Genomic DNA, 72,089 nt, shown 5'->3' on the forward strand with positions numbered 1-72,089 from the left:
GCTTAAGCCAGTACATGTCCAGGCCCGTCTGAAGTTTGCTAGAGTGCATTTGGATGATCCAGAAGAGGATTGGGAGAATGTCATATGGTCAGATGAAACCAAAATAGAACTTTTTGGTAAAAACTCAACTCGTCGTGTTTGGAGGACAAAGAATGCTGAGTTGCATCCAAAGAACACCATACCTACTGTGAAGCATGGGGGTGGAAACATTATGCTTTGGGGCTGTTTTTCTGCAAAGGGACCAGGACGACTGATCCGTGTAAAGGAAAGAATGAATGGGGCCATGTATCATGAGATTTTGAGTGAAAACCTCCTTCCATCAGCAAGGGCATTGAAGATGAAACGTGGCTGGGTCTTTCAGCATGACAATGATCCCAAACACACCGCCCGGGCAACGAAGGAGTGGCTTTGTAAGAAGCATTTCAAGGTCCTGGAGTGGCCTAGCCAGTCTCCAGATCTCAACCCCATAGAAAATATTTGGAGGGAGTTGAAAGTCCGTGTTGCCCAGCGACAGCCCCAAAACATCACTGCTCTAGAGGAGATCTGCATGGAGGAATGGGCCAAAATACCAGCAACAGTGTGTGAAAACCTTGTGAAGACTTACAGAAAACGTTTGACCTGTGTCATTGCCAACAAAGGGTATATAACAAAGTATTGAGAAACTTTTGTTATTGACCAAATACTTATTTTCCACCATAATTTGCAAATAAATTCATTAAAAATCCTACAATGTGATATTCTGGAAAAAAAAATCTCATTTTGTCTGTCATAGTTGACGTGTACCTATGATGAAAATTACAGGCCTCTCTCATCTTTTTAAGTGGGAGAACTTGCACAATTGGTGGCTGACTAAATACTTTTTTCCCCCACTGTACACACACACCAGGGGGTTAGAGGCGTGTGAGGTTGTTGGGGATGATGTAAACATTGTTGTCTGGCAGGTGGACAGAGTTCTTCCTGTAGTACCATCGTCCATCTGCATAACCCTCTCCCCAGTGGACCTCCAGGTACGGACCCCAACTCTCCACAGGAGAACACACAGCACACAGACGCTGCAGACAGAGACACATTCATGTAACTTTAATGGATTCACATACACTGCAGACACTTGGAGACACACAGACAGATACTTCAGACGCTAGATCCTAAAAAAGGATTCTGACAATTGCAGGAGAAGTTCCAAACACTCTCAGAAGTCCAAAGGAGCCACATCTCTGCCACCCACAAACACACACCCACCTGCCAAGGGTTTCCTTGGGAGGTGAGTATTTTCCAGATAGCGAGGAGGGGGATCCAGATGAGACAGAAGGCGATCATACACCATCCTAGAGCCACCCCCCACGCAGGGTACTGCACCGTACCGTAGGACGGGGGACGGAACGTCAACAACGACCACACCAGGATCACCTACACATCAACAACAACAACATACACACACACACACACACACACACACAGGCGTTAGAGAGTGTGCTTACGTCTGTTAGAGAAACAAAGGGGTTAGAGAAATGAGGACCATTGAACAGAGAGCCAGGTAGGATAGAATCTAAGTTCTAAAGAGGAAGACAGAGACAGAGAGGCAGAGAGAGAGAGAACTCACAATGATGATGGCGGGAGAGATGAAGAACCAACATGCTCTCCACCACAGCCAGAAGAGAAAGCTCCTCGTCCCAATCATCATCTCTATGTCCTTAATGAAACGGTTTCCTCCTACACACATACACGTAATACATGTCATAGAATAGGTAACTGCCAACTAAAAAGGAAACACCAACATAAGGGGCGGCAGGTAGCCTAGTGGTTAAGAGCGTTGTGCCAGTAACCGAAAGGTGGCTGGTTCTAATCCCTGAGCCGACTAGGTGAAAAAGCTGTCGATGTGCCCTTGAGCAAGGCACTTAACCCTAATTGCTCCTGTAAGTCGCTCTGGATAAGAGCGTCTGCTAAATGACTAAAATGTAAATAAGGTGTCTTAAATCCAATGTTATTTGTCATGTAATTTGTAGACTAACAGGGGAAATACTAACAGGTTATTTTCCAACAACGCAGAGTTAAAGATAAACATAAAACCATTAAAATAGTGACAAGAAGAATAAATACACAGTGAATAGCAATAACATGGCTATATACAGGGAGAACCAGTACCAAGTCGATGTGCAATGGTACGAGGTAATTGAGGTAGCTATGTTTATATAGTAGGGGTAAAGTGACTATGCAACAGGATAGATAATAGAAAGTAGCAGTGTGTGTGAAAGTGTATGCCCCACCAACATTCGAAAACTATACAGAAAGCCCTTAAATTATTGAAATAATTAAATTTAGTCGATGATGATAGAATAGTCAAATTAACTGATAACTGACACAGACATGGTGGCATAGCAGGAAGATCTGAGTTCAAGTCCCAGGTGAGGACATGTTGAATAAGTGTACATGCACAATGTAATCATGTGTGTTAAATATGTAAATTTAAAATCAATGTGTGTGATTGTCCCTAAACTTGCCAACAGACAAAAAGAGCTGTGAACGGATCAGTGGTTCACCAATCAGGGCCTTGATGGGCTTGGCAACAGTAACAAGGCGTGATGCGTAGTGAAACATTTTGGAGAACGTTTCCTTGGGACCATCAGGCGACGTCCGGACAACTGATACACAGAAAAGTTTTTCCAACATTCCCATGAAACGCATCTAGAACACTAATATTGTATAATCTGAAAACATGGCAACCATGTTCTGTGTATGTTTGGTGGGACATTTATGGAATATTCTCCTAACCCTCAGAAAACTGGACACATGAATGTTCTTGCAACTTCCCATAAAACGTGTCTAGAACATGAATGTTGTATATTCTGAGAACATTATAACCACATTCTAGATCATTTCTGTTTGGCATTAAGGGAATATTCTCCTAACTTTAACACCTAAACATGCTAAAAAGGTCCTCAGAAGGTTTGTGCTAACGTAGATAGAATGTTCCCCTAACAAAGGAAAAACTGGACACTCAAACATTAGGGGAACATTGTGTGTAGCATATATATATATATATATATATATATATATATATTGACCTCTTCCTAGAATTGTTAGCTGGGAATGCAGGTAGTCTGGTAGCCATTTGATAAGCTATTTAGCAGTCTTGTTTAGCAGTCTTATGGCTTGCGGGTAGAAGCTGTTCAGGGTCCTATTGGTTCGAGAATTGGTGGGTCCAGGGCGTCTAGGATGATTGTGTTGATGTGAGCCATGACCAGCCTTTCAAAGCATTTCATGGCTATAGATGTGACTGCTACGGGGTGATAGTCATTTAGGCACGTTACCTTGGCGTTCTTGGGCACAGGGACTTTGGTGGTCTACTTGAAACAAGTTGGTGTAACAGTGAAGACACTTATAATAATATTTTATCCAAAGCGACTTACAGTCATGCGTGCATACATTTTTGTGGATGGGTGGTCCCGGGGATCGAACCCACTACCTTGGCGTTACAAGCGCCGTGCTCTACCAGCTGAGCTACAGAGGACCACTTGCAAGCTGGTCAGCGTATGCTCTGAGTACGTGTCCTTGTTTACCGTCTGGCTCTGCAGCCTTGCAAATGTTACCCTATTAAAGGTTTTACTCACATCAGCAACGGAGAGTGAGATCACACAGTCGTCCAGAACAGCTGGTGCTCTCATGCATGGTTCAGTGTTGCTTGCATAGAAGGCATTTAGCTCTTCCTGTGGGCTTGTGTCGCTGGGCTGCTCGGCGTTGGGCCACCACGAGCCAGAACAGCTTCAATGCACCTTGGCATAGATTCTACAAGTGTCTGGAACTCTGTTGGAGGGATGTGACACCAATCTTCCACGATAAATCCCATAATTTGATGTTTTGTTGATGGTGGTGGAAAACGCTGTCTCAGGCGCTTCTCCAGAATCTCCCATAAGTGTTCAATAGGGTTGAGATCTGGTGACTGAGACGGCCATGGCATATGGTTTAAATATTTCATGCTCATCAAATCATTCAGTGACCACTTGTGCTCTGCGGATGGGGGCATTGTCATCCTATAGGGACATAGCCATGGTAGCAAAAATAATGGCCAAAATAATGGCCTGCCCAGCATTGTTATACATGACCCTAAGCATGATGGGATGTTAATTGCTTAATTAGCTCAGGAACCACACCTGTGTGGAAGCACCTGCTTTCAATATAATTTGTATCCCTTATTTACTGAAGTGTTTCTATTATTTTGTAGTTACCTGTACAGATGTAGGATCTTAATTTGATCACTCTTTTGTTGCTGAGAATTTTCCTGCACAGCAGGAAATGCAAACTTGTAGTGTATTCGAGGTTTAAAAAGGCTTCTAATTCCCACTTTAAAATGTCAGACTTGATTTTCCCTAACAAAAAAATTATTAATACCTACATAAGACTTCCCATTCATTACAATCCACATAATAATTCACTTTTCCTGTTGCTGCAGGATTATTTTCCTGCTTTAGCAAACTGGCTCAAATTAAGATCCTACATCTGTATGTAGCATATTTCAATTTACCGTAGATGTAGAAGACTCCAATGAGCTCCAGCAGAGCAGCGATCAGTAGAACAAAGCCAGCACAGAACTGATCCATCAGAGTCACCCAGTATATCCCTGCCTGGAGAGACACACACACAGTTATCACACACACAAATACACACACATAAAGCATGAATTAATTTGCACAAAATGGTCAACAGCGAAGGAAATTGTGGTATCTAAGGACTTCCTTCTGTCACGGTAACTAAGGACCTACCTGGGTTACGCACGGCAGGCCAAGCAGGAAGAGGATGGCACAGGTAGCCACAAGGATGATGGAGTTTTTTGATTTGAAGGTTTCAGGGAAGGCGTCCTGTAGGCAGGTGGAGATGACCTCTGAGGGAACAGAGGTCAAGAGTCAGAGGTCAGGGGTCATTGTCTAGTTCTAGTTAGTAGTGTGTGTATGTGTGTCTGTGACTGACCTATGCCAGCGAACTGCGAGTCGAGTCCGAGTGTGAGCAGCATGAAGAAGAAGAGGATGGACCAGAGAGGAGAGATGGGAAGCTTGGACAGGGCATCAGGGTATGCAATAAATGCTAGGCCAAAACCTACACACACACACTGTTAGTTTGTTAGGTGGTTATCGTGTCAGGTAAAGCTGAATACAGTACAGTGGTGTACTACTGACCTGCCTGGGCAACCTCTGATACAGGCTTTCCGTAGACATGAGCCATGTGACCTAGGATGGAGAAGATGGCGAAGCCTGCAAACACACTGGTACCTATACAGTGACATTAAGAAGGATCAAACACACTGGTACTGGAACACAATGAAAGAACTGGAACAGTGTTCTTCAATGTATATTTCCTAGTTTCTATGATGCAATTAGCTTCGGTCTGGTGTGTGTGTGTTTTGTGTGTGTGTTTTGTGAGTGTCCCGTACCACAGTTGGTGAGGCAGACGATCAGCGCATCCTTGAACACATTGTTGTGGAACTTGTTATAAGAGGACAAGGCTGTGACTCCACCCCACGCTATCGACAGCGAATAGAAAATCTGTGTCGCTGCATCCCTCCACACCTGCCACAGACACAGGCACAAGCACAGAAGGCACAGTCAGCCTCAGTAACTTTCAACAGCAATCAATTATGCATTTTGAGTGAACCATCTCTTTGCTACAAGGTATCAGAGTTTGACTTTGAAATTTGATGTTTGTTCACGTTTTTCCAAACGTCTAAGGGTGAAGTCAAGGTAAACAACGGTTTTTGATATTTAAGTTGAGACACTGTTACATAACTCCACAAAAGTGAAACCGAAAACACTTGTGTTTCGTGTCTCGTTAAGGGATAAGGTTTGGGCATAGGGTTAAAATAGGGTTAAGTTTAGGAATTAATTCAGAGTGGTTAAGGGTTAAAGTTTGGGAAAGGCTTAAAACAAAACATTGAATTGTCTAACACTGGGATTGGACATTCAACCTTTGGCACTGGAGCATGGCTTATACGCACATCCATGTCCACAACAACCTAGCAAGCTGCCAGCCTACTTGAATGTAATAGTGCTCACCGTTGCCCCTAGTGGACTGTTTTGAAGACAATCCCAGACGTTCTTGGGACCTGGATGGACGTCTAACTTCGACTTCAAACTGGAGCGATCGCCCTGCTCTTTGTGCAACATAACTAACTGGTAAACTAATACTGCCTCTCCATCTGATCAGTGGCAGATATGGTGAGAGGAACCCTGACCTAGTGGGGTTAAAGGGTAGTGGTTTGATCCTGAGAAGAGATGAGGTGAAAGGTCAAAGGTGAAAGGTGAGAGGTTAGTCCCTGACCTCTGCCTCTCCCAGTTTGGTGAGGTTGGACTGGGAGCCGATATAGAACTCGATACCGTCTCTGGCACCTTCTAGTGTCACTCCACGGATCAGCAGAAGCAGCAAGACCACATAGGGAAATGTAGCGGTGAAATACACAACCTGGTGACAGACACACAAACAATTATTAGACACACAACATACACAAACACATCAGAAAGACAGGACCAACTCACACACACAAAATGGATCTGGGTCATACTGACCTTTCCTGAGGACTTGATGCCTTTGTATAGGGCAGCGGCGATAAGCAGCCATCCCAGCAGCAGGCAGAGAGCCAGATGCCAGACCACCGGACCAGTCTCATCCAGACTACTAGACCTTTGTAAGGCCACCAGGCTGGGGAGGGACACACAGACAGATAGACCATCTTACCGACTGGATATATTGTAAAAATTCATGAAAACTAAAATGTGCTTTTTGGTCTTGATTTAACCCTCCCGTTGTCCTAGGGTCAAAATGACCCGCCACTGTGTTGAACCAACTTTATTTAATTTTTATATTTTTTGGATCATTTGTGAGAAGGAGGCAGTGATACTTTCTTTAAAGTAGGGTTAAGGTTAAGGTTAGGCCTTAGGGTTAGCAGTGTGGTTAAGGTTAGGGTTAAGGTATAAAATCTAATTTTATGACTTTGTGGCTGTGCCAGCTATTGACCACTCTGTAGAGCTGCCTCCAGAACAATATTAATGGTGAAAAACGCTAACCTGTCTTACAGACAGGCTCAGTTTACACACCTCATTACAGACAACCTGGCATTCAACACAACCTGCGCTACCACTGAAGTATTTTCGACTGCGAGCAAAAATGAAATAGAATTGTGGTGTGTGGGTGTGTTACTCACTCCCAGTACTGTTCGCTGGGACTCTGTACTGGAATGCTGACTATGTTTCCCTCTGGGCAGGTCCCATTCTCCCACACCGTCATGTTGGCTGTAAGTACTGGCACACTCCAGTTGGAAGCTGTTGTAACGTTGCACACTTCTGTAAAGGTCAGAAGTCATTAGTCAAAGTGGCAGAGTTACTGGGCACTCTTTTCTGGTTCACCTGGGTCATGTTCATTAAAGCACACAATGGAACATGTTTCTATATGTTTAGCAACGTAAAATTAAAAATATTGGACAAGGTCCAGGTTTTCTTCTGTTTGGAGCCTAATTAACACAACAGAAGAGTAAAAGCTGCACAACATGGAAACTTCCCTACATCTTTAGATGTGATGCTACATTATAAAACAGGTACCTCTAGGAGTGAGGCTACAGTTGCTGTTGGACCAGTAGAAACAGTCGCTCCATGGCAGAGGGGACTGGAAGGATGCAAACATGTAGTAGAGACTGTAGGCAATGATGACGTTATAGTAGATGCCTACTAACGTACTGACCAAAACCATGGCTACACCCACACCTGGAGAGGAGAGGGAGAAGAGGTAGAGGGGAAAGGTTTACACGGAACTACCATTTGTTTTTTATCAAGGAGGATTCTTCAATATTTGAATCTGAATTTCACTTCACTTCACTTCCTGCAGAGATTGAATTGAGGTGAATTGTCCCTATCCATGATAGCAAAGTCACTTCATTGACAAGACATGCAGGTCTGTCACGCCCTGACTCTGGGGACTCTCATTTGTTGAGTCAGGGTGTGATTTTCTATGTTGTCTAGATCTATGTTAGCCGGTGTGGTTCCCAATCAGAGGCAGCTGTCGCTCGTTGTCTCTGATTGGGGACAATACTTAGGCAGCCTATTGGCACTAGTGGGTTGTGGGATCTTGTTCCGGTTAAGGTATGTTGTGTTGTGCTGCCTTGGACTTCACGTTTCGTCGGTTTGTTGTTTTGTCGGTTGTTTATTCATTTAAATAAACATGTACGTATATCATGCTGCGCCTTGGTCCGTCCCGTCTGTAAACGAACGTGACAGGGTCTCTGAAGTTTCATATTTATCACATACTGATTCAGCCAAACAGCTAGAACCAGAGATTCCTGGTGTACTGGTCAACCTGTCATGTTGTAGTTCCTTTTCTTAAGATTTATCTAAACAAGGAAGTTCCACTGAGGTAAACATTCTCTATTCCAAGGAAGACCTGACAGAGTATATGATAAGAAGTATGATAAGTGTGTCATTGATCCACCACAGTACACGCTAGAATAACTGCAGTGGCAATGAAAATAAATAATAGGTGAGTCACAAACAAGTATGACTGTGCCGCTGTGGGTGAAAATCCAGCAATTGAACAAAGAAGAAATTAGGAATATATGTATAATTATTTAACTACAGGTACTGTAGATGTGAGTGAAATATCTATAAGTAGCAGTAGATGTCACACCCTGGCTCTGGGACTCTATTTGTTGAGCCAGGGTGTGTTTATTCTATGTGTTATATTTCTATGTTGGGGGTTCTAGTTTGTCTATTTCTATGTTGGCCTGAGTGACTCCCAATCAGAGGCAACGAGTGTCAGCTGTTGGCTGGTTGTCTCTGATTGGGAGCCATATTTAAACTGTCTGTTTCCCCTTTGTGTTTGTGGGTTCTTGTTCGGTGTTGGTCATTGTTACCGTGGACTTCACGAGTCGTTTCTTGTTTTGTTTATTGTTGTATATTATCACTAAAGATAATAAAGTTAACCATGTTCGTTCAACACGCTGCGCATTGGTCTCTCCCTGACGATCGTGACAGAAGAACCCACCAAGTAAGGACCAAGCAGCGTGTCCAGGAGCAGAACTTGGACTGGACATGGGAGGAAGCGCCGGGAAAGGCCCTGGCGAAAGAGGAGCAGCGGCGTCAGCAGTGTCAACGTCGGACAGGCGAGAGGCAACCCCAGAAAATTTTTAGGGGGGGGCACACGGCATGGACGACGGGGCTGACGGAGGCAGAAAAGGGGCGGATTCAGAAGGCCACCAGGTTACGGGGGCCACTGGTCAAAGCAGGGAGGGAAGGTGTAGAGGCACGGCGAGAGGTACTGGGGTGTGTTACCAGTCCGGTCCGGCCCATTCCAGATCCCGAGGTAGAGCCAGTGGTGTGTGTCCCCAGTACGGTCCGGCCTGTTCCGGCCCCTCGCACCAAGTGTACGGTGCACGTCGCCAGCCTGGTCCGGCCTGTCCCTGCTCCTCGCACCAAGCCTACGGTATGCGTCGCCAGCCCGGTCCGGCCTGTCCCTGCTCCACGCACCAAGCCTACGGGGTGCGTCGTCAGCCCAGTCCGGCCTGTTCCTGCTCCACGCACCAAGCCTACGGTGTGCGTCGCCAGCCCAGTCCGGCCTGTTCCTGCTCCACGCACCAAGCCTACGGGGTGCGTCGTCAGCCCAGTCCGGCCTGTTCCTGCTCCACGCACCAAGCCTACGGTGTGCGTCGCCAGCCCAGTCCGGCCTGTCCCTGCTCCACGCACCAAGTCTACGGTGCGCGTCGCCAGCCCGGCCCGGCCTGTTCCTGCCACTCGCACCAAGTCTACGGTGCGCGTCGCCAGCCCGGCCCGGCCTGTTCCTGCCACTCGCACCAAGTATACGGTGCGCGTCGCCAGCCCGGCCCGGCCTGTTCCTGCCACTCGCACCAAGCCTACGGTGTGCGTCGCCAGCCCGGCCCGGCCTGTTCCTGCCCCTCGCACCAAGCCTACGGTGTGCGTCGCCAGCCCGGCCCGGCCTGTTCCTGCCCCTCGCACCAAGCCTACGGTGTGCGTCGCCGGCCCGGCCTGTTCCTGCCACTCGCACCAAGTCTATGGTGTGCGTCGCCAGCCCGGCCCGGCCTGTTCCTGCCACTCGCACCAAGCCTACGGTGCGCGTCGCCAGCCCGGCCCGGCCTGTTCCTGCCACTCGCACCAAGCCAGGGGTGCGAGTCGTCAGCCTGGTCCAGCCTGTTCCTGCTACTCGCACCAAGCCAGGGGTGTGAGTCGTCAGTCCGGTGAGGCCCGTTCCTGCTACTCGCACCAAGCCAGGGGTGCGAGTCGTCAGTCCGGTGAGGCCCGTTCCGGCTCCACGCACCAAGCCAGGGGTGCGAATCGTCAGTCCGGTGAGGCCCGTTCCGGCTCCACGCACCAAGCCAGGGGTGCGAGTCATCAGTCCGGTGAGGCCCGTTCCGGCTCCACGCACCAAGCTAGGGGTGCGCATCGTCAGCCCGGTCCGGCCCGTTGCTGCTCCACGCACCAAGCCAGGGGTGCGCATCGTCAGCCCGGTCCGGTCAGTTCCTGCCTCACGCACCAAGCCAGGGGTGCGCATCGTCAGTCCGGCACAACCCGTGCCTGGGTCATCGGTGCCAAATCAGGTACCGCTCAACTGCTCCACAACGGAGCTGAAGCTAGCCGCTCCTGCTACGTCCAGGTCAGCTCCAGCCAGCGGGGCCAGACCGGACCAGGGGCGCTATGGGGGGTTTATTGGAGGGTGGTGGGCAAGGCCGGAGCCAGAACCGCCGCCGAGGAGGTATGCCCACCCAGCCCTCCCCTGTTTTGCTCTTATTGAGGCGCGGTCGCAGTCCGCGCCTTTGGGGGGGGTACTGTCACACCCTGGCTCTGGGACTCTATTTGTTGAGCCAGGGTGTGTTTATTCTATGTGTTATATTTCTATGTTGGGGGTTCTAGTTTGTCTATTTCTATGTTGGCCTGAGTGACTCCCAATCAGAGGCAACGAGTGTCAGCTGTTGGCTGGTTGTCTCTGATTGGGAGCCATATTTAAACTGTCTGTTTTCCCTTTGTGTTTGTGGGTTCTTGTTCGGTGTTGGTCATTGTTACCATGGACTTCACGAGTCGTTTCTTGTTTTGTTTATTGTTGTATATTATCACTAAAGATAATAAAGTTAACCATGTTCGTTCAACACGCTGCGCATTGGTCTCTCCCTGACGATCGTGACAGTAGAAGTATTGTTGTCTGTTAGTTTACTCCAATTAGGGTAGGGATGGTAGGGAAAGAAGTGTAGAAAATAAATAAAATAAGGGGATTAGAAATGATGCAAACAATTCAGTTGAAACAAATCCCCCCCCAAACAAAAAGTATGACTAAGAAACTGCTTACATGTACACCCTAGACCAGTGTTTTTTTTTGTTGACCTGGTTCTGGGGACCCAAAGGGGTGTACGTTTTTGTTTGCACATTTTTGTTGTCCTTGGGCAGAAAGTGGATGTTTCTGTTTTTCAGGGCTACTGTCACACCCTGATCTGTTTCAACTGTTTTGTGATTGTCTCCAACCCCCACCAGGTGTCTCCCATTACCTCATGTGTATTTATACCTGCGTATTCTGTTTGTCTGTTGCCAGTTTGGCTTGTCCCGTCAAGTCCTACCAGCGTGTTCCTGTGTGCTAGTTTTTGCTTTTTCTAATCTTCCCAGTTCTGACCTTTCTGCCTGTCCTGACCCTGATCCTGCCTGCCTGCCGTCCTGTACCTGCCTGACTCTGATTTGGATTACAACTCTTTGCCTAGCTTGAGCTACCGATTGCCTGCCCCTTGTGCTGTAATACACTCTGAGACTCGTACTATCCGCCTCCTGTGTCTGCATCTGGGTCTTAACCTGAGCAGGGATACCTACAGTATTTTCAACCTAACTTCCATTTCCCCTGAAAAATGGTTGGGACTCGGCTTAGGTGTCTTTCTACGCCTGCTACGTTAGGTTAGGGGTCCCCAGGACCAGGATTGGGAAACACTACAGTAGACAGTAAATATATAAAAACAATAGCAATAGAATGATTTATAGTGAGTAACTCCAATACTGAGTAACGTCTTTACCATGAGTCAATAAAAGTGCAATCTGTGTTCTGGCTCATAAAGCAGCTACATGTAACTGCCAGAATAAAGGAAACACAAAGTGTCTTAAACGATCCGCCAGAACAGCTTTAATGAACCTTGGCATAGATTCTACAAGTGTCTGAAACTGTTTTGTTGATGGTGGTGGAAAACGCAGTATCAGCCGCCGCTCCAGAATCTCCCATAAGTGGTCAGTTGGGTTGAGATCTGGTGACTGAGACACACACACCCTTTAAACCCCCTATGCTCCTTTGGGACCCCTCTTTCAAAATCACTGAGATCAAGTTTTAATGTCACCTGCACAAGCACAGTGAAATGCCTTTCTTGCAAGCTCTATACCCAACAATCAATAACAATGTAATACTAAAAACAATATAAGGTAGAACAAAAACACACAAGAAATAAAAATAAGAAGAACATGAGAAAGTAAGTAAGCATACTATATACAGCATCTGTCAGTTCCAGTACCATGTTGACAATGTGCAGGGATACTGGAGTGATAGAGGTAGATATGTACACTGCTCAAAAAATAAAGGGAACACTTAAACAACACAATGTAACTCCAAGTCAATCACACTTCTGTGAAATCAAACTGTCCACTTAGGAAGCAACACTGATTGACAATAAATTTCACATGCTGTTGTGCAAATGGAATAGACAACAGGTGGAAATTATAGGCAATTAGCAAGACACCCCCAATAAAGGACTGGTTTTGCAGGTGGTGACCACAGACCACTTCTCAGTTCCTATGCTTCCTGGCTGATGTTTTGGTCACTTTTGAATGCTGGCGGTGCTTTCACTCTAGTGGTAGCATGAGACGGAGTCTACAACCCACACAAGTGGCTCAGGTAGTGCAGCTCATCCAGGATGGTACATCAATGCGAGCTGTGGCAAGAAGGTTTGCTGTGTCTGTCAGCGTAGTGTCCAGAGCATGGAGGCGCTACCAGGAGACAGGCCAGTACATTAGGAGACGTGGAGGAGGCCGTAGGAGGGCAACAACCCAGCAGCAGGACTGCTACCTCCGCCTTTGTGCAAGGAGGAGCAGGAGGAGCACTGCCAGAGCCCTGCAAAATTACCTCCAGCAGGCCACAAATGTGCATGTGTCTGCTCTAACGGTCAGAAACAGACTCCATGAGGGTGGTATGAGGGCCCAACGTCCACAGGTGGGGGTTGTGCTTACAGCCCAACACTGTGCAGGACGTTTGGCATTTGCTAGAGAACACCAAGATTGGCAAATTCGCCACTGGCGCCCTGTGCTCTTCACAGATGAAAGCAGGTTCACACTGAGCACATGTGACAGACGTGACAGAGTCTGGAGACGCTGTGGAGAACGTTCTGCTGCCTGCAACATCCTCCAGCATGACCGGTTTGGCGGTGGGTCAGTCATGGTGTGGGGTGGCATTTCTTTGGGGGGCCGCACAGCCCTCCATGTGCTCGCCAGAGGTAGCCTGACTGCCATTAGGTACAGAGATGAGATCCTCAGACCCCTTGTGAGACCATATGCTGGTGCGGTTGGCCCTGGGTTCCTCATAATGCAAGACAATGCTAGACCTCATGTGGCTGGTGTGTGTCAGCAGTTCCTGCAAGAGGAAGGCATTGATGCTATGGACTGGCCCGCCCATTCCCCAGACCTGAATCCAATTGAGCACATCTGGGACATCATGTCTCGCTCCATCCACCAACGCCACGTTGCACCACAGACTGTCCAGGAGTTGGCGGATGCTTTAGTCCAGGTCTGGGAGGAGATCCCTCAGGAGACCATCCGCCACCTGATCAGGAGCATGCCCAGGCGTTGTAGGGAGGTCATACAGGCACGTGGAGGCCACACACACTACTGAGCCTCATTTTGACTTGTTTTAAGGACATCAAAGTTGGATCAGCCTGTAGTGTGGTTTTCCACTTGAATTTTGAGGGTGACTCCAAATCCAGACCTCCATGGGTTGATACATTTGATTTCCATTGATAATTTTTGTGTGATTTTGTTGTCAGCACATTCAACTATGTAAAGAAAAAAGTATTTAATAAGATTATTTAATTCATTCAGATCTAGGATGTGTTATTTTAGTTTTCCCTTTATTTTTTTGAGCAGTGTATATGGGTAAGATGGCTAGGCATCAGGATACATGATAAACAGAGTAGCAGCAGCATATATGATGATTGTTTGTGAGTGGGTGTGTGTGTGTGTAGAGTCAGTATAAATGTATGTGCATATTATATGTGTGTGAGCAAATTGTGAAGTGAGTGTTTGTGTGTGTGTTGGAGTGTCAGTTGTGTGAGTTTGTAAAGCCCTGTGAGTGTGCATTGACAGTGCAAAAATATAAATAAAATACATTTAGTTAGCTATTTAATTAGCTATTTAGCAATCTTATGGCTTGGGGATAGAAGCTGTTCAGGAGCCTGTTGGCGTCAGACTTTATGCGTTTTGATGCGATTTTCCAGGCCTTTCTTTCACACCGTCTCATATAGAAGTCCTGGATGGCAGGGAGCTCAGCCCCAGTGATGTACTGTGCTGTCCGCACCACCCTCTGTAGCGTCATGCGATCGAGGGCGGTGCTATTGCCATACCAAGCAGTGATGCAGCCAGTTAAGATGTTCTCAATAGTACAGCTGTAGAACTTTGAAGATTTGAGGGCCCATGCCAAACCTTTTTAACCTCCAGAGGGGGAAGACGTGCTGTCGTGCCTTCACAACTGTGTGCGTGTGTGTGGAGCAGTTTAAGTCCTTAGTGATTTGGACACCGAGGAACTTGAAGCTTTCGACCCACTCCACTGCAGCCCCGTCGATGTGGATGGGGGCGTGCTCATGTCGGTCTTGGCGAGCGAAATCACTCAGTCCTCCGGGTCGGTGATCCTCCTGATGTAAGTTTTCCTGCTTGTTTATAGCCTCTTACAGTTCGTTAAGTGCCAGCTTGTTATTTTTCCTGAGGTGGAATGTATACAGCAGTCACGATAACAGCTGAAAACTCCCTCAGGAGGTAGAAGAGTCAGCATTTTACCATCAGGTATTCCAAGATGGGTGAACAATGTGTCGACAATTCCATTGCGCTTGAGTCAGCACACCAGTCGATCTTCTTCTAGCCATGATAGACAAAATAATGGGCAACTGGGCAGTTTTATACATGACCTTAAGCATTAATTGTTTAATTAACTCAGGAACCACACCTGTGTGGAAGCACCTGCTTTTAATATAAATTGTATCCCTCATTTACTCAAGTGTTTACTTTATTTTGGCAGTTTACCTGTAGAGGCCAGTCTGACAGAGTGACCCAGTGATCCACTGAACCTGGGGCTGGGTAAGAAAAGGGATGGCACGCAGCAGCCTTAGGGTTATAGGTTAAACCAGGGGTTGGGTAGATAAATGGACTGGCAACCTTGGAGTTAGGGTTAGCCCTGTGGCTGTACTGATATATCCTCTGAACTCCCACCCATAAAGAGTTACGGTTCAGGTCGTATGGTTAACCATTACTACACTGTTTAAACAAACGTGAGACCAATCTCCCCTAAGGTCAATATGGCTGATCCAGTGGTATAATGGGCTGGCTGCTCACACAAAACTCAAACACAGAGAAAGGTCTGAGTGGTGAAGTGAATAGATGAGCTCCTAGTCTTGGAAAAAACAGTCTTACAGCCAGTCCCAATTCACTCTTTACCCCTCCCCCTTGGCCCTTACCCTTCAATGTTAACAGATCTGAAGGATCTGCTTAGATATAAACAGTATAGTGGTGGAGCTTCCAACAAATTGCGTACACGTTACATATTTGCTAACAATGAAGGGTTAAGGCCAAGAGTAATAGGTAACTGGAGCATGGGCTAAAAGGGTTATAGATACGGCAGTAGGGGTTAGTCTTACCCTGAAATATGGGCAGAGCCCTCCACACATTGACAGGGCCTTGGCTGCAGAACTGACCGAAGGAACTCTCCAGGAAGAACAAAGGGATACCAGCAACAGTTAGCATGATAAAATATGGGATGAGGAAAGCACCTGGAGGGGGGAGAGAGAGAGAGAGAGAGAGAGGGGGAGAGAGAGAGAGGGGTGGCCAGTGGATGGTGGGACTGTGTATGGTCTTAAAACCAATGCAAATACAACAATCTGAACTATGCCTTAAGAACGTTCTGCCATGATTAAGTTTATAAGTTTGATTATAGGGTATTGAGTTCCCATTGTCACTCCTGCACATTAAGCAGGCTTATCTCACTGAGGGAGTATGTGAGTGTCTGTGTGAGTGTGTGTGTGTGTGTGTGTTTCCACTTACCTCCTCCGTTCTTATAGGCCAGGTAGGGGAACCTCCATACGTTCCCCAGACCCACAGCGTAGCCAATCATAGACAACATGTACTCCCTCTTATTGGTCCAGTTCCCCCGGTCAATATTCTCGTCATTGCTTCCCACATGGGAGTCCTGCTGCTGCTTTTCATGGTCATCCTTAACCTGTATGACGGACAGACAGATGGACGGACAGACACAGGGATGTTAATAGTAAGTAAGAGCAGATTTCAATAGCTTAGAAGACAATGGTAGGCCATTGTTCCATACTGGCAACACAATGGAATTAGTCTTTCTTTATTAAGAGTGACAATAGGGGAACATTAGTAGCCGATGCAAGTTGTATGCAATAGAGACAAATCAGTTTGTAACCACATCTACCAATTTGTTATTTGGGCTGTGCAAGTATTGTCTATTCACCAATCACCCTCTTTATATGCTGACTAAAAAAAGTAACCTCATCCCCAGGCTAACAAGATCAATTAAAAGACAGTCATCAGAATGAAGTTGCTTTGGTTGAAATATCATTCCTCCCATCAACCATGATATAATTGACTGCTACACAAACATAGTTGAATGTCATCCTACCGTGTCAGTGGCCGCATGGTTTTTAAATATTTCGTCCGTGAAACTGCACCAATATTTCCTCATTTTGCTGCTGTCACGTTCAGAAGAAGTGATGCGATGAGAAGCGTTTTCTTGGGAGAGACAGGTAGCGCAGGTATTTAAACTCCTGTGTGCCTGAGTGACAGACAGGTCACCAGCGTCTCTCTAGCCAATCACCGCTCTGCTCCCGGCTCTGTTCTCACATCCCAGCTCCCGATGAACCCTATGGCCACGGTTGAAGGTGAGTGAGTAAGGAATGTATTTGGGATTTTCTGTCATCACACTTTTTATCAGTCACCTGAATTACTGGCATACCTAATTATAGCTTGAGTGAAATGCTCGAAACCACGTGTGTGCGTGCATGTGTGTTTCCAAACAGAGAACAAAGACAATGACTGTGTCTACAGTATTTTCTGGGAAATACTTTTTCATTATTTTGTCCTCTCTAAGATATGACTAACTCTTTCTATTCGGTTTTATTCAGTCAATGCCAAATAGAACAGGTTGCCCATAAACCGGACGTGATTGGGAGTCCCATAGGGCGGCGCACAATTGGCCCAGTGTCGTCCGGGTTTGGCCGGGGTAGGCTGTCATTGTAAATAAGAATCTGTTCTTAACTGACTTGCCTAGTTAAATAAAGGTTAAATAAATAAAACAAAAAAATACGGTCAATTGCTTTGTAGTTTATTTATTTATTTATGACTTGCTAACTTGTTGAACGCGGCACATGTATAACTACAACCAGTTAGCATGCCAGAAATGTCCTTGTTCGGACAAGAACATTAACGCGGAATAAGTCACAAGGATCAGCCAGTGGTTGAGAATCATCTTGTAAAAACATACATCTCACAAACAAATCTGGGACAGTGTGTTCTTTTTGACTGCCATGGCAAAGCCAATTTCCTGGTAACTGTTATGAAATAGATACTGATGGTGTTTTTATGAATATGTATTGATGCATTGCAGCAGTATTGGAAACAATTAGAGAAGCAGGTCCTTTGTCTGGGCTTTTTTGACTGATTACATTGTATTGGTGTCACATCTGTGTCTAATAGAACTTTTCTGAAATACTAGGTAAGACACACCATACACTACCGGTCAAAAGTTTTAGAACACCTACTCATTCAAGGGTTTTTCTTTATTTTTACTATTTTCTACATTGTAGAATAATAGTGAAGACATCAAAACTATGAAATAACACATATGGAATCATGTAGTAACCAAAAAAGTGTTAAACAAATCAAAATATATTTTATATTTGAGATTCTTCAAATAGCCACCCTTTGCCTTGATGACAGCTTTGCACACTCTTGGCATTCGCTTAACCAGCTTCACCTGGAATGCTTTTCCCACAGTCTTGAAGGAGTTCCCACATATGCTGAGCACCTGTTGGCTGCTTTTCCTTCACTCTGCAGTCCGACTCATCCCAAACCATCTCAATTTGGTTGAGGTTGGGGGATTGTAGGGGCCAGGTCATCTGATGCAGCACTCCATCAAATAGCCCTTACACAGCCTGGAGGTGTGTTGGGTCATTGTCCTGTTGAAAAACAAAAGATAGTCCCACTAAGCCCAAACCAGATGGGATGGTATATCGCTGCAGAATGCTGTGGTAGCCATGCTGGTTAAGTGTACCTTGAGTTGCAAATAAATCACTGACAGTGTCACCAGCAAAGCACCCCCACACCATAACACCTCCTCCTCCATGCTTTACGGTGGGAAATACACATGCGGAGATCATCCGTTCACCAACACCGCGTCTCACAAAGACTGGAGGTTGGAAACAAAAATCTCCAATTTGGACTCCAGACCAAAGGACACATTTCCACCGGCCTAATGTCCATTGCTCGTGTTTCTTGGCCCAAGTAAGTCTCTTCTTCTTATTGGTGTCCTTTAGTAGTGGTTCCTTTGCAGCAATTCGACCGTGAAGGCCTGATTCACACAGTCCCCTCTGAACAGTTGATGTTGAGATGTGTCTGTTACTTGAACTCTGTGAAGCATTTGGGCTGCAATTTCTGAGGCTGGTAACTCTAATGAACTTATCCTCTGCAGCAGAGGTAACTCTGGGTCTTCCATTCGTGTGGCGGTCCTCATGAGAGCCAGATTCATCATAGCGCTTTATGGTTTTTGCGACTGCACTTGAAGAAACTTTCAAAGTTCTTGACATTTCCCGTATTGACTTACCTTCATGTCTTAAAGTAATGATGGACTGTCGTTTCTCTTTGCTTATTTGAGCTGTTCTTGCCATAATATGGACTTGGTCTTTTACCAAATAGGGCTACCTTCTGTGATGGCACACCTGTTAATTGAAATGCATTCCAGGTGAATACCTCATGAAGCTGGAAGAGAGAATGCCAAGAGTGTACAATGCTGTCATCAAGGCAAATGGTGGCTATTTGAAAAATCTCAAATCTCAAATATATTTGTTTTATTTATATATATTTGTTTAACACTTTTTTGGTTAGTACATGATTCCATTTATATATTTCATAGTTTTGATGTCTTCATTATTATTTTACAATGTAGTAAATATAAAGAAAAACCCTTGAATGAGTAGGTGTTCTAAACCTTTTGACTGGTAGTGTATCACTTTGGTGATGGATAACTGTAATATACGATCACTAAATACACCAACTTAGTTGCCGGGGACAATGCACATTTGTTTTCACAGCATTCATTAGTAGCCCACCACCGATATCAGGGAAGTGGTGAGAAGTGTTATTGATGTTCTCAGACTACCTGTAGCAGTAACAGCAGAGGCAGGGGAGGATGTGGTCAGATTTACAGAGATACAGGATGTAGCCTACTGTAGCAGGCATACATGTTGGATGTGGTTACAGCTTGGCTGTCAAGAGGACAATAGCTTCCATGGTCTCACAAATATACACACATATAATAATATGATATATTGCTCTTTGTAACTCAATTGGTGGAGCATGGCGCTTGCAGAACCAGGGTAGAGGGTTTCGATTCCCGGGACCATCCATACGTAAATGTATGCAAGTCTGTAAGTATCTTTGGATAAAAGTGTCTGCTAAATAGATATTAGTATATAAGAGTGCAGTGGTGTGTTTGTGGGTGTCACATACATAGGCATTACACTGACCCAGAGTGAGATGGTCATATATATAGATCACAGGTCATTACAGTAGCAGCACCCTCATCGTAAGATTAGATGTTTGTGGACCAAACACGTTACATCATGTTGTTGGTCCTAAACAGCCATTGTACAGGACTGTATGATCTCTTCCTAAATATTTGATCACATGATAGATTTTGTATATAGTTTCCTAGATACAAGGGGTGGCATCTAACCCTTTGGCTTGACTTCCCCCAGTTCCCCTACTCCTTCAGCCAACAGATGAATGATTGATGTGGCAATTAAGGACAAACAAAAGCCTTATTGTGATGGGTGTGTCAGTCAGCAAAGCCAAGACCCCACTCTCCCCTGGCTGCATTCCCTCCACTCTCTCCTCCATTCCCTCCACTCTCTCCTGCATTCCTCTCTGTGTCCTGGTGCCCCACAGAGACATAGTTGGGTGATCTGGTCTCTGTCTCTGTCCCTGTCCCTGTCTCTGTCTCTGTCTCTGTCCGTGTCCCTGTCCCTGTCCCTGTCCCTGTCCCTGTTTCTGTCACTGTGCTCTAACTCTCCCTTTTCCCCTGTCTCTCGTATAACAAACATACTGCAGGCCCTACCCAATGAAACAAATTTCAGGGTGCTGTGGGTTTGCTGTGGCACTTAAGTTAATTTAGCCAACAAAACAATATTTACTTTGTGAAACAAGAGATTTTATCAAAACCAACAACCGGTTAAGTCTTAGTAAAACATTGATACCTTTATCACGTCAGTAAGAAAGGCCTGTAAAGGACATCAGAACACCCAGAGGAATAATTATGATTTAAATGGTTTCTCTGTCCAGATCTGTCTTGTAAGATTTCCAGACACAATGTGTGTCTGACTACCTCTGGAGGTCGGCAGGATGATCTGATCACAATCAAATCACGATGTGTCTTTTTATTGTCTACATATGTCTAAGAATGTGGGCACAATCAGAATGTGGACAAGATTCAGGACAAAGGACACCAAGTTAGAACCAGGTGTAAATGGGGCTTTAGTCAATACTAATACCAATACATGCAATAGGACTACATTTCTCTCCAATCATAAATCACAACAGTCACATCCCTACTCGGGTTAGGACCAGAACACAGTGATTTGAGCCAATGGTTTCTATTTGTGGCTCATACATTGACGGACAAATTAATTTCCAAAACACTATATCCACCACTTTTTCACATTTGTGTTTTTTCATCAGAAATGATTGCTTATGGGTACCTTCATGTGTGTGCAAAATATTACTATTGTAAAGAAAAATGCTAAACGCTTTATATTTATTGTTTAGCTGGAATGGAATGTTCATATACTGTACATTTGACTGTGATATGTGGTTCTCACCTAGCTATCTTAAGATGAATGCACTAACTATAAGTCACTCTGTATAAGAGCATCTGCTAAATGACTAAAATGTCAAATATAAATGTTTTGCATACAGAGCTCATATTATTGTATTGAATTAGTTTTTTGGGAAATATTGATGTCACAAATACATCAGTTGTTCAGTTCTTTATAACATTTTTAGTTATATGTTACATTTGACTGTGTAAAACCTAGCAGTACTACTTATTTCTCTGAGAGCGAGGCGGATATGTAGCGTTTTGCAAAAAATACATTATTTGTGTCTCTGAAATGGATGTGATAGATTTCAAACAAATACATGTCTGTCATTGAACAACCCCATGCCATTATTAGATAGTGAAAAAACACACCAATCTCTTTCATAAGTTACTTAAACAATAAAATATAGTTTACCAACATTTCTGAAAATGGATATATAGCGTTTTGGAATGAAACTCTTCAAATGATGGACAGGCAACCGCCATTCGTCCATAGTTTTTTCTGAGTGTCAAAAGTTTAACTTTCGGCGGATAGATGAATGCATAGTGCGTTCTTCATGCATTTCATCTGCCTCTGTGTGGTCTTAGTCTCTTTACAGTAAGCCTTATGGAGAATAGACTGCATGCGTATTCATACATATCATATTATAACATCATATTGATAAAAGACACTAACTGTCAAATGGGGACACATACACACAAACAACGTACACACCAGTGGAGGCTTGTGGGAGGAGCTTTAGGAGGACGGGCTCATTGGCTGGAATAGAGTCAATGGAATGGAGTCAAACATGTGGTTTCCATTTGTTTGATGTGTTTGATACCATTCCATTGATTCCATTCCAGTCATTACAATGATCCCATCCTCCTATATCTCCTCCCACCAGCGTCCTCTGGTTCACACATCCTATTAGAATTGTGAGCATGCACACTCACATATACTGAACTCACTCACAGATACACACACATATATAAGACAAAAACATTGGACATTTGGCTTTGCAATCAACACAACAGAAATATACAATATTTTATATAAAGTTATCTTTCCTCAACAGAGTTGACCTTGGAAGAAGCACTTTCAACATGCTTTGAATGATCTACATTTCTAAAGTTTAGAGAAAGAAAAATGACCTGATATGAAGATCTATCATAATGTCCTTTGAATGATAAGAGATAAAACAACCAAGATAAACTTGGAGTAGGTGGGCCTTTGTGCCTTTACAGCCCTCTGCTGCAGCTTCTTGGTGAGATTCTGGAATTTCAATGTTATGCTAAAATTAGGACTGCTGCCCTATGCTCTGATGGTAAGATGATGATGCCACCCGGTGGTGAGATGGGTGCATTACACCTCAATGGTGTTAGCCAGACGCAGACAGAGGGCTGACTCCGAGGGGACATCCCCGGTGCTGATCTCATTCCCCTCCAGACGCAGTGTCCTCAGCCTGGAGAAGTTCATTACGTCCACGACACCACAGAAACTCCCCAGGGTGAACTCTACAGAGAGAGAGGAGGGAGAGATGGCGAGGAAGGGAGAGAGAGAGGGAGGGAAGGGAGACAAAGGAGTGGGAGACAGAAAAATAAAAGGGACGGATGGGAGTGAGAGAGGGAGAGGAGAGAAAGAGAGAGCTATTGTTTACATTCTGGCATTCAAACAAAAATGTACTTTGTTCGTTTAAGTGTTGCTGAAATCACGTCATACGAATCACCCAACACGAGTCCCACCTGCAGCAGCCACATCGCCCTCCACAGCCACATGAAGTGGTACCAGCGTCGCTGACCCCTCCACTAACTCTAACAAAGAATTGTCATCATCGACTTCGATTAATAGCGAAGACGGTATGCGTGTGTACATGCGCGTGTGTGTGTTTACTGCTTGCATGCTTACATGCCTACTTTACACACCTTTGATGTGGTTGGCCTGCAGGTAGAGGTGCTCAAGTGTCTGGCTGACGGAGGGGATCCTCTCCAGCTGGTTGAAGCTGAGGTCCAGCTCCACCAGGCCGGACACGTTGAAGGTGTTGGGGGGGATGCCATTGTCTGTCAGCTGGTTGTGGGCCATGCGGATGTACTGCAGCTGGGAGAACTTACTGAGGAAACCCTCTGGGACAGCACTGATGGCGTTGGACTCCAGGTACAGCTGGTGGAGGCGCTCTGGGAGACTATCTGGTACCTGGACATAGATTGTCAGTCGATCAGTTGATCATTCGATTAATCAATCAATCTAGCAAGCCGATTGCCATAACTGGCATCATTCAACAGTCACACACACACACCCTCTACATTACGGTACCTTCTTCAGCTTATTGCCGCTGACATCGAGCAGTGTGAGTGAGTTCAAACCCCTCAGAGACTTGCCCATCTCCGTCAGAGCGTTGTCATGGAGATACAGGATGGTCAGGTTGTCCATACCATCAAGGGCCGCTGGCGTTACCTAGGCACTCACAATAATACAAGCGTTATTAAACACACACACGCAAAAAAACGTTATTTAAAACATCTAGGCAACAACAACAATACAAGCTGAATTTAAATGATTGATAAAAACAGTGAGAAGGCCTGGTGCCATCATACTTGAAACAAGGATGAGTGTTGTCTTTCCAAGAGTTTGTATTTTTTACATGTGGCTTGATTGAAAAACATCTGGATCCACTTGACAATCAACATCCAAACATCTGAAGACAGATGAAGATGAATGAAAGTGTTTGAATGGGCAGCAGTGATTAGAAGTCTGAGTGTTGTTACCTTGTTGATATTGTTGTTGTTGAGTCTGAGGTCCCGTAGTGAGTGTGGCAGGTTGGGGGGAACACGAGTCAGGTTATTATGTTGAAGGTACAGACGCTCCAACCCCTGCAGCTTGGCAAACACCTAGAATACAATGATGATAAAATGATCAAAGTATGTTTGATTGATCAAAGTCTAGCGTAGTGTAGAGCAGGTTTTTGCCCTAGCACTACACAGCTGATTCAGATATCCAACTCATCATCAAGCTTTGATTATTTGAGTCAGTTGTGTAGTGCTAGGGCAAAAAACAAAACTAGGACCGAGTTTGGGAAACCCTGGTGTACAGTACTGTAGTGAATTCTAGTGTCGTATGGTGAAGTGCCGTGCATTTTGTGTTGTGTAGAGTAACCTACCTTCTTGCCAATTTTGTCCGTAGATAGCGCGTTGTGATGCAACATGACCCAGACAAGGTTGGTGGCGTTGGCCAGGGAAGAGTCTGGCATGGTGGAGATCTCATTGTGCTGCAGGTACAGGTACTTCATCCTGGAGGGCACGGTGGGCATGGTTGTCAGGCCACGCCCGTCACAGTACATAGCGATGGGGAAGGAGGGCGGGCAGTCACACTCCGCAGGACACTCCCCTCCGGTGGTGTCAGCCAATAGGGAGCCCTCGACGTAACCACGACCACGCAGGGCGGACAGCCAGAGGAATGGGTCCTGCCTGCCTGGCGAGGCGAGGGATAGCGGCAGGACACACGCCAAGAGGAACACACAGAATCCACTCATGGTCACACACGCAGGTCACACACATGCAGAAAAGGGCTTACACACAAGTCTACTGCAGCTTGAAGGAGAGAAGGAGAGGGAGAGAAAGAGAGGAGACAGAGTAGTTACGCAGAGTTCGGAAATGTGAGTATAACCTACCTGAACAAACTGGGAAAGACTCCAAATAACAGTGGAAAAATCTAAATCGACCAACCTGGCTCTACTGAACAAGAAATGAGGGAACATTGTAAAAAACCTATGGACTCTCCCTTTAGGAGTTTAAACACATAAATTACCATCAAAAGTAACACATGAAAGTATTGCATTCCTGCTGACAGATCTTTAGTACATAATGTACTACTGGACTCTGCACCATAATGTACTACTGGACTCTGCACAATAATGTACTACTGGACATTAGGACTACTTTTACATAGTCTAATGCAAAATGACCAGAAAAATCTAAACACCATAACCAATCATAACCAAAGGTGTCCCAGTGCAGAGCACATGTCAAAGAGCAGCTGACCAGCCAAACAGCAAGCAATATTGACTCAACACTGGATATACTGCATGTTAAATACTGCATGTTACTGCAGAGGCAGTATTTAGGGTTATTTCTCCATCAAGTAATTGGTCTAGAGAGGAAAATGTAAAAAAGGGAAGAATATATCCATGAATGCAGTCGTTGTATAAGTATCCACACTGGTGCCAAACCATTACACTGTACAGGGAAATGTCGAACAAGTGTCCTTTGATGCAAAAGAGAAATAAAAGTCCAATAAAAATGAAAGATGTGAGTTTGTCTTCTGTTTTCCACATTTCCTATAACATTAGGTGGTGGTTTAAAATACGCACACAAATGCATACACACACACAAACTTGCACTGGCACACACACATGCACAAACACACATCCATACATACTCACGCACACACACACACACACACACAACACACACCTACCTGATCAGTGAGAACTAGTCCCTCCTCTTGAGAGGCTGTGTAGGACTGAGAGGGACTTTGCCAAACACTTTGTGAAAACCTCTCTCTCTCTCTCTCCTTGACTCCCTTCCCTCCTCCATCCCTCTCTCCACCCATCCTTCCCTCTTGACTCCCCTTCACTCTACCCTTGCTAGTTTCCCTATCTCGCCCACTCCCTTTTCTTTCCTACCTCACCCTTTCCTGTTACTACTCACACAACCCTACCCCTCTGCTCCCTCCTCTCTTCTCCTATCAACCATTTCAAACCTGCCCCAGCTCTTCTTCTCTCTCTCTCCTTCCTCCACCCTTTGTCAAACCCAGTTGTACCATGGTCTCCTTCTCCTCCAGGTTGAGTATGTGAAAGAGAGTGATAGAGTGCTTTGCCGTGGGGTGGCTGTACCTGCAGTATTGCTCCCATCTGTGGAGCATGTTAAGCCCCTCAGTCCCCTATCCCCGCTAAACATCCCCATCTGTACCTGTACTAAACAGTCAGTTCCAAATTGGCCTCCCCTCTCCTCTTTCTCTTCTTATTTCAGGCTCATAACAGCTCTAAATGCATTCCCCCTGCCCTTACCCAGGGGCTTACATGAACTTACTTTCCCTGGGCTGTCCCACCCTCAGCCCAACCTTCCCCTCTCTCCAAAGTGTTGATCTTTACCCTATAAACCTATCCTGAAGGTTGAAGAACACACCTAAATTATACTTGACCTCGTAGATGCTGAGGGCTCTATTTTAACAAAACTAATATACAATGGTAAATCTAAGTGTTGGCGGTAGAGCTATAACTCTAAGGGATCCTGACACAATGACTACCGCCCTGTAACACTCACATCTGTAATAATGAAGTGCATTGCAATAGAGCTTGGAGGATAAACCCAAAATTACTGACACCAACATTGCCTTCCTCTTAGGGAGTGAACATTATTTATAAGGGTTACATGGTGAAAATGAAAATGGATGGCCCTACCTTCAGCAAAATATATTTGACCTAAATCCTCCCTGAATGCTTAGAAAGAAAAGTGACCCAAAATAACAATGAAAACAAAGTGGATAGCAGAGAACCGTTTACCCTCACTCCTTGGACAGACCACAGCCTTAGATATGCAGTTTTTAGAAACTGTTCTTCGTCCTTTAAGCATTACATGGCAACGCAGGAACTTTGATCGAGCACAGTGCTGCGGGCCGGAAGGTTGTGGGTTCGCAGACCACTGTGAACAAGAGTAGGGGTGGAAAGATATCCTTTATAGTAAAAGCATTGCATGAATCTATCATCGTATTTGCAGGTCCGAGAAAAACTGCCTTTTATAAAAATGTCATGCAATTCTATGTCATTTTACATATTAGCAGAATTTGTTTTTATATAACACAAATCACCTAAATTACTTGCTAAAAATGGACAGAGAGATAGGCCTATGTGTTCATCTTTTCATATTTCTCCAACTAAACTGTCCCTGTTTGCAAATAATTAAATCTGAGATGTCATTTGGAATCTGAGCATGGTACTTTCAAAAGTTAGGCCTACCTTTCCACACCAGACAGAGTAGGCCTACCGACGCAGAAAAATGTACGCTTTAACTGCTGGCTACTCTTCTGCTGTGGCATAACCCAATGAGAGACGGTATCAAGTGTTTCCGTAAAAGCTGTCTTGGTTAAACATCTTCTATTGCAAAGAAAGTGAATAGCTTAATCAATTGATAGTAAAATAAAATGGATTACTTCCCAAGCAAAGTATATTTTTGGTCTCCTCCTCTATAGAAGGTCAAAGATATCCTCATATGCATCAGTGTCACATCTTTCACAGGTATTGTACAGCTTGTTTCTAGCATAAAGCATCGCGGGTCAATGCGCTGTTATAGATCTCGTATATAATCGGATCCGTTTTTTTTCCTTTAAAATCTTAAGCTCACAATACCTGTGCTTTTTGCCATTTTCTTTAATTAAAGGATAGACCTATGGCATACCCTCTCATACCACCTCAATTTGAGTCTTGGTTTTAACTTAACAGCTCTTCACTGACACAGAGGTAGGCTATTTAAAGAGTGCATGGTGGGTGGAGGAATTGACCGACAAATCAATGTATATAGCACCCTATAGCCTAATTGAATCTGTCAAACAGTTAGGCCTACCTCTTATTTCTTAAATAGGAAGAAATAGGCTCCAACACAAAGCCCTCTTGTTGTTAGTAAAGTCTAATTAAAATGAAGACGGTTGAAATGAATGATGCCTACTCAAATTTGCCTACTTTCAGCACCATGAGCTGTCCATTTCTGATTGATTGTGCTGCTGCTGCTGCTTCATGTTTCAGCACCACAATGTAAGTTACATGAATTTGGCTTATTGTGAGGTCAATAACTCTGATAAACACATCATGGGCAAGAAACATATTGTTTTTAATAAAATCATAGTAGTAGCAAGCTATCAAAGTTGAACTCTGCTCCTCCTTCTCATCTTTGCGATCTCCTTCTCAAACAGAACAGAATATAGGCTATAGACTAGTCCGTGTACAATATAGTGCAATTTTTGGATTAGGCCTAATCTAAAATTATTAAGCCTTTGACTCTCCTCCTGAACTGCCGCCGTAGGCCTAGACAGCGCAACCATTGGTTAAGCAGCACACAAAACTGTTTTGGATCAGCAAGAGCAGAGCAGGCGGGGCTCAGGGTTGGAATATTCATTGCAGTTTACAATGCGTCCTAGTTTTATTTAGACCATCCTAGGATCTATCTTAGAAATATAACTTTGCTCTGTGCTTCTCTGAGAATGCACTTCGTAGCCTATAGCCTATAGGCTATGGATCATTTGTGACCGCCCGGCTCGATTCGGTCTTATGTAGCAACATTTGAAACTGTGTTTTTTTTACATTGGATTAAAGTAGAGACTCAGAACTAGAAAATGATGTATCATACACTACAGTTGAGGAACAATGGGAACTTGTAACCTCACTTTTGAGAAAATGGCCCTTGAATGTTTTGGTATCTACTGGAGAGCTCTTCTTTGTCTACACCCATTCAGCATAGTTCACATCCTTTTAAGCTTTAGCCCCACCCATCTCTTTAAGGATTCACATGTGAGGCTATGTACTAAACAACCAAAGATTTCAAGACTAAAGGCTGGCTTATACTACGGGTGTGTTCGTAAATTTAATCTGGAGTGCCAGAGTGTGCTCTGGGCGTTCGTAAATTTAGAGCGTTGTCAGATTGGCCGTTCGTAAATTCAGAGCGCTTCGCTCTCTGACCATTCAGAGCGCACACTGGACACTCTGGCCGAAAAGTAGGGTTGATCCGAGCATTCTGACCTAACAACAGCAGTCAAGCACCCAAGCTAACTTGCTAACGTTGGCTAGCTTGCTAGCTCCTTCCAGACACAAATGAGAGAACAGCTCACTCTGACCATTTTACCCGCCCTAGCAGAGCTGGTTAGGCTGTTTTTATGTTATCCAGAGCGTTGGTGACTGCAACTGTGCTGCTGACAACAATTTAATTACTATTTTTTGCCAACGTTTACTGACACCAGCCATATTCAACGGGTGTTGAGCGTTCGTAAATTTGTCAGTTATTCTGCGCTCTGGCACACTCAGACGAGAGTGCTCTGAAATCAGAGTAGATAGCCAGAGCGAATATACCAGCTACGTCTATTGACAGTCGTCGTGGTGACATCATAAACATTCTATTGAAATAGTTACTTGCATAGTGGAGTTTTTTGTTTAGACATGTAGCTCGCTAGCTAAACAATGAACCATAATCCCAACTCATAACGTTACTACCCTGCATGAATCTGCAGGTAGCTAACCAACCAGATTCATTGTTAGCTATCTAACATTGGGCTATAACTAGCAATGCAAATGGCTCTGAGATACAAATAATATTACTACACAGATCATACACGTAATGTTAGCTAGCTAGCCAGCCAGCTAACGTTAGCTTGCTAGTGTCGTGTCTGTTGTTGGTGGCTATTGCTGTCAACAAAGAGTCCGCTTAGGCAGATATGCATACATTAGAGCACTGTACCGCTTAAGACCCCAGGGGAGACATTTTAGAAATGGGCCGACAAATCCGCTTGCACGATAGAATGTGCAAGTCGGTGTGTTTTTAAAGAAAAACTCGGGTTGATGGAATTTATCTGATTTGTGATTATTGCTCGACTTTCGTCCGACGGGGGGTCTGATTGGGTGTAATTTCTCGGTGAATTGTCATTAAGTCCACGGTAGCACAAAACGGTAGGAAAATATGTCAAAAGAAAAAGGGCAGTGCAGGATGCTTGTTGCGTGGGGTAGGCCGCAGTTAGCTAAAGGCTAAGGCTAATGTTAATGCTAAATGCTGGAGTGTGGTTCATGCCACATTGTACATAGCGGCTAATGCTAAAGGCTAATGCTAATTGTGTTGCATGCTACATGCTAACGGGTGTCCTTAGAGGGCCATTGCGATGGATTAAAGCCTCTTAAACTTGTTTGTGTGTGTGGAATTCAGAGTTCTACGCAAATGTGAGCTCTGTTATGTGTAATTGTTCGATTATAAGGTATAAAATAGTGAAGCTGTAGCGTAATGCTATCGTTCTATTGTGTGGCAATCGTATGGTTAAATGGATTTGCGCATGCGCTTAATTTTACGGCGCTAAAACTACAACATGAGGAGATTGGTTAAACTACAACACGGGATTGTGGGTAAGGGTCATATTTCTGTGGGGTTGCGTGCTCAGGGGGAGACAGAGAAACACAGACGAGGGAACAAAGAGGAGAGATTTTAACACGAATCTTATAGTTTTAAAGCGGCTGCTGTTTGAAAATGAAACTATTTGTTGAGATGTAGTGAATTTATAAATTAAATATATGTTGAAGGAGTATAATGAATTAAATTAAATGACGGATTAAAATAAAATAAAAATGTTATTGAGCGATCTATTTAGTCCTGAATTAAGTCTTAAAGCGAATGTGAACGAAGGAATATTGAATATGGTTGAAATAACTCAGTGATTGCATTAACTACTAAAATCTTTTCCTGTGTCTCTGTTCTTTTGTCATATGAGAGGAACAATGGAGAGAGAAGGAGAGGGGGTGCTGACGTAGCGTCACGTGACGCGACAGAGGATCGAGTCAAGGGTTTGAGACTGGTCTGTTCACAAAATCTTCCCCTACAGGATGTTTGATGTTATGACAATTTCGCATAGGCTTGGCAAAATACTGATTCATTAAAAATTGCATTTGGGAGGCTCTGTGCATCACTGGGGTTAATTACAGATGTGTTGGGAATCAAGGACTGACATTATTCTGTAAAATTAAGATAATTAGGTACTAGAGCAAGGGGGTTTATGGGAATTGTAGTGTTGTAAGGTTAGAAGGCTTTGTTTTGGGGATTGAATTTTTTTTTTTTTTTGTGGGTTGTTTAGGTTATATTAATAATTAAAGGGGGGAAGCCATAGGCTATATAGTCTAAAATAAAATAATTCACGATAAAGGAATATAAAAGGGTTGTTACAATGGGGAAAAACGACATCAAGGTTATGAAAGTCATTACACCGGTTGATATAGTACAACATGGTAATCCTTTAACTAAAGTAGTGTTAGGTTATCCGGCAAATGAAACAAAAGTTGCCCTTCATTCTCAAACAAAAACTGATAAAAGATTCCAGCGATAAGATAAAGGTATAGAGAAGGTGACAGGAAAAACTAATGGCAGAAGTTAGTACACCTTTCTCACACACGGATTCAGCAATAAGACACCCACCTTATGAGAAGGAAGTAGAGCTTAGGGATGTTTATCCTCAGCTTCCAGGGATCATCCAGGAGGGTGATTGTTGCATCGGAGAGGAAGATGAACGAATAATAGATAGAGGACAAGCAGAAACGACAATAAAAATAAATCCAAAACTCCAGAAGTAAGAAAAACCGAGATGTCTGGAAACTAAGAGAAGAATGAGGTTCGGAAAGATGAGGAAGAAGATACAGAAGGAGAAACTGCTGAGAAAATGATCCCAAGAATTGGAGGAGAAGAATAATAAAGGCCAATAGTAAGAAGATGATGGAAGATGATATTTCAAGGACAGAACTTAGAATATAAGCTTTTGAAGAATCCTGATATGTCAACAGCAAGAAAGAACAGGATCAAGAAACTCTCAGAAAACTCAATCATACAACTGGTGGAGAAGGAGAAGAGAAGCTTTGGTTATGAAGAATCAGAGTGAACCAAATCAACAATCACTGTTACAGCTTCAACTGAACAATATCAAATGCAATTGTACCAGCCACCAAGGGCGGTACCAGGTGTTCCATATCCACAGCCAGTTTCTGGACAGACACAGAATTGGAGAGGAAGAGGACGAGAAGGCTTAGAAGGAGGAGGAAGATTTCAGCTACACTTCCAGCAACTTTCAGAAGACTGTTATAATTATGGACAGGTTGGTCACTTTGCCTGTGAGTGCAACAAGTCAGGAGGAAACAACAGAGAACATTTTTAAGGAAGATACAGGGGCCAGTCAAGATCACCTGTTCTCCAGGTGAACCCTAAGGATTCTAGAGGTGCCTAGAAGATCCGAAAGGGGGGTGTCAGCTGATAGCACCGATTAGAGAAGAAGAGAAAATATCTAACAATTGAAGTAAAACCAGAGGACTATGAGAAATAATGGTGAATAGTGGAAAAACTTATCTGTGTTCAGCCTAAAGAGGTTAAACATCTCACTATGTAAAATTAACTAATTAGGATAGGGATTTGAGGTAGTAAAACAGCTAATTACTCTTAAGGAACCAATTGAGCTCTGCTATAGAACTCAAAGAGAAATTAAAATAGACATACTAATATTAGAACATATACCTATTGCAGTGTTGGGAAGAGATGCATTGTTTGAATTGAATTGTACAATAAGATGTACACTAAACGGCTGTCTGGTAGAATATGTTAAAAAGTAGGGTTTTTGGGAATCATATTGGCTTAAAAAGATAATATCATAGGAAGGATGATAATCTATTAGACTGCCTATTAGACAATCTGTCTGAAAAATAAAGTTAAAAGGGGTGACTGTTATTCTGGGTTACATTCTTACACCAAGAGATTTCAAACTAGGCTAAAAGGTGTTTAGTCGTTTGCCAAGTCTGTGTGTAAAGAAGTCAGAAGCATGTGGGGACTTTCCCAATCACATATTCTAAAATTTGGTGGTAAAAGGATTTTGTGAATAAATCAGTGGAAAAGGTTTTTAAAGGTTAGGAGAAAAGATTAGATTAAAAAAAGTTAGGAGAACTAAGGTTGAAGGAACTCTAAGACAGTAAGCTAAGTTTCAAAGTTAGTAGTAAGAGAGAGAACAGTGGTGAAGGACATTTTAGAGTTTAGTGGGAAGATATGGTAGGAGTTTAGATCTGTTAGGAGCAGATGCATTGAGAAAGTATGTGTTGCTGAATGATAGGAGAAGATTGAGGGTGATTGAGTATCTATATTTACAGTTCCCAGCAGGGAGATCAAGGTCATTATAGGTGTATTTTTTATAATCAAAAGTTTGAAAGTCAGGGATTAGAGGTAGGACTGAGAGTTGAAAAAGTGACACTAGTGGTAATAGATGGAAGTACAAGCAAAGAGTTCAAAGCTTTGGGGAAACTAGATGAAGTAACAATAAGGACATTAACACGTCAGTCTATTAAAACAACAGTGAGAAGCAATTTAACTCTTTCAACATTGATAGTTATTAAAGCCATAAATATATCGCATTTGATTATAAGGGAACCAATAGCTCCAGCACCAATTTTAGAGGAAAATACTTATTAGGGTTAGGATGGGGACGTTCCTCCCACATGGAGAGATAATTATGGAGAAGAAGTATTGTTATCAGGACCAGATGTAGAAGCGGTGTCCCCTAGTCAAAGGAGGTATAGTTTGTACAACAATATGAAGTGGAAGAGGGTTATGAGTGATTGTTCACTTATTTTGCGTAATGTTACAGAGAAAGATCAGGGAGAATATGTGTACTTATCTAGTGCAAGCATTAAAATTTGTTCCGGTTAAGAATTATTGGTTAAAAGGCTACGTAATTCGTAAAGTGACGCTTATAATGGAAAATTTGAAATCTGTTGAAACTTTCGCAGGCACCGAAGGAGTTCAAGAGGAGTAGATTACAGTAGTCACTCCAACAGTGAATAATACACATAGGATATCGGTAGCTTTCTCACTAGAAATAATTAAGGTTAATACATCAACTAAATCAACTACTTTAATGGTAACTTTGGAAGGGATTAATGATACGATGGCAATAGCAAATGTAGGAAGTATGACACCGACAACAACTTTTCTGAAATTAAAGGGGGTAGCAAGAAGGACTCAGGGGTTTATGGTACGAATTGGAGAGTGCTGTCAATGATAGTACGAATAGGGTTAAAATAGGAGAGCAGATAGTTGTAGAGAGAATATAGATTCATCTGAAATAGTGAAGGATACTATCATGGAGGTACAGGATGAGGTCTTTGATTTTAATGACAGACAAGGAGAGGTATCTGATCAGTACCGCTCGATAGGGAAGAGAGAAACTAAATGGATGGGTTTGATTCTTCTGTTGTGAAAAATTAAAGATAGCAGGTAGGAATCTTTGGTTCCAGCAGCTCATTCTGTAAGATTAGTGAGGAATCTTGAGGGTCCATGTCTGTTGAGAATTCCAGTCAAACATTTTAGAGACGGTCGTTCGACCTCTATCAAGTATGTGTCAATCTTATGCTTTGTCATAGCTATTGTATCAGCAACAATCAGTAACAGATAAAATAATGTCGTTGTCAAAACATTTGTTTAAGCCTAGGTTTAAGTGTTCTTGGGTTAAATGAATTACCCTATGGGAATTTGTTAAATGGGAAGAAAAATCAGGTAACAGCAAACCCTGAAGCATTGGAGGTGAAACCAGTGAGGGCTAAAATTTGTTTTTGTTCTAATAAAACATATGATGTAAGGGGTATGTTTATGGGAATATCAGATTGTGAGGATTATATGATAACTTTGGGTATGCATGACCTTAAGGGTAGTAATGAGAAATATAATGTTACTTTTTATGTTCCAGTTAGTAAGAAGAGCAGGACTTTGATGGTTAAAAGATTAGCTTTTGCCTGACAATGTGACTATGGGAAATTTTAGAGATATTTTGAGGGTTTGTGGTGATAAAGCATATATATTCTTACCCTATGGATGGATAGGATGTTGTTACATGTCAATGTTGAAGCTTCTATATGAGGCTTTTACCATTAAAAGAGGGTAGTCTTCAAGCCTATCATTGAAGGATAAATCTAAGGGAGAAGGAGGGACTTTTTCCATGGTATGGTGTAACATTTGGGAAGATCATATTGATAATGTTAGTTATACATTGAGTCCAGATAGTTCAGATATTATCACTAGGGTTATATATGCATTGAAGAATATAAGGGATGCATTTGGTAGATCTGAAGGAGCTGGAGGGTCAGCAAAGACTTGGTTGCAAGATCAGGTAGGCCAGTAGGGGCAGTGATGGTTCAGATTTTAGTTGCAGCTTTGATAGCACTGTGTGTGAGGTTTGTAATTTGTTACTGACCTTTGAGAAAGCTATGATTTTGAGATAGGTTGGAGAGTGATGCCTGGAGACAACACTCAGATGCCGTTGTTGACTGTTCCTGATCTGGATGAAGATGGACAAGTGGAACTGAATGGATAAATATCATTTTTGATGATTTGATCATTTTTCAATTTTTTTTTCAATATTAGTGTGATTTTAGTATGATTTTATGAATCAAAGGGGGGAAATGGGTTAATGTGATTCATACATCATTTATATATCATTTTTATAGTCTTAGTTGATCTTGATGTTTAATTTGAAAGGGTTGTTTTGCAAAAGATACTGTTTGGTCTTTTCTTTTCTTCCAGAAGCATTTGGGGGAAAAGGTAGAGATTGAAATACTCAAACAAGGACAATATGAAAGGACAATGACTGGAGGAGATGAAACAAAGAGGGTGTGGAAAGATTCCGATTCCATCATCAACAATGCATTGGAAGAGGAGACTACGGAGGAGATGAAGTGTAGTGGACTACATTCCAGTGTCTGCAATGAAATATAGACATATTTGCATGTGTAAATACATAATTTGTGTCATAGCCTTAGGGATTAATTTTTGTAGAAGGATATTTGATGTTATTGAATACATGTGAGGATCTTAGATGTTTTTGTTTATTTCGTTGATGCTTAGGGACAGGGAGTCTAGGCAGGGAGAGGTCCACTGTAGGGTCCAATGGGTTGACCAGCCTGAGAGTGGACATTTTTGGATAGTATTTTGTTTGCAGGGGCTTACATTTGTATTTAATTGCATCATAGTTTCAAATGCATTTACATGGTTTATGAGTTTATCTGGAGTATCTAGGTGGTTGCCTGGGGCAGAGGGACCGTGAGAGAATTTTACTGTCTTGATTGATGGATGGATGGATTTGGAACGAAGGTTGCCGGACAGTTTTTCGCTCTCACACTCCATAAAGATTTGTTCATATTTCATAGTAATGTATTCACACTTCATAAACAGTTATTCATATTTCATAGAAAGGTATTTACACTCTAGAGAATAATGTTTTTTGGTTTAATGTTAAAGATACTCAATAAGATAAATTGTTACTTGTCATAATCCTATTCTGTTTGTTTTCGAGACTGTTTAGTCTCGAAGGGGGGAATATCGTATATGAAGATTATGACGTTGTTAATGTTTTAAGTGGAACCGGAGAGGACGTTGATTTTAGTATCAAGAGGGAATGTTTTAGTGTAACGCCACATACAACAGACAGGAAGTGTGTTGTAGACAGGGGATTGGACAGTAGAGGGAGCCACCCACATCTTGGGGAGATTATATATACTGGGGGAAAAACGAAGAAGAGTCAGAGGCATTCAGATTAATTTGGGACGATGCTTCTCCAGACACCGCGGGTCTGTAACTTATGCTGTAAATGCGTGATATTAATAAAAGCCTCTAATCACGGTGCAGCCTAAGCGGACTCTTTGTTGACAGCAATAGCCACCAACAACAGACACGACACTAGCTAACAGTACACTTTAACTTGAAATGAAAACGACTTTCTGACAAAATTAGAAACGTGTAATATCTGAAAATGTAGCTAGCTACACTCTCTTACCGGAATACATGGATGGACGCTTCTCCCTCTCTGCCACGGATGCCATGGTTACCCTTAGTTTGAAGATGTAATCTGGAGACAGGTGTTTTATACAGCAGCCTTCTGTGTGTTCTCTTTTCGACTCCGTCTGCATATTTGCAATCAAACGCCAGAATGTTCTCCATCTCCTTAGCTATCATACTCTAATTCCACTGATTTCAAAACTCGGTCCTCCAGAAAGTGGAGACCAACACTTACGTAGTTCTACTACGTGATATCTTTAAAAAAAAGCAGCTTTAGAAAGGATTACCTACACATACTGACCAGCTCATATTATAGACAGAAGCGTGCCACATGGCAGACCAATCTGAACTCATCTCCCGGCATGTCCAGCCCACTCATTATCTCAGCCAATCATGGCTAGCGGGAAGGTTGCTGTCTTTTTCCGTGGCTAAACCAACAAGGCTCGTAATTTAACAATTGTATTCGTATTTACCAATGGCATACACGTTTGTTATTAAGGCACATGAAAGTTCACGTTCCAGAAAGCATTTCTGCCCAAAAACGAATTTTGATTTTTTAAAAGGTTTACGTTCAAATGGCGCTCCTGAGATGTAGTGACACGCGACATATGCCTCGTTTCCTGAAAGGAGTCACATTTGATTGAGACCACACTAAATAGCAGAGAATCAGAGATGGGGGGCGGCATCGGGCATACATCGATATATAGCCTAATAAGCAACTAATTCTAAAACACTGAAAATATTGAAATTTAATCCATTACAAATTACATGACCCTCCCCTGGACTAGATTAAAAAAATTATTAAACCCTCTCCGTGAATGAAATTGAAAAAGCATGACCCTCCTCCATTTTACTCCAGGTTACCGTTCTGTAAATTTCAATCCATCACTTACTGAAGCATTACAATGGTAATTTTATGTGATTTTGCTACACAACGTTCCTGTAGATTGTTCTAAAACCATTATTTGGTCAACAGTAATAGCCTATGCTTGTGTTGATTCCTGCTATGAAAGTATCTGCCTGTCCCTGTTTCGCTGTCAACTGCTGACTCTCATTCCCTCTTCCCACTTTGCGCATGGAGGACAGAGAGATGCAGAGGAGGAGAGATGCATTCTGAGAAGCACAAGCATATGACTGTTGCTCATAATGCTATTGTGGGAAAAATCTAGTTTTCAAAGCAACCACTGTGGTTCTAGTTACAGAGAGAAGAGTCAAAGCTATCTGTGAGTATATCATGTGTTTCTCGCCTTTTAATATTGAGTTCAAGGCACCATTTTACAACTGGGGTAGGCTGTAGTGTAACGGTAACTAACTCTGTTCCGTACATATGTGGGCAACTGCGGCATTCAAACGAGGCTGCAATGAAAACTAATGGGACTGTAGCGACTGTGCTGGCATCAAAATCCGGGGTGTGAACTAAGTTTCGATTCAGTGTTGATTGACATGGTAATGGACCAATAGTATTGGAGAAAAGTTGAAAAAACTGCTGACGCTGTACGTTAATGTGTGACATGTCACGACGTAACGTATAGCATGCATTATTCAACTCATTCTGTGCTGTACAGCCTCTTTCCACTAGGTGTAGCGCTTCTCTCCCAGATTAAAAACAAGAAATGATCAATGGTGAGTGTAAAGTTAATTACTTGTGAGTTCATCAATAGTTAATTCAATCAATTGTTAATCACTGCGAGCCATCATGACTCTCAAAAACCGTGACACCCACAGTTTAATTGTGAAGATAAATTTACCGCCGCCCTAAAAACCCTATTCAAATTCGACACAAACTTTCAAATAGGTATGTAATGAGACGTTATATAAACTCTTTATAGTGTTTTATTTACATTTTAGAGGTGATCAATTGGACAAATCGGGTGAAAAAAGCCGGCTCCCCACACGACATATCGCCCCCTTTCACTATGACGCAGTAGCTTTCGCTTCCCCACCCGCCATTTTGAAAAAGACCCGGCGGAGCTCCATTGCTTTCTTCAATCATGCAAAGACGGGTAGCATGAAGGTCTCGTCATTGATTTTGCTGGAAAGGGGAGAAATTGTGCTTTACAATGTTATTCATATTACAGTTGACCTGGAAGTATTACGTTTTGGGGGCACTAAAATAAGGTCAAATGTACGGAACAGCGCGATGTACAAAAGTGTGTTAGCTATCATTAGTCTGGTTTTGATGCACCGCGGAGCGGAGCGTGCCATCTGCAGTGAATTAGGCCTACATCAAGTAGCTTAGGCCTAGCGCTGGAAAGTTTTTGTAGGACATTAGCCTACATTTACTGATAGATCAATTAGCCTACATGGCTATCTAGCAATAATCATATTTAGAGTTAGCAATCTAGCGTGTTTTGAGTTCCCACTACCTCAGGTGGTGAATATTCAGTGTGTTCACGTGCTAGTCAGAACTAGGAATCTCTGACATTTCTGACTTGCTAGCAGGTTGAACACGGCATGTGTATAACTACAACCACTTAGCAAGTCGGAAATGTCATAGTTTTCTAGTTCCTACTAGCACGTGAACACAGTATAATAGAGCCTCTAAGCCAATATCCACAAAGATGTCAGCAAATTCTCTGAAGAGCCCAAAAGAAATCTGATCATTCTGGATCCTAATTTAACAGGTTGCACATCAAATATCAATCATGCATTTCCTGGATAGCTGGTTGAGAGAATGCCAAGAGTGTGCAAAGCTGTCATCAAGGCAAGGGGTGGCTACTTTGAAGAATCTCAAATATAAAATATATTTTGATTTGTTTAACACTTTTTAACACCATATGTGTTATTTCATAGTTTTGATGTCTTCACTATTATTCTACAAAGTAGAAAATAGTAAAAATAAAAAAAAACCCTTGAATGAGTAGGTGTGTCCAAACTTTTGACTGGTCCTGTATATATATATATATTGTTGTATTTATTGTTATCGAGCAAAATCTGGCAATTTATCACAATATGTATTTTTGTCCATGTAGCCCAGCTCCATCATCCCAGACACCATGGACCCACTCCAATTTGCATGCCGCCCCAACAGATCTACAGACCACGCAATCTCAAATGCACTCCACACAGACATCACTCAACTAGAGAAGAGGAATACCTATGTGAGGACACTGTTCATCGACTACAGCTCAGCGATTCAAGCCATTAATGCCAGGCGTTGTCTGAGAAAGGCCCGTAATACTGCCAAGGACTCCAGCCACCTGAGCCATGGACTGTTCTCTCTGCTCCCGTCTGGCAGGCGGTACCGGAGTATTTGGTCGCAGACCAATATGCTCCAAAATAACGTTTTTTCCCAGGCCATAAGTTGATTAGCATAAAACTGTTGAATAGCTAACTACACCTGCCCTCCCTCTCTCCAGCAGAGTATCCACACTGACTAGCTGCATGGACTCTATGCCAAGGCGGGGAAAGTACGGCCCGTGGGCCGTTTCCGGCCCACCTGGAACTTCAAGCCCGCAATACATTTTTTAAATGTATTAAATATTATTATATTTGAGTTACAATTTTTGGCCTAAAATTACTCATTCCATGATATACAAACAACCTCCAATAGATGGCACTGTAGCCTGGCAGCGCCTTCTGTATTTGGGCATACAGTCAGATTCAGAATGCGCTCAGTCATCATAGCCACTTCATTGCTTGACGACTTTTGACGTGAAAAATTAGTGCTGCGACAATGAGAAAAGCAAGCCTTTTGATGAAGGGGAGTTTGTGAAAGAGTGTATGGTGGAGACTGCTGGTATACTTTGTCCTGAGAGTAAAAGACAATTCGAGAAAATTAGCTTATCACGCAGAACCATCACCAGGCGTGTGGAAGTGATATGTGAGGAGCAATTCTCAGAGTTGAAGAAGAAAGCAGATGGCTTCAATCTTTTTTATATAGCACTGGATGAGAGTACTGACATCAGAGATACCGCTCAACTTTAAATTTTTGTCAGAGGAATAAATTAGAACTTTGAAATAACAGAGGAACTTCTTGCGATGGAATCAATGACGGGAACAACCAGGGGCTCTGACTTATATAACAAGGTGTCTGCCTGCTCAGAAAAAAATGAATCTACCGTGAAGCAAACTGACAAAGGTCACAACAGATGGATCACCAAATCTAACTGGTAAAAACATTGGCCTACTAAAAAAGATTACAAGACAAAGTAAAAGAAGAAAGCCCTAACTCTGAGGAATTTACATTTCTTCATTGTATTATTCATCGGGAAGCCCTGTGTAAAAGTGTGTTAAAGCTGGAAAATGTTGTCAAAGTGGTTGTAAAACTTGTCAACTTTGTACGGGCAAGGGGGCTTAACCATAGTCAATTCATTCAGCTGTTCAATGACACAGAAGCAGAGCACCAGGACTTGTTGTACCATTCAAATGTGCGTAAGCCTGGGGAAAGTATTTCGCTGTGTGTGGGAACTGAGAGGGGAGATAGGGACAGTTGAAGTCGGAAGTTTACCTACATTTAGGTTGGAGTCATTAAAACTCATTTTTCAACCACTCCACAAATGTCTTGTTTACAAACTATAGTTTTGGCAAGGCGGTAAGGACATCTACTTTGTGCATGACACAAGTAATATTTCCAACAATTGTTTACAGACAGATTATTTGATTTATAATTCACTGTATCACAATTCCAGTGGGTCAGAAGTTTACATACAATGTGCTTGGGAAATTCCAGAATATGATGTCATGGCTTTAGAAGCTTCTGATAGGCTAATTGACATCATTTGAGTCAACTGGAGGTGTACCTGTGGATGTATTTCAAGGCCTACCTTCAAACTCAGTGCCTCTTTGCTTGACATCATGGGAAAATCTAAATAAATCAGCCAAGACCTCAAAAATAAATGTGTAGACCTCCACAAGTCTGGTTCATCCTTGGGAGCAATTTCCAAACACCTGAAGGTACCACGTTCATCTGTACAAACAATAGTACACAAGTATAAACTCCATGGGACCACGCAGCCGTCATACCACTCAGGAAGGAGATGCGTTCTGTCTCCTAGAGATTAACGTACTTTGATGCAAAAAGTGCAAATCAATCCCAGACCAACAGCAAAGGACCTTGTGAAGATGCTGGAGGAAACAGGTACAAAAGTGTCTATATCCACATTTAAATGTGTCCTATATCGACATAACCTGAAAGGCGGCTCAGCAAGGAAGAAGCCACTGCTCCAAAATCGCCATAAAAAAGCCAGACTACAGTTTGCAACTGCACATGGGGACAAAGATAGTACTTTTTTGAGAAATGTCCTCTGGTCTGATTAAACTAAAATAGAACTGTTTGGCCATAATGAACATCGTTATGTTTGGAGGAAAAAGGGGGTTGCTTGCAAGCCGAAGAACACCATCCCAACTGTGAAGCACGGGGGTGGCAGCATCATGCTGTGGGGGTGCTTTGCTGCAGGAGGGACTGGTGCACTTCACAAAATAGATGGCATCATGAGGAAGGAAAATTATGTGGATATATTGAAGCAACATCTCAAGACGTCAGTCAGGAAGTTAAAGCTTGGTCTCAAATGGGTCTTTCAAATGGACAATGACCCCAAGCATACTTCCAAAGTTGTGGCAAAATGGCTTAAGGACGACAAAGTCAAGGTATTGGAGTGGCCATCACAAAGCCCTGACCTCAATCCTATAGAAAATGTGTGGGCAGAACTGAAAAAGCATGTGCGAGCAAGGAGGCCTACAAACCTGACTCAGTTACACCAGCTCTGTCAGGAGGAATGGGCCAAAATTCACCCAACTTATTGTGGGAAGCTTGTGAAAGGCTACCCGAAAAGTTTGACCCAAGTTAAACAATTTAAAGGCAATGCTACCAAATACTAATTGAGTGTATGTAAACTTCTGACCCACTGGGAATGTGATGAAAGAAATAAAAGCTGAAATAAATCACTCTACTATTATTCTGACATTTCACATTCTTAAAATAAAGTGGTGATCCTAACTGACCCTAAGACAGGGAATTTTTACTAGGATTAAATGTCAGGAATTGTGAAAAACTGAGTTTAAATGTATTTGGGTAAGGTGTATGTAAACTTCTAACTTCAACTGTATGTTCCTTGATACAGTTGGTAAAGCTGACAACTTCTCCGTGTTGAAAGACACAGACTGGCTGGGCGACTTTGCTTTCGGTTTGGACATATTGGGGCATCTGAACAATCTAAATGTGAAACTGCAGGGAAATTGTGTTTTCGTGCATGAACTGTATTCCAACGTGAAAGCATTCAAGGCCAAACTTATGTTGTTCTCCAGACAGATGAGCAGCCGGTCTCTCGCTCATTTTCCGACACTGGCCACACTGAATGCGCCCACATCGCAGTGCCGCACTGAGACATAGAGTTTTCCCTCCGCTTCTCATACTTCACCAAGATTGAGACTGAGCTGGAGCTTGTATCATGCCTCCTGTCTTTCGACAGTGAGAAAGCACCACCAGACACATAATTGGAGCTCATCGACATCCAATGTGACAGTGCCTTGAAGGAGAAGTACAAAACAGCAACAATAGACCAGTTCTATGGCTCACTGAATGAAACAAAGTTTCCAAACATTAAAAAGCACGCCCAAAGGAAGCTTGTTTTATCCGGGTCCACATGTGTGTGTGAACAAACGTTCTCAGTCATGAACTACAACGAATCCCTTTCACAGGTCAAATTTAACAAATTACCACTTGTCAGCTGTTCTGAGAATCTCTAAATCAAAGATGACAGCAGACTTTGATGCCCTTGCCAAGAGAGGTGACCAGACCCATTGTTCACATTAAGACTAGAATAACTGTGACTGGGGTAGGCAAGGATTAGGCTTTTTCATGGTGATGGTTATGCAGTGAGAATTATCCAGCAATGCACTTGGAAACAGGTAATAACTAGTCAGTCAGATGTGGGCTGAGGTGATTGGATAACTGTAAATATGGCTCACAATGGAGATGAGAATTGTTCCTTAATATGCTTTCAAAAACAGACCATTCCAAATGAAACGGATGCTCTTACGATATGTTTCACTCAAATTTTTGAATAGTTTTTTTTACACATCTGCTGTTACATTTTGCATGTCTCCAGTCATATAATATATATTTTTTAAATTAGTTTGCATATTGTGACTGTAAGTTTTATTTTACTTTACAAGGGTAGAGATGCAGGATCTGTGTGTGTGTTTGAGTTTTTCTGTGATGTTATAAATTATATCAATTTTGAGGACATTTTGTTAAAAAGAAATAAGGGTAGAGATTGGTACAAGGGTATAATTGTTCTGCAAGCATATGTACACCTACAGTACACTAGTAGTTGCGTGTCAATGTGAAAATTAATAAAGGCTTCACATGTTTTGTCACGCATATTGTTATGATGAGTTTCTGGTATGAAGAAGTGCAGGATGTAAGAGAAAGTAGCAGACACTCAGATGGAAGTTTGACTCTACATTTATTCAGTACTGGATCACATAATAAGATGAACGTGCTTTGCCTCTTATTTTTAAAAAAAAAAATTATTTCACCTTTATTTAACCAGGTAAGCCAGCTGAGAACAAGTTCTCATTTACAACTGCGACCTGGCCAAGATAAAGCAAAGCAGTGCGAAAAAAACAACACAGAGTTACATATGGGGTAAAAAACATAAAGTCAAAAATACAACAGAAAATATATATACAGTGTGTGCAAATGTAGCAAGTTATGGAGGTAAGGCAATAAATAGGCTATAGTGCAAAATAATTACAATAGTATTAACACTGGAATGCTAGATGTGCAAGAGATTATGTGCAAATAGAGATACTGGGGTGCAAAAGAGCAAAATAAATAACAATATAGGGATGAGGTAGTTGGGTGGGCTAATTTCAGATGGGCTGTGTACAGGTGCAGTGATCGGTAAGGTGCTCTGACAACTGATGCTTAAAGTTAGTGAGGGAGATAAGAGTCTCCAGCTTCAGAGATTTTTGCAATTCGTTCCAGTCATTGGCAGCAGAGAACTGGAAGGAATGGCGGCCAAAGGAGGTGTTGGCTTTGGGAATGACCAGTGAGATATACCTGCTGGAGCGCAGACTACGGGTGGGTGCTGCTATGGTGACCAATGAGCTAAAATAAGGCGGGGATTTGCCTAGCAGTGATTTATAGATGGCCTGGAGCCAGTGGGTTTGACGACGAACATGTAGTGAGGACCAGCCAACAAGAGCGTACAGGTCACAGTGGTGGGTAGTGTATGGGGCTTTGGAGACAAAACGGATGGCACTGTGATAGACTACATCCAATTTGCTGAGTAGAGTGTTGGAGGCTATTTTGTAAATGACATCGCCGAAGTCAAGGATCGGTAGGATAGTCAGTTTTACGAGGGCATGTTTGGCAGCATGAGTGAAGGAGGCTTTGTTGCGAAATAGGAAGCAGATTCTAGATTTAACTTTGGATTGGAGATTCTTTATGTGAGTCTGGAAGGAGAGTTTACAGTCTAACCAGACACCTAGGTATTTGTAGTTGTCCACATACTCTAGGTCAGACCCGTCAAGAGTGGTGATTCTAGTCGGGTGGGCGGGTGCCAGCAGCGTTCGATTGAAAAGCATGCATTTAGTTTTACTAGTGTTTAAGAGCAGTTGGAGGCTACTGAAGGAGTGTTGTATGGCATTGAAGCTCGTTTGGAGGTTTGTTAACACAGTGTCCAATGAAGGGCCAGATGTATACAAAATGGTGTCGTCTGCGTAGAGGTGGATCTGAGAGTCACCAGCAGCAAGAGCGACATCATTGATATACACAGAGAAAAGTGTCGGCCCAAGAATTGAACCCTGTGGCACCCCCATAGAGACTGCCATAGGTCCAGACAACAGGCCCTCCGATTTGACACACTGAACTCTATCTGAGAAGTAGTTGGTGAACCAGGCGAGGCAGTCATTTGAGAAACCAAGGCTATTTAGTCTGCCAATAAGAATGCGGTGGTTGACAGAGTCGAAAGCCTTGGCCAGGTCGATGAAGACGGCTGCACAGTACTGTCTATTATCAATCGCGGTTATAATATCGTTTAGGACCTTGAGCGTGGCTGAAGTGCACCCATGACCAGCTCGGAAACCGGATTGCATAGCGGAGAAGGTACGGTGGTATTCGAAATGGTCGGTGATCTGTTTGTTAACTTGGCTTTCAAATACTTTCGAAAGGCAGGGCAGGATGGATATAGGTCTGTAGCAGTTTGGATCTAGAGTGTCACCCCCTTTGAAGAGGGGGATGACCGCGGCAGCTTTCCAATCTCTGGGGATCTCAGACGTTATGAAAGAGAGGTTGAACAGACTAGTAATAGGGGTTGCGACAATTTCGGCGGCTAGTTTTAGAAAGAAAGGGTCCAGATTGTCTAGCCCAGCTGATTTGTAGGGGTCCAGATTTTGCAGCTCTTTCAAAACGTCAGCTGTCTGAATTTGTGTGAAGGAGAAGCGGGGGGGGCATGGGCAAGTTTCAGCGGAGGGTGCAGAGTTGGTGGCCGGGGTAGTGGTAGCCAGATGGAAAGCATGGCCAGCTGTAGCAAAATGCTTGTTGAAATTCTCGATTATTGTAGATTTATCGGTGGTGATAGTGTTTCCTAGCCTCAGTGCAGTGGGCAACTGGGAGGAAGTGCTCTTATTCTCCATGGACTTTACAGTGTCCCAAAACTTTTTGGAGTTAGTGCTACAGGATGCAAATTTCTGTTTGAAAAAGTTTGCCTTTGCTTTCCTGACTGCTTGTGTATATTGGTTCCTAACTTCCCTGAAAAGTTGCATAGCGCGGGGGCTATTTGATGCTAATGCAGTACGCCACAGGATGTTTTTGTGCTGGTCAAGGGCAGTCAAGTCTGAGGAGAACCAGGGGCTATATCGGTTCTTAGTTCTGTATTTTTTGAATGGGGCATGTTTATTTAAGATTGAGAGGAAATTACTTTTAAGGAACAACCAGGCATCCTCTACTGACGGAATGAGATCTATATCCATCCAGGATACCTGGGCCAGGTCAATTAGGAAGGCCTGCTCGCTAAAGTGTTTTAGGGAGCGTTTGACAGTGATGAGGGGTGGTCGTTTGACCGCGGACCCGTTACGTACGCAGGCAATAAGGCAGTGATCGCTGAGATCCTGGTTGAAGACAGCTGAGGTGTATTCAGAGGGTATGTTAGTCAGGATGATATCTATGAGGGTACCCATGTTTACGGATTTAGGGTTGTACCTGGTAGGTTCGTTGATAATTTGCGTGAGGTTGAGGGCATCTAGTTTGGATTGTAGGATGGCCGGGGTATTAAGCATATCCCAATTTAGGTCACCAAGCAGTACGAACTCTGAGGATAAATGGGGGGCAATCAATTCACATATGGTGTCCAGGGCACATCTGGGGGCTGAGGGGGGTCTGTAGCAAGCGGCAACAGTGAGAGACTTATTTCTGGAAAGGTGGATTTTTAGAAGTAGAAGCTCAAACTGTTTGGGCACAGACCTGGATAGTATGATAGAGCTCTGCAGGCTATCTCTACAGTAGATTGCAACTCCACCCCCTTTGGCAGTTCTATCTAGACGGAAAATGTTATAGTTGGGGATGGACATTTCAGAATTTTTGGTGGCCTTCCTGAGCCAGGATTCAGACACTGCTCGAACATCAGGGTTGGCGGAGTGTGCTAACGCAGTGAATAACTCAAACTTAGGAAGTAGACTTCTGATGTTTACGTGCAAGAAACCAAGACTTTTGCGATTACAGAAGTCAGCAAATGATAGCGCCTGGGGAGTAGGAGTGATACTGAGGGCTGCAGGGCCTGGGTTAGCCTCTACATCACCAGAGGAACAGAGGAGGACTAGAATAAGGATACGGCTAAAGGCTTTAAGAACTGGTCTTCTAGTGTGTTGGGTACATAGAATAAAGGGGGCAGATTTCCGGGTGTTGTAGAAAAGATTCAGGGCATTATGTACAGACAAGGATATGGAAGGATATGAGTAAAGTGGGGGTAAACCTAAGCGTTGGGTAACAATGAAAGAGATAGTATCACTAGAGGCACCAATTGAGTCGGTCTCTGCATGTATGGGTGGTGGGACAAAGGAGCTATCTAAGGCAGGTTTAGCTGGGCTGGGGGATCTACAGTGAAATAGTACAATTAGAAATAACCGAAACAACAATAAGCTAACCATGTTTGGGCTGAGGCTAAACATAAACAGGATGTAGTACCGTAAAAAGGAACAGTCCAGCAGACATCAGCTGTATAGCTGAGTTATCATAAGGTCCGGTGAACAGCAATAGGATAGTTCGGAGGCTGCTACAGCACTAGCAGGTAAGAGGCCACGGCTAGCGTGTGCTAGCGGGCCGGGGCTAGCAGATGGAATCTTCGTGGTCGACGTCGTCGTAACCGTCGTCGTAACCGATTTCGTCGGCAGACCAGTCGTGTAGGATCGGCGGGGCTCCGTGTCAACACTAGGTGGTCCCGTCTGGTTGACAGAGAGGTAGATAGCCGGGAGTTGGGCCTAGCTCAGGATGATTAGCCAGAATTACTGAATTACATAGACTCTCTCTCAGCCTATATAGTGCTCTTCCAACCTACTTTTATCCTACCCAGTTGCTAACTATTACTAGCTGCCACTCACTTCCTACATATCATTCCTCTCCTTGGTGTCATATCTCACCCTAGCCAGGCCATTCCATCACGCACCAATCCTAAGATTAGCACTAGTGGCCCCCAATCTATCTTGGCACACCGACCCTCTGCTCCTCACTCGTGATACCACTAACACATGGCTTTCCTCGCTCTCTCATTCAATTTACAATCTTTATAGTATTGGATCAAACACTCTTCATATCACATATAGTATGTGGCCCTTCACTTTGTTTCAAAAACTCAATGTGGCCCTTGAGCCAAAAGGTTTGCCCACCCCTGCTCTATGCCTATCCTCAGGTCTCTACCACTCAGCCACACACACCTACACTGACTCTTCACATTCACGCACACTCACACTCATGCACCCATGCTCACACAATCACTACTGACACGTCACATATGCACTCACACTCACTCATTACCATGCAAACACCACATACGCTGCTGCCATAATTGATTGATTGATTATAGTGATTAATATTACCATTCGTTGCTGCTATATTGTTTATTATAATTATTATTACCATTCGTATTTATCCTGCTACCAGACACTTTTACCCCTGTTGACATGTACATTCCTTCCTCAATCACTCCAGTACTTGATCAGAAATAAAGTGTAGACATTGTTAATGTTGTAAATGGCTATTGTAGCTGGAAACGGCAGACTTTTTATGGAATACCTACATAGGCGTACAGAGGCCCATTATCAGCAACCATCAGTCCTGTGTTCCAATGGCACATTGTGTTTGCTAATCCAAGTTTATCATTTTAAAAGGCTAATTGATCATTAGAAAACCCTTTTGCAATTATGTTAGCACAGCTGAAAACTGTTGTGCTGATTAAAGAACCAATAAAACTGGCCTTCTTGAGACTAGTTGAGTATCTGGAGCATCAGCAATTGTGCAAAAGGCTATTCTATGTGAGAAATTGCCAAGAAACTGAAGATCTCGTACAACGCTGTGTACTACCCCCTTCACAGAACAGCGCAAACTGGCTCTAACCAGAATAGAAAGAGGAGTGGGAGGCCCCGGTGCACAACTGAGCAAGAGGACAAACACATTAGAGTGTCTAGTTTGAGAAACAGGCGTCTCACAGGTCCTCAACTGGCAGCTTCATTAAATAGTACTCGCAAAACATCAGTCTCAACGTCAACAGTGAAGAGGCGACTCCGGGAAGCTGACCTTCTAGGCAGAGTTGCAAAGAAAAAGCCATATCTCAGACTGCCCATCTTAATCTTTTAATTTTATTGGCCAGTCTGAGATATGGCTTTTTCTTTGCAACTTTGCCTAGAAGGTCAGCATCCCGGAGTCGCCTCTTCACTGTTGATGTTGAGACTGGTGTTTTGCGGGTACTATTTAATGAAGCTGCCAGTTGAGGACCTGACTATCACCCCATAGCACTCACTTCTGTCATCATGAAGTGCTTTGAGAGGCTAGTTGAGGACCATATCACCTCAACCTTACCCGACAACCTAGAGCCACTACAATTTGCATAGCGCCCCAACAGATCCACGGACGACACAATCGCCATTGCACTGCACACTGCCCTATCCCACCTGGACAAGATAAATACCTAGAATGCTGTTCATCAACTACAGCTCAGCCTTCAACACCATAGTGCCCTCCAAGCTGATCACTAAGCTCAGGGCCCTGGGTCTGAACCCCTCCTTGTGCAACTGGGTCCTGGACTCCCTGACGGGCCGACCCCAAGGGGTGAAGGCCAGCAATAACACCTCCACCACACTGAACGTTAACACGAGGGCCCCACATGGGGCATTCTCAGCCCCCTCCTGTATTCCCTGTTCACCCATGACCGCATGGCCACGCACGTCTACAACTCAATCATCAAGTTTGCTGATAACACAACAGTGGTAGGCCTAATTACTAACAATGATGAGACCGCCTACAGGGAGGAGGTGAGAGCCCTGGCTGAGTGGTGGCAGGAAAATAACCTCTCCCTCAACGTCAACAAAACGAAGGAGCTGATCGGGGACGACAGGAGACAGCAGAGAGAGCACTTCCCCATCCACATCTATGGGGCCACAGTGGAGAGGGTCAAAAGCTCAAGTTCGCCGGCATGCACATCACTGACAACCTGAAATGGTCCCTTCACACAGACAGTGTGGTGTGCAACAGTGCCTCTTCATCCTCAGGAGGTTGAAGAAATTCATCTTGGCCCCTAAGACCCTCGCAAACTTCTACAGATACACCATTGAGAGCATCTTGTCGGGCTGTATCATCGTCTAGTATGGCAATTGCACCGAGAGACTGTCAATGGGAGCGAGACTGATAAACAGCTTCTATCTCCAGGCCATCAGACTGTTAAACAGTCACCACTAGCTGGCCTCCACCCAGTACCCTGCCCTGAACCTTAGTCATTGTCACTAGCTGGCTACCACCCGGTATTCTACCCTGCACCATAGAAACTGCTTTGCCCTATGTACAGAGAGTCATTGAACACTGGTCACTATAATAATGTTTACATACTGTTTTAACCACTTTATATGTATATACTGTATTCTAGTATATACATATAAAAGCCCTGGTTTTCTGCACGTTAACATCAGAAGCCTCCTTCCTAAGTTTGAGTTATTCACTGCGTTAGCACACTCCGCCAACCCTGATGTTCTAGCAGTGTCTGAATCCTGGCTTAGGAAGGCCACCAAAAATTCAGAAATGTCCATCCCCAACTACAACATTTTCTGTCTAGATAGAACTGCCAAAGGGGGTGGAGTTGCAATCTACTGTAGAGATAGCCTGCAGAGCTCTATTATACTATCCAGGTCTGTGCCCAAACAGTTTGAGCTCCTACTTCTAAAAATCCATCTTTCCAGAAATAAGTCTCTCACTGTTGCCGCTTGCTACAGACACCCCTCAGCCCCCAGCTGTGCCCTGGACACCATATGTGAATTGATTGCCCCCCATCTATCCTCAGAGTTTGTACTGCTTGGTGATCATCACTGTCAAACGCTCCCTAAAACACTTTAGCGAGCAGGCCTTCCTAATTGACCTGGCCCAGGTATCCTGGATGGATATCGATATCATTCCATCAGTAGAGGATGCCTTGTTGTTCTTTAAAAGTGCTTTCCTCTCAATCTTAAATAAGCATGCCCCATTCAAAAAAATCAGAACTAAGAACAGATATAGCCTCTGGTTCTCCTCAGACTTGACTGCCCTTGACCAGCAAAAAAACATCCCGTGGCGTACTGCATTAGCATCGAATAGCCCCCGCATTATGCAACTTTTTAGGGAAGTTAGGAATCAATATACACAAGCAGTTAGGAAAGCAAAGGCTAGCTTTTTCAAACAGAAATCTGCATCCTGTGGCACTAACTCCAAAAAGTTTTGGGACACTGTAAAGTCAATGGAGAATAAGAGCACCTCCTCCCAGCTGCCCACTGCACTGAGGCTAGGAAACACTATCACCACCGATAAATCTACGATAATCAAGAATTTCAACAAGCATTTTGCTACGGCTGGCCATGCTTTCCACCTGGCTACCACTACCCCGGCCACCAGTTCTTTACCCTCCGCTGCAACTTGCCCATGGTTTCTCAAATGACTGCCTCGCCTGGTTCACCAACTACTTCTCAGATAGAGTTCAATGTTTACAAATCGGAGGGCCTGTTGTCTGGACCTATGGCAGTCTCTATGGGGGTGCCACAGGGTTCAATTATTGGGCCGACTCTTTTCTCTGTTGTATATCAATGATGTCACTCTTGCTGCTGGTGACTCTCAGATCCACCTCTAAGCAGACGACACCATTTTGTATACATCTGGCCCTTTATTGGACACTGTGTTAACAAACCTCCAAACAAGCTTCAATGCCATACAACACTCCTTCTGTAGCCTCCAACTGCTCTTAAACACTAGTAAAACTAAATGCATGCTCTTCAATCGAACGCTGCTGGCACCCGCCCACCCGAATAGAATCACTACTCTCGACGGGTCTGACCTAGAGTATGTGGACAACTACAAATACCTAGGAGTCTGGTTAGAGTGTAAACTCTCTTTCCAGACTCACATTAAGCATCTCCAATCCAAAGTTAAATCTAGAATCGGCTTCCTATTTCGCAACAAAGCCTCCTTCACTCATGCTGCCAAACATGCCTTCGTAAAACTGACTATCCTACCGATCCTTGACTTCGGCGATGTCATTTACAAAATAGCCTCCAACACTCTACTCAGCAAATTGGATGTAGTCTATCACAGTGCCATCCGTTTTGTCACCAAAGCCCCATATACTACCCATCACTGTGACCTGTACGCTCTTGTTGGCTGGTCCTCACTACATATTCGTCGCCAAACCCACTGGCTCCAGGCCATCTATAAATCACTGCTAGGCAAATCTCCGCCTTATCTTAGCTCATTGGTCACCATAGCAACACCCACCCGTAGCATGTGCTCCAGCAGGTATATGTCACTGGTCATCCCCAAAGCCAACACCTCCTTTGGCCGCCATTCCTTCCAGTTCTCTGCTGCCAATGACTGGAACGAACTGCAAAAATCTCTGAAGCTGGAGACTCTTATCTCCCTCACTAACTTTAAGCATCAGTTGTCAGAGCACCTTACCGATCACTGCACCTGTACACAGCCCATCTGAAATTAGCCCACTCAAATACCTCATCCCCATATTGTTATTTATTTTGCTCATTTGCACCCCAGTATCTCTTTTTGCACTTCATCTCTTGCACATCTATCATTCCAGTGTTAATACTAATTGTAATTATTTTGCACTATGGCCTATTTATTGCCTTACCTCCATAACTTGCTGCATTTGCACACACTGTATATACAGTGGGGAGAACAAGTATTTGATACACTGCCGATTTTGCAGGTTTTCCTACTTACAAAGCATGTAGAGGTCTGTAATTTTTATCATAGGTACACTTCAACTGTGAGAGACGGAATTTAAAAATCCAGAAAATCACATTGTATGATTTTTAAGTAATTAATTTGCATTTTATTGCATGACATAAGTATTTGATACATCAGAAAAGCAGAACTTAATATTTGGTACAGAAACCTTTGTTTGCAATTACAGAGATCATACGTTTCCTGTAGGTCTTGACCAGGTTTGCATACACTGCAGCAGGGATTTTGGCCCACTCCTCCATACAGACCTTCTCCAGATCCTTCAGGTTTCGGGGCTGTCGCTGGGCAATACGGACTTTCAGCTCCCTCCAAATATTTTCTATTGGGTTCAGGTCTGGAGACTGGCTAGGCCACTCCAGGACCTTGAGATGCTTCTTACGGAGCCACTCCTTAGTTGCCTTGGCTGTGTGTTTCGGGTCGTTGTCATGCTGGAAGACTCAGCCACGACCCATCTTCAATGCTCTTACTGAGGGAAGGAGGTTGTTGGCCAAGATCTCGCGATACGTGGCCCCATCCATCCTCCCCTCAATACGGTGCAGTCGTCCTGTCCCCTTTGCAGAAAAGCATCCCCAAAGAATGATGTTTCCACCTCCATGCTTCACGGTTGGGATGGTGTTCTTGGGGTTGTACTCATCCTTCTTCTTCCTCCAAACACGGCGAGTGGAGTTTAGACCAAAAAGCTCTATTTTTGTCTCATCAGACCACATGACCTTCTCCCATTCCTCCTCTGGATCATCCAGATGGTCATTGGCAAACCTCAGACGGGCCTGGACATGCGCTGGCTTGAGCAGGGGGACCTTGCGTGCGCTGCAGGATTTTAATCCATGACGGCGTCGTGTGTTACTAATGGTTTTCTTTGAGACTGTGGTCCCAGCTCTCTTCAGGTCATTGACCAGGTCCTGCCGTGTAGTTCTGGGCTGATCCCTCACCTTCCTCATGATCATTGATGCCCCACGAGGTGAGATCTTGCATGGAGCCCGAGACCGAGGGTGATTGACCGTCATCTTGAACTTCTTCCATTTTCTAATAATTGCGCCAACAGTTGTTGCCTTCTCACCAAGCTGCTTGCCTATTGTCCTGTAGCCCATCCCAGCCTTGTGCAGGTCTACAATTTTATCCCTGATGTCCTTACACAGCTCTCTGGTCTTGGCCATTGTGGAGAGGTTGGAGTCTGTTTGATTGAGTGTGTGGACAGGTGTCTTTTATACAGGTAACGAGTTCAAACAGGTGCAGTTAATACAGGTAATGAGTGGAGAACAGGAGGGCTTCTTAAAGAAAAACTAACAGGTCTGTGAGAGCCGGAATTCTTACTGGTTGGTAGGTGATCAAATACTTATGTCATGCATTAAAATGCAAATTAATTACTTAAAAATCATACAATGTGATTTTCTGGATTTTTGTTTTATTTTCCGTCTCTCACAGTTGAAGTGTACCTATGATAAAAATTACAGACCTCTACATGCTTTGTAAGTAGGAAAACCTGCAAAATCGGCAGTGTATCAAATACTTGTTCTCCCCACTGTATATTTTTCTGTGGTATTTTTGACTTTATGTTTTGTTTTACCCCATATGTAACTCTGTGTTGTTTTTATCGCACTGCTTTGCTTTATCTTGGCCAGGCCGCAGTTGTAAATGAGAACTTTTTCTCAACTGGCTTACCTGGTTAAATAAAGGTGAAATAAAAAATAAATAAATAAATAATCAAAGCCAGTCTTTCTCACAAATAAACCTTGATAAAGCACAAGTTCACCATACAACAGTTAGCAACAAAAACCAGAGTGACATACGCTATTAACCCCCCCAAAAAAATCAACAAATGTAAATGCCAATGTAGCCATGCGATGTTCTCTGATGGCGGCACATTTCATATCATCTGACAAAATGACACACTGCTCAACTCAGCTCAGCCATAGACTGATGTAGCATCCACAGTTACAACTGATAGGTGGCACTAAAATAGCAACATATGGACACATTTCATCCGAATAATTTGCAACGCAAACTTCATAGCCTTTCACAATGGATTTACAATTCTTCCAATGTGGCGCGTGCAAACACACACACACACACACTATTACACACACATACACTGAGTGTACAAAACATGACTGCTTCTTCCATTAAATAGACTGACCAGGTGAATCCAGGTGAAAGCTATGATCCCTTATTGATGTCACTTGTTAAATCCATTTCAATCAGTGTAGATGGAGGGGAGGAGACAGGTTAAAGAAGGATTTTGAAGCCTTGAGACAATTGAGACATGGATTGTGTATGCGTCTTTATATTACTATAGCATAGGCCATGCTGCAGCAAATGTAGGTCTACCTGTCACAATAAAAAAAAGTTACCATGATGAGATGATAGGTCTACATACTGAGATGGGCTGTCGGTCCCCACCATGAGCGTAGAGAATCCAGATTTAGACATCGCATATAATTTAACAGTTCCATTTCACGTCATGTTCATCGTTTTTTAAATAATTTACAGTTTCTCGCAGTTATTTATCCCAGGAACAGCAAGTGGTTTTGGGCATTAAATCTCGGTAACCAGGTTCCCGCCATTCAACCCTAGTATATAGTCTCATTATTGTTGTTTTATTGTGTTCCTTTTTTAAAGTTTGTATAGTTTTAATTTTTTAGCAAATATTTTCTTACTTAATTTAAAAAAAGATACTCTGTTGGTTAAGGGCTTGTAAGTAAGCATTTCACCTGTTGCATTTGCCGTATGTGAAAAATAAAATTTTATTTTATTTCATAAAAAATTTAAAACTACAGGTTTGGGTCAAATCCAATACAACACAACACAACACAGAGTGAAACCCACTCGGACCAGGCAATGTTTTTCCACTCCTCAATTGTCCAGTGTTGGTGATCGTGTGTCCACTCCTTCTTATTATTTTTAGCTGATAGTAGTGTGGTCGTATGTTGCAATAGCCAATCCGTGACAAGGACCAACAAGTTGTGCGTTCCGTGATGCCCTTCTGCACACCACTGTTGTACTGCGACGTTAATTGCCTGTTTGTGGCCCGTTTGTTAGCTTACACGATTCTTGCCATTGATTCTCCCTCCACCTCTCATCAACGAGCCGTTTTCGCCCACAGGACGTCCACTGACCGGATGTTTTTTTGTTTGTCGCACCATTCTTGGTAAACCCTAGATAATGTTGTGCGTGAAAAGCCCAGGAGCGCGGCCGTTTCTGAGATATTGCATCCAGAGTGCCTGGCACCGGCGATCAAACCATGCTCAAAGTCGGTTAGTTCACTTGTTTTGCCCACTCCAGCATTCAATCGAACACTAACTGAATGTCTGTAAGGGTTTAAAAAAATTATCTGGATAAGAGCGTCTGCTAAATGACGTAAATGTAAATGTAAATGGTTGGTGTGAGGTGTGACCCAGGTGCAGTGCAGGATAGACAGTAGGCAAGGATGGTGAAACAAGGATCTTTACTGGTGGTCCAAAAGCCAGGATACAAAACAACGGACTATACACGAAAACAAATGAGGAGCACATAGGTCTCCAAAAAAACAGGCTGACAGCAAACAATACGAAATACTAACTCTGACTGGAAAAACACAACGACACAGGGAGAACACTTCTCGAGTACCTGTAACTCCGTCACGTGATCTGACACTGATACGTACTGCTTGACAGTAAGGAACTAGCAGAGAAAACTGAGCAAGGGAACACAGGGAAGTGAGGGCATAAATACACTGGTGAATCAGATAGCCACAGGTGACACCAATAGGCAGATAATTAGTCCCGACTGTGAGTGAGGAGGTGCCTATGGTTGTCGGAGGATGACTCCTAGTGGGTCGCTCCGGAACTGCGACCCACTCCTGTAACAAACGTCTCGATGCCTGTCTGCCTGCTTTATATAACAAGCCACGGCCAAATGACTCACTGTCTGTAGGAGCTAACCATTTTCGTGAACAGGTTGTACCTAATAAACTGAGTGAATGTTGCCCTAAGAGTTCTGCAAGGTTGGTAGATTGACAATACAATACACATTTTTATTTTATTTTTTACATTTTCTATAATTGTTCTTTCACTTTGAAAATGTGGAGTAGGTTGTGAAGATCGGTATGAAGTACATCCAATTTAATCCCTTTTCAGATTTAATTTTAAAGCAGAAAAATTTGAAGACTGTGCAAGGGGTGTGTACTGTCACCAGAAAATGTATACACTGACTGTACAAAACATGAAGGACACCGCTCTTTCCATGACATAGACTGACCAGGTGAATCCAGGTAAAATCTAGGATCCCTTATTGATGTCACCTGTTAAACCCACTTCAATCAGTGTAGATGAAGGGGAGGAAAAAGGTTAAATGATTTTTAAGCCTTGAGACAATTGAGAAATGGATTGTGTATGTGCCATTCAGAGGGTGAATGCTCAAGACAAAAAATGTATGTGCCTTTGAATGGGGTATGATAGTAGGTGCCAGGCGCACTGGTTTGTTCTATTCTTATTTATAACAAAAGTGATTCCAAAATGACACAATACATTATTTACCATTCATTTCTATTGGGCACAAAATAATCTGAAACACAACCAACATTAACAGCAAATGCATCCAACAAATTTGTGGTCACAAGCTTGATGTATTCATTGCATGGTATGAATATGGGTACAAAACTTAACGTTTTACTAATTTAATACATATACAGTGCATTCGGAAAGTATTCAGAGCCCTTGACTTTTTCCACATTTTGTTACGTTACAGCCTTATTCTAAAAAGTATTCAATTGTTTTTTCCACCTCTTCAATCTACACACAATACCCCATATTGACAAAGCAAAAACATGTTTTTTGAAATGTTAGCAAATTTATTTATATTACATTTACATAAGTATTCAGACCCTTTACTCAGTACTTTGTTGAAGCACCTTTGGCAGCAATTACAGCCTTGAGTCTACTTGGGTATCACGCTACAAGCTTGGCACTCCTGTATTTGGGGAGTTTCTCCCATTCTTCTCTGCAGATCCTCTCAAGCTCTGTCAGGTTGGATGGGGAGCATCGCTGCACAGGTACTTTCAGGTCTACCATAAAGGCCTGATTGGTGGAATGCTGCAGATATGGTTGTCCTTCTGGAAGGTTCTCCCATCTCCACAGAGGAACTCTAGAGCTCTGTCAGAGTGACCATCGGGTTCTTGGTCACCTCCCTGACCAAGGCCCTTCTCCCCCGATTGCTCAGTTAGGCCGGGCGGCCAGCTCTAGGAAGAGTCTTGGTGGTTCCAAACTTCTTCCATTTAAGAATGATGGAGGCCACTGTGTTCCTGGGGACCTGCAATGCTGCAGACATTTGTTGGTACTCTTCCTCCCCCAGATCCGTGCCTCGACACAATCCAGTCTCGGAGCTCTATGGTCAATTTCTTCGACCTTATGGCTTGGTTTTTGCTCTGACATGCACTGTCAACTGTGGGACCTTATATAGACAGGTGTGTGCCTTTCCAAATCATGTCCAATCAATTACATTTCCCACAGGTGGACTCCAATGAAGTTGTAGAAACATCTCAAGGATGATCAATGGAAACAGGATGCACCTGAGCTCAATTTCGAGTCTCATAGCAAAGTGTCTGAATACTTACAGTATGTAAATAAGGCATTTCTGTTAGTTTTTTAGTACATTTGCAAAAAATACTTAAAACCTGTTTTTGCTTTTTCATCGGGGTATTGTGTGTAGATTGATGAGGAAAAATTTATTTTAAAAACATTTTAGAATAAGGCTGTAATGTAACAAAATGTGGAAAAAGTGAAGGGTTCTGAATACTTTCCGAATGCACTGTATAAGTGAATTTGTACCAATACTTTTGGTCGCCTAAAAATGGGGGAACTATGTACAAAAAGTGCTGTAATTTCTAAACGTGTGTAATTTCTAAACGTTCACCCGATATGGATGAAAATACCCTCAAATTAAAGCTGTCAGTCAGTACTTAAACCTCACAGTCATTGTATCATTCCAAATCCAAAGTGCTGGAGTACAGATCCAAAACAACAACAAAATGTGTCACTGTCCCAATACTTTTTGAGCTCACTGTACATGGAAAACACAACATAGAACATGACTGGAAATAGCACTCCAACGCATAACCACAGACCTTCACATGGCCCATAAGCCATAAAGCTAAATTAGTTAGAATTGCCCTCTGATACAGTACGTGTTTACATGCATATAGCATACATGGTACATATGGTGCATTAGGCCCCGTGTAGCTCAGATGGTAGAGCATGGCATTTGCAATGCCAGGGTTGTGGGTTCGATTCCCACGGGGGCCAGTATGATAAGAGCGTCTGCTAAATGACATAAATGTACAAGAAGGTTGACTGAAATAGATGCTATCCACAACCCTTCAGTACCCCTGTGCTGCCCGCAGGTCTTATTAAGACTAGGCCCCTCTGGAGCTAGCTACAGGGTTACACAGAGCAAACTCTACAGCAGGGATGTCAAACTCATTTTGCCCCGGGGGCTGCATTTAGTCTTCAACGAGGTCCGGAGGGCCACACTGAAAATGTGTTTCATTTCCTCGCCGTCTATCCATAGTTCTTATTTTATTTTAGATGCTCCCTGACTGTCTAGCTTTCATTTCAGTGATTATTAGCGAGATGGACACAGTCAAGAAAGTGTATGAATGTAGGGCCATTATCATTTCCACACATTTTCGATTTGGTTTTATTAATTTTAAAGTGTATTGATAAATAAATATGGCAGGCCTATAAAACTGAGGGCTGATTGTGACAGGTCCTCTGACAGAGGCCTGGTGTAGACAGAGACCTGGCTGGGAGTCTAATCAGACCATAAACATTTCTTATATACTGTACGTATATTATACAGCAGCTCTGAGGGAGGATGCTATAGGCTATAGATGCCCACCCTTACTGTAACTAAACTAGGGAGGAGCTGGGATTTATTGGGGTAGTCTAAGGGACCAGTAATATATATTCATATCCAGCACATAAAGGTTTCGGGTTTTGTTGAACTGGGTTGGGTTTGTGTTGAGCTGCCATAGGGGGGACTGCACGCTGAAATATGTATCATGCATGAAGGACTGTCAAAATAAGCAAGGTTGCTTCGGCACGGAGTTTGTGTGTGTGTTTGTGTGTGTTTGTGCATGTGTGTGTGCACATGTGTGTGCATGTTTGTGTGTGTGTGTGGGTGTGTTTGTGTTTAGAGTTGAAGTTGGCTCTGCAGCATCAGGAAACATTTTACATTCCTTCCTGTCTCTCTATCTTTAGGGCCGGGGGCATGAGGCATGAGGCATGAGCGCTCTGAAATACAGAATTTAGTGTGTGTGTGTGTGAGCTTTATGAACTTAAAAAACTGAGAGCTGATTTAAAGACTGGGATGGGCTGACCCTATATGAGAGAGAGAGAGAGAGAGAGAGAGAGAGAGAGAGAGAGAGAGAGAGAAAAAAGAGTGTGTGCGTGTGTGTGCCGGTAAGAGTGTGTGTGTGACCTTTCTCTCCTCTCCTTTTCAATGACCATCTCATTCCATCATTCCACAGGTCTTTATCCCATCACTGTGATGCTGAGACACGTCCAGTTCCACAGTGGAATTTAGAATTCACTCTTCCTTCTGAAACACATTCAGAAACACATATACCATTTCACATGGCTTTCCCCTCAAGACGTCTTGGAATGTGTTTGTCTTTGTAAAAGGGCCTGGCTAGTCCAAACAGAGCAGCTTTCTCTCATCATTTTATAACTTGTTGTAATTTGAGAGAAAATCTGGAGAGGTCCATGATGGAAGGGTCCTAGTATGGTGGATCAGATGTCTTGTCCCTTAAAGGTGAACGGAAACAGTCATAGAAAGTACTGAAAGTACTGATAGTCTTTGTGCAGTATAGCTATTACCGCTCGCATATGAGATTGTACCACCCATCTTTGCTTTTATAAGAGAAAAAATAACAAATTACCCAACCAAAGAACAACACAACTCCAACCCCCCCCCCCCCCCCCAAAAAAAAAAAAACACTTACCCCAAACATGCAATCCACACCATCCAAAATACTCACCCTGAACAACACCCCAAAGTCACCAGCACCTCTCCCTCTGACCCCCTGGTGTGTACCTCTAGGTGTCTTTGACCCACTTTGGACAGCAGAGCATATATTACAGCATTATGGGGCTTTTTGTGGATGTTTGGTTTTACTGCATCCTCATCATAAGACTCTCTGTCTGTCTGTCTGTGTGTGTGTGTGTGTGTGTGGTGTGGTGTGGTGTGGTGTGGTGTGGTATGTGTGTATGGGGGGTGACTGTTGTTTCTGTGTGTGTGGTGTGTGTGTGTGTGTGTGCACGTGTGTGTCTCTCTATCTCACGCTGTCTCTCTGTCTGCCTCTCTTTTTCTCTTTGAGCCAGTTTCACACAGCAGGAAAATAATCCTGCAGCAACAGGAAATGTGCATTGTTATGTGGATTAGAATTAATGTTAATTTTTGTAGGGGTTGATAAATTTTTTGTTAGGGCAAATCAAGTCTGAAGTTTTAAAGTGGAAATTACAAACTTTAGAAGTGTCACGGATCCCCCCGGTACTGCTGCTCATTCCGTTCACCAGCTCCGGAGGTCTACGTCACCGGCTTTCCAGGCGTCACTGACATGGATCATTACCACCAACCCCGGACTGTCTTGTCTCATTACGCACACCTGGTTCCCATTACCCCTGATTAGTATGTGTATATATGTGCCCTCTGTTCCCCATTGTCCTTGTCGATTATTGTCCCATGTCCGTTGGTCTCGTGAGTACCGTGTATTGTGCTCTTGTTGTTTACGGGTCTCGTCCCGTGTATTGTGTAGAGGTTACACCTCGCTCTTTGTTTGGGTTACATCCCTTTTGTATATAAACTCAGCAAAAAAAGAAACGTCCCTTTTTCAGGACCCTGTCTTTAAAAGATAATTCGTAAAAATCCAAATAACTTCACAGATCTTCATTGTAAAGGGTTTAAACACTGTTTCCCATGCTTGTTCAATGAACCATAACCAATTAATGAACATGCACCTTTGGAACGGTCGTTAAGACACTAACAGCTTACAGACTGTAGGCAATTAAGGTCACAGTTATGAAAACTGAAGAGGCCTTTCTACTGACTCTGAAAAACACCAAAATAAAGATGCCCAGGGTCCCTGCTCATCTGAGTGAATGTGCATTAGGCATGCTACGAGGCATGAGGACTGCAGATGTGGCCAGGGCAATAAATTGCAATGTCCGTACTGTGAGACAGCGCTACAGGGAGACAGGACGGACAGCTGATCATCCTCACAGTGGCAGACCACGTGTAACAACACCTACACAGGATCGGGACATCCGAACATCACACCTGCGGGACAAGAACAGGATGGCAACAACAACTTCCCGAGTTACACCAGGAACGCACAAACCCTCCATCAGTGCTTAGACTGTCCACAATAGGCTGAGAGAGGCTGGACTGAGAGCTTGTAGGCCTGTTGTAAGGCAGGTCCTCACTGGACATCAACAACGTTAACTATGGGCACAAACCCATCGTCGCTGGACCAGACAGGACCAGACGAATCTCAATCCCATTGAGCACGTCTGGGACCTGTTGGATTGGAGGGTGAGGGCTAGGGCCATTCCCCCCAGAAATGTCCTAAGGAACTTGCAGGTGCCTTGGTGGAAGAGTGGGGTAGCATCTCACAGAAAGAACTGGCAAATCTGGTGCAGTCCATGAGGAGGAGATGCACAGCAGTACTTAATGCAGCTGGTGGCCACACCAGATACTGACTGTTACTTTTGATTTTCACCCCCCTTTTGTTCAGGGACACATTTTTCAATTTCTGTTAGTCAAATGTCTGTGGAACTTGTTCAGTTTATGTCTCAGTTGTTGAATCTTGTTATGTTCATACAAATATTTACATATGTTAAGTTTGCTGAATATAAATGCAATTGACAGTGAGAGGACGTTTATTTTTATGCTGAGTTTATATACAATTGAAGTCGGAGGTTTACATACACCTTAGCCAAATAAATTTAAACTCAGTTTTTCACAATTCCTGACATTTAATCCTAGTAAAAATTCCCTGTCTTAGGTCAGTTAGGATCATCACTTTATTTTAAGAATGTGAAATGTCAGAATAATAGTAAAGAGAATTATTTATTTCAGCTTTTATTTATTTCATCACATTCCCAGTGAGTCAGAAGTTTACTCAATTAGTATTTTGTAGCATTGCTTTTAAATTGTTTAACTTGGGTCAAACGTTTCGGGTAACCTTCCACAAGCTTCCCACAATAAGTTGGGTGAATTTTGGCCCATTCCTCCTGACAGAGCTGGTGTAACTGAGTCAGGTTTGTAAGCATCTTGCTCACACATTGTTTGTACAGATGAACGTGGTGCCTTCAGGCGTTTGGAAATTGCTCCCAAGGATGAACCAGACTTGTGGAGGTCTACAATCCTTTTTCTGAGGTCTTGGCTGATTTCTTTTGATTTTCCCATGATGTCAAGCAAAGACGCACTGAGTTTGAAGGTAGGCTTTGAAATACATCCACAGGTACACCTCCAATTGACTCAAATTATGTCAATTAGCCTATCAGAAGCTTCTAAAGCCATGACATCCTTTTCTGGAATTTTCCAAGCTGTTTAAAATGCACAGTCAACTTAGTGTATGTAAACTTGAAATACAGTTGAAGTCAGAAGTTTACATACACTTAGGTTGGAGTCATTAAAACTCGTTTTTCAACCACTCCACAAATCTCTTGTTAACAACTATAGTTTTGGTAAGTCGGTTAGGACATCTACTTTGTGCATGAAACAAGTAATTTTTCCAACAATTGTTTGCAGACCGATTATTTCACTTATAATTCACTGTATCACAATTCCAGTGGGTCAGAAGTTTACATACACTAAGTTGACTGTGCATTTTAAACAGCTTGGAAAATTCCAGAAAAGGATGTCATGGCTTTAGAAGCTTCTGATAGGCTAATTGACATAATTTGAGTCAATTGGAGGTGTACCTGTGGATGTATTTCAAAGCCTACCTTCAAACTCAGTGCCTCTTTGCTTGACATCATGGGAAAATCAAAAGAAATCAGCCAAGACCTCAGAAAAAGGATTGTAGACCTCCACAAGTCTGGTTCATCCTTTGGGAGCAATTTCCAAACGCCTGAAGGCACGACGTTCATCTGTACAAACAATAGTACGCAACTGTAAACACCATGGGACCACGCAGCCGTCATACCGCTCAGGAAGGAGACGCGTTCTGTCTCCTAGAGATTAACGTACTTTGGTGTGAAAAGTGCCTATTAATCCCAAAACAACAGCAAAGGACCTTGTGAAGATGCAGGAGGAAACAGGTACAAAAGTATATATATCCACAGTAAAATGAGTCCTATATCGACATAACCTGAAAGGCCGTTCAGCAAAGAAGAAGCCACTGCTCCAAAACCGTCATAAAAAGCCAGACCACGGTTTGCAACTGCACATGGGGACAAAGATCATACTTGATGGAGAAATGTCCTCTGGTCTGATGAAACAAAAATAGAACAGTTTGGCCACAATGACCATCGTTATGATTGGAGGAAAAAGGGGTTGGCTTGCAAGTCGAAGAACACCATCCCAACTGTGAAGAACGGGGGTGGCAGCATCATGCTGTGGGGGTGCTTTGCTGCAGGAGGAACTGATGCATTTCACAAAATAGATGGCATCATGAGGAAGGAAAATTATGTGGATATATTGAAGCAACACCTCAAGACATCAACCAGGAAGTTAAAGCTTGGTTGCAAATGGGTCTTCCAAATGGACAATGACCCCAAGCATACTTACAAAGTTGTGGCAAAATGGCTTAAGGACAACAAAGTCAAGGTATTGGAGTGGCCATCACAAAGCCCTGACCTCAATCCTATAGAAAATTTGTAGGCAGAACTGAAAAAGTGTGTGCGAGAAAGGAGGCCTACAAACCTGACTCAGTTACACAAGCTCTGTCAGGAGGAATGGGCCAAAATTCACCCAACTTATTGTGGGAAGCTTGTGGAAGGCTACCCGAAACGTTTGACCCAAGGTAAACAATTTAAAGGCAATGCTACCAAATACTAATTGAGTGTATGTAAACTTTTGACCCACTGTGAATGTGATTAAATAAATAAAAGCTGAAATAAATCATTCTCTCTACTACTATTATGACATTTCACATTCTTAAAATAAAGTGGTGATCCTAACTGACCTAAGACAGGGAATTTTTAACTAGGATTAAATGTCAGGAATTGTGAAAAACTGAGTTTAAATGTATTTGGCTAAGGTGTACGTAAAACTTCCGACTTCAACTGTACATCCACAGGTACACCTCCAATTGACTCAAATTATGTCAATTAGCCTATCAGAAGCTTCTAAAGCCATGACATCATTTTCTGGAATTTTCCAAGCTGTTTAAAAGGCACATTCAACTTAGTGTATGTAAACTTCTGTCCCACTGGAATTGTGATACAGTGAATTATAAGTGAAATAATCTGTCTGTAAACAATTGTTGGAAATATTACTTGTGTCATGCACAAAGTAGATGTCCTAACCGACTTGCCAAAACTATAGTTTGTTAAGAAGAAATTTGTGGAGTGGTTGAAAAATGAGTTTTAATGACTCCAACCTAAGTGTATGTAAACTTCCGACTTCAACTGTACGTGTTTGTGTTGGGTGGAGTAAATAAAACCCCTAATACATATTCCTGCGCCTGTCTTCAAATCATTATACAATGTGACAGAATAATGGACCCAATAAAATGGAGACAGCGGGAAAGCCGAGCTGACGACCATTGTAGAGACAGTCCAGCATGACGAGGACTGCCTCTCCAGACTCGGCAGCGACATGGACAGTGTGCTGGCAACCATCCTGCGGTTGGAGGGGAAAGTGCAGTCCCTCCAGTTTCCAGTTCCGGTTCCGGCACTAGCCCCAACACCACCACTACCTGCCTCCGTCCCATCTGAGCCGGTCCGCAGAATACCCCTGTCCCTCCCGGAGTGCTTTGACGGAGCACCAGCGAGATGCAAGGGGTTCCATCTGCAAGGCACGCTTCAACACTGTTCCCGTGCACATCCCAACCCCTCACTCCCCTTCATCGTCGAGGTGGATGGCTCCGAAGTAGGAGTCAGGGCAGTGCTGTCCCATCGCACCGGAAACCCTCCAAAACTGCGGCCCTGCACCTTCTACTCCAAGCAGCTGAGCCCCGCCCAGAGGAACTACGACGTAGGGAACCGGGAACTCTTGGCGGTCAAGAAGGCTCTGAAGTTGTGGAGGCATCGGCTTGAGGGGTCCAAACACCCTTTTCTGGTGTGGATGGACCACCGCAACCTGGAGTACATCAGGGCAGGGAAGAGGCTAAACACGACAGGCCAGGTGGGCTCTATTCTTCGCCAGGTTCCAATTCACGCTGTCCTATAGGCCAAGCTCGAAGAACGTGAAGGCAGACACCCTGTCTCACCTCTATGATGCAGAGGAGAGGCAGGGAGAGGAGACCCCCATCGTCCCTCTGTTTCGTATCATTGTGCCAGTGGTGTGGGACGTGGACGCCGACATACGGCAGGCCCTGCATACGGAACCCGCACCTGCACAGTGCCCGGAGAACTGCGCCTACGTGCCCAAGGGTGTGCGGGACCGCCTCTGTTCCTGGGAGAACACAGCGCCTGTGTCGGGTCATCCTGGGATAGGGCGTACCATCGCCTGCCTGACTGAAAAGTACTGGTGGCCCATCTTGGCTAGGGACGTCCGGGTTTACGTCTCCTCCTGCTCCATCTGTGCCCAGTCTAAGAGACCCAGACACCTCCCTTATGGAAAGCTCCTTCCCCTGCCGGTTCCACAACGATCCTGGTCTCACCTCTCGGTGGACTTTGTCGCTGACCTTCCCCCCTCCCAGGAGAACACCACCGTTCTCATTGTTGTGGACCGGTTTTCCAAAGCTTGTCGCCTCCTTCCTCTGCCTGGGCTCCAGTCGGCCATACAAACTGCGGAGGCTCTTTTTACACACATCTTCCGCCACTACGGAATCCCGGAGGATATTGTGTCAGACCGTGGTCCTCAGTTCACCTCACGCGTATGGAAAGCGTTCATGGAACGCCTGGGGGTCACATTCAGTCTCACCTCCGGGTACCGTCCTCAAGCTAATGGGCAGGTGGATAGGGTCAATCAGGAAGTGGGCAGGTTCCTGAGGTGTCACTGTCAGTACCGGCCGGGGGAGTGGGGGGATTGGAGGAACAGGTTACGTGTACGGGTGTCTAGGTAATTAAATTGATGTTCCGCTGTGCGGGTAATTGATTAATAGAGAGTGGATAAAAGTGGAATAATATATAAGTGCTGGCTTACGCGCCCAAACGCGTGTGGTAGAAAAGGTTAAGCATTATAATAGTTAACTATCATTTCAGAAGCAGAGGTGATATAGTCAAGGAATTTTAGTATATTAGGGGGAAAATATAATTCATTTGGTTAAGTCGTTATATCTGTTTTCAAATCAATTAATGTAGGTTTGACTCGTTGATTGCTAAGTTTTATTATTGAGCGTGTGAGATCTGTGGCCTTCAAAGCTATTTTGTGATAACTGTGGTATGTGCAAGATACTAGAAATACAAACCATTTAGAATTGGAATAACAGAGGATTTACTTGTCATTCAGATAAAGCATAGATTCTGCATTAGATTTTCCAATTACGTTTATGGGTTGCTTAGATTGATAGAACAGTCAATGTTCATTTTGTGTTATAAGACTGAACAAGTTAGCAGCTGGCTGATTTCAAGTTGAACGACTCCGGTATTCTACCGGAATAGGAGACAGATAGTTAGTTATTTTCCGTGGTGCGGAATTACATTTTGGTCAATTGGCAGACGCTCTTATCTAGAGCGATTTACAGGAGCGGGTGCCTTGCTCGGGGGCACATCGACAGATTTTTCACCTGGTCGGCTCGAGGATTAGAACCTTCGACCTTTCCATTGCTGGCACGGCGCTCTTGACCACTAGGCTACCCACCGCCCGAATGAGTTGATAATTTGAAAACTACTGGGAATAAAATTGAATATGGATGTGAATTAAATGTATGCTTGTAAATTATAGTCAGTGTTTTACTAATTAGAGCATAATCAGAAAGGACGGTTACGGAAATTGATTAGCGGGCTGGCAATTGCACTAGGAGCTGTGGTAATTATTTGAATGGATAACAAAGGAAAATAATTCATGGCTCTGGTTCGCGGGTAAAAGAGAGACAGTCCAGCTAGTACGAATTGAGCTGTAAGATTTCAAGTAGAGGTCTAAATACCTGACTGGAAAAAAGTTATTTGACAAATTCTAATTGTTATTACTTTATTCGATAGGTTGCTTAACACCAGTGGTGTATGCAAATAGGTGGTGAATTCTAAAACGATAATTTATTGCAAGTAGCAAGTAGCTTTGGTAGCAAGTAGGTTTGGCTATTGTGCTGAGGGAATAGCACCAATTTATAGTGGGTTCTAGATTTGTTGAATAAACAAACTTATATTTTAAACTAAAGTAATGCAATAGGCTACAATTATAACATTATCAGAAAAAGGCACAATTTAATGCGAAATATTTATTACAAGTGTCATTGATCCAGTAATGATAGAAGGATAGTAAAGGAAAGGCAAGGGATAAAATCTCCTTTAGGGAAAGAAGAAGAGTATGAAGATATATTAGGGAGTTAAATACCATTAACTGAGGGATATAAAAACGTTTAGCTGAGAAAGGCAACAGGAATAATTTACCTTACACCCTAATGTATACACTGAACCACACAATAAGTAGAGATGGGAGGAACACCAGTAGCAATCATGAAGAGAAGGTTCCCAGAAAATAGTGAAGATATTGGTAATATCTCTGACAAATGGAAAAAAAGGACCAGGAAAATAGTAACTAAATGGCCAAGGGAGGGAACATTTGATGTAACCGTGTGCGAGGAAATGGATACACTAATAAAGAACTATAAAACAGGAGAGAAAGGGGAGAAAAGAAAGAAGAAGAGAGAGAAAGAGAGAAATCTTGAAAATATTCTGGGAGGAAGGAAAGAGTTGGAGGAACAGCATAGCCAAAGCCAGAAGGATGCTAACGGAGAGGGAGAGTGAAACAAAAAAAGGCTGGCTTAACTACACCACCAGCATACACAGAAGGGGGGCAGTATTCACAGGTTACAGGTGTAGTCTCAATAACAGGGAATGTAGAGATAGAAGAAGAAGAAAAGGGGAAGCAACAAGTTTCCACGCTTAAAAGAGGAGAAAAATCACATTTAGATATAGACTGTTATGGAGGACTGAGGGACATGTTAACAGAACTAGAAAATTATGGGGTAGATGAACAAAAGTATGGAGGGCTAAAAGATGTGGAGAATACGAGTGATGGAGAAGGTGAAGAACTTAGACAGTATGCTGACTCTGAGCAAGAACAGAGTGAGACAGAGGGACGACTATCAGAGCAAGGAGCCACAGGAGGCAAACCTATAGTCACAGAATTAGGTAAGGCACTATACGCTCATCTGGAAAAAGCAAATTTAAGAAACAGAAGGACAATAAAAAAGCCAGAGAAATATGGAGCTCAATGTCCCATTTTGGTAAAGGGGACACAGGTTCAATATGTGCCCTGGGGAATGCAGGACCTGAAAGGTCTGGTGACTAGACTGCCTAACCTGCATGAAGGAGCAGGAAAATGGATTAGAACATTTGAAGAACAAACGATGGGGAAGCTACTGGCGGTGGGAGACTTGAAGGCATTGCTGGCCAGGGAGGTGGGCGTGACCAAAATGGAGAACTTGATGCAGGCGGATGGCCTCATACCGGCGGTGCGGAGAACAATACTGGATGGAGTGGCCTTTGACAATTATAGGCCAGGACTGTGGCACACTCTGAGGATAGAGTATCCAGCCAAAATAGACCCTAAAGCACTAAGAGGGGAGCCATTGGGGGATAAAGAAAACCCGGCAGGGTACCTGGAGAACCAGCTTAAGAGGTGGCGACAAGAAACAGAAAGAGATCCAGAGGGGGATCCACTGATGACAACACTGTTCAGGACATCATTGATGGAAGCAATGCCAACGCCTGTCAGAAGCAGACTAGAAGATGTGGTGGGACTAACGTCAAAGTCACACAAAGAGTTCTGTTATCCACGCAGTGGAGAAATACAGGAAGGATGAACAGAAACTGACAGATCAAGGGAGAGACATTCAAAGAAAACTGACACAGATGCAGCTGGAAGAGCTGACAAGAAAGGACAAAAAGAGAACACAAGCTCCAGTGATTACTCCGGTCCCGACGGAGGAGGGTGCCATGGCACCTGTCATCCAGGGAGGTCAACAACCACTGCGTCAGCAGCAAGGCCAAAGAGCTCCTGCCTTACCAGTAGTGAATGTGTATACACACCAATCCCCTGGGCCGTGGCAAAACAAGAATAATGAAAATGGACCCAAGAATCAATGGTACCAACCCCAGCATCAGACACACCCGAATGGTGGACCAAGAAGACCAGGTGTCTGCTGGAGGTGCAATCAATCAGGACATACAAGAAGGAGTTGTCCCACCAAGCCGTGGTTGCCTAGGCAACCACAACAGTGTAATTGGCAAGGAAATGGGCACAGCCTGGCTGAATGGCAGCAGTCTCAGACACAGGCTCCACAGGGCCCAGTGAACCTGTGGGGAGGACCAAATCATGGATACTAGGGATGCCCAGAGAATCCCAAAGGGGAAGGTCAGCTAGTGGCAGTAACTATGCAGGCTGATGAAGAACCTATGCTAAAGGTTCAGGTGAAGAATAGAGGCACCCCAATGATGATAGATACTGGAGCAACTTACTCATGTGTAAGTCCAAATTATGCCTCTCACCAACCCCATGTCGGGCAAAGATGCACAGACAGTAGAATTTTCATGACAAACGTAGTTAATACATATGACAGTCAGTTCCAGTAGATAAGAAGCAGGAAAAAGCTACATGTGTACATATATTAGTGTCAGAACACATTCCAGTTAATGTAGTAGGAAGAGATACACTGTGTGGAATGGGGGTCCGAATTAAATGCAGATCAGAGGGACTAATAATAGTTAAGGAAGGGGTAGGTCCACAGAAGGTAATGGGGAAACCATCATCACATTAGTAAACGATTTTATAGAAGGGGGACCAAAGGGCATGTGGGAGAGTACAACCAACGAGGCAAGAGATAGCATATTTGAGTTTCCGACGTCACAAAGCATGTTGGGGGTGATTGAGTGGTAGTAGTGCGGCTAAGGAAAAGCCTATCAGGCAGCAGGATCAAGTATTATAAATGGGTATTAAGAATGAGTGGTGAAACATAATGATTTGTCATATAGTCAATGTTAATAGGGATGTTTTGGATTGGAAATTAACTCAACTGAACTGTTATGATCTGTCCTTTCCTGAGGTTACTACGGATGGTGTCGTAATGCATAGCAGAGATAATTCGGTCCAGAACGGTGTAAACCTCAATAAGAACCAAAAACCCTCTACCCGGCTGAAGAGGAGCAACAAAGGCGTTGAAGACATTCCTGTCTGACACCACCTCTGCCAGGAGACCTGAATCCAGCATCAAATCAAAGCAATCAATTGCCTTCTCTTTTGTGCCTTTTCTCTCAAGAATGTGACAGGAGTCCATGTGGAGTGAGCAGGAAGAGAGAGATCTATGCCAATACAATGTTCTCCATAGTTTGGGTATACTGGTTGGCAAAATGGACAAAACAGAATGATGGTGGAGTGGGGGCGGGTGTGACATTGGAATTGGGACATTGCC

At 43.5% G+C, this 72,089-nt stretch overlaps 2 protein-coding genes across 2 annotated transcripts; both read right to left on the reverse strand.

The window, feature by feature from the left end:
- Nucleotides 1–890: 890 nt before the first annotated feature.
- LOC311137879 (sodium- and chloride-dependent neutral and basic amino acid transporter B(0+)-like) lies at nucleotides 891–16,962 on the reverse strand (the record flags this gene model as incomplete). Its single annotated transcript, XM_084172486.1, has 15 exons — nucleotides 891–1,052; nucleotides 1,240–1,407; nucleotides 1,601–1,710; nucleotides 4,520–4,619; nucleotides 4,758–4,876; nucleotides 4,963–5,088; nucleotides 5,169–5,261; nucleotides 5,423–5,558; nucleotides 6,307–6,447; nucleotides 6,552–6,684; nucleotides 7,187–7,325; nucleotides 7,581–7,742; nucleotides 15,899–16,030; nucleotides 16,302–16,476; nucleotides 16,900–16,962. The coding sequence occupies 15 exons, from the start codon at nucleotides 16,960–16,962 to the stop codon at nucleotides 891–893; spliced, it is 1,959 nt and encodes a 652-aa protein (XP_084028612.1).
- A 5,752-nt stretch (nucleotides 16,963–22,714) lies between these two features.
- Nucleotides 22,715–24,878, reverse strand: LOC311138112 (fibromodulin-like; the record flags this gene model as incomplete). Its single annotated transcript, XM_084172777.1, has 5 exons — nucleotides 22,715–22,866; nucleotides 23,275–23,542; nucleotides 23,663–23,803; nucleotides 24,115–24,237; nucleotides 24,507–24,878. 5 exons carry the CDS (start codon nucleotides 24,876–24,878, stop codon nucleotides 22,715–22,717), a joined length of 1,056 nt encoding a protein of 351 aa, XP_084028903.1.
- Nucleotides 24,879–72,089: the final 47,211 nt, after the last annotated feature.

Source organism: Coregonus lavaretus (assembly GCF_964263955.1).
Source record: "Coregonus lavaretus genome assembly, chromosome: 12".
In the NCBI taxonomy this organism is placed as follows: Eukaryota; Metazoa; Chordata; class Actinopteri; order Salmoniformes; family Salmonidae; genus Coregonus; species Coregonus lavaretus.